Source organism: Bufo gargarizans, chromosome 3 (genome assembly GCF_014858855.1).
Source record: "Bufo gargarizans isolate SCDJY-AF-19 chromosome 3, ASM1485885v1, whole genome shotgun sequence".
NCBI lineage: Eukaryota > Metazoa > Chordata > Amphibia > Anura > Bufonidae > Bufo > Bufo gargarizans.
The window spans coordinates 450,347,215-450,419,303 of record NC_058082.1 but is presented as its reverse complement, the minus strand read 5'-3'; the positions used below and the strand labels follow the sequence as shown (position 1 = coordinate 450,419,303).

General features: G+C 44.4%; 1 protein-coding gene across 1 annotated transcript; it reads right to left on the bottom strand.

Annotated features, from left to right (window-relative positions):
* Window positions 1-35,259: 35,259 nt before the first annotated feature.
* On the bottom strand, window positions 35,260-49,452 carry MYOG (myogenin). Its single transcript, XM_044286678.1, has 3 exons — window positions 48,904-49,452; window positions 41,856-41,934; window positions 35,260-37,005 (listed from the first exon to the last, which is right to left on the bottom strand). The coding sequence occupies exons 1-3, from the start codon at window positions 49,408-49,410 to the stop codon at window positions 36,884-36,886; spliced, it is 708 nt and encodes a 235-aa protein (XP_044142613.1). The 5' UTR covers window positions 49,411-49,452; the 3' UTR covers window positions 35,260-36,883.
* Window positions 49,453-72,089: the final 22,637 nt, after the last annotated feature.

The following is a 72,089-nucleotide window of genomic DNA, read 5'->3' as shown; positions in this document are numbered from 1 at the left end:
TGTGCCACTGACGTCTTCTGCGCGGGGATTCAAATCACCTGTATCGGAATGTTGGTGAATTCGTACGTGATCAATGTTCAGGGTGTTGAAAGATACACGCCAAATTGATAATATGAAGAGCTCCTACTCCGATGATCCCTCACTGTTATTACCAAACGCGTTTTGGGGGGGAGCCCCTTCTTCAGTAGTTTAAACAGTGGAGGTGAAATGTCCTCTTATATGTAGTGTTCATAATTAAGACATGTGGGTTGGGACATGGGTTGAACCAGTGAGGGATGTCTTGAAAACCAGGAAAACACAGTCTCAAGGATTGGAGCTTATCTTTTTATGTTATAGGCTTCAGCTCCAAAATCCTTGTGTTGATAGATCTGTTGTATTAAGATACAATTTATTCCAAAATAAAGTTTCATAGCGGTATAATGTAAATTAAAACCGGTCAAATAGTATATAAATAGTATACAGACCCCAAAATACATAAAACAAGAAAAAACGCAAGTGCGGTTTCTATGCGTTTTCGATGCGTTCTTTCAGAATTTTTCTAAAAATGGGTCAAAATAATAAAACTGGATACATTTTTAAATTGAATTCATTGTACACACTCAATACAGCGATATATATATATTTTCACTCTTATCTTCATTATATCCAAAAGAAGTATCAGAAATTTGTATATTCGGCTTTTCCATTGAATGTAAATAAACATATAGGTGGAATGGGGGCGCTGAGCTGACGGGAGAGAGAGATCTGGGTGCTGAAAAACAGCCTGACACAGATGTCCCTGTCCCACCAGGTCAACGCCCCATTTATAAGAAGCCGAACAAGTCCATGTCGGCATTTAGGCCTCTCGGTAGTAGGGTATCGAATTCAAATATTCTCTTAGATTCCATTCTGGACATCTGGAGGATATGATTGCCCCTTCTCCATGTATATTTGACTTTTTCCAACGCCATAAATTTAAGGCTTGATGGGTCACTATCATGATAATCTTTATAGTGTTTGGATAGTGTATGCAGTTCATATCCTTTCTTTATGTTTGAGATATGTTCCGATACTCTCTTCTTTAAGGTTCGCTTAGTTCTACCGATATATTGTTAATGACACGGGCATTCAATTAAATATATGACATTGACTGAGTCACATGTCAACCCCTCTCTTATATCCATTAAAAACGAATTCTGAGTTGATTGTGCCTTTAAAGTTTTTTCAGGGAATTTGGTAATTTTATAATTAGAACAGCGTTCACATCTGTGAAAACCACTAAAGGATAACCAGTTTTGTTTCCCTTGTGTGGTATAGTCCTTCTTTTTCACAGAGGGGGCGACTTTGAGGCCTAGATTGGGGACCCTAGTATATGTAATTTGGGGTGTAGTAGTTAGTAACGGTCCCACTATTTTGTCCCCAAGCAGATGATGCCAGTATTTTTTGATTATTCTTTCCATGCCTCTATATTGAGCATGGAATGGTAGGATCATCCTCAAAGTGTCTTCCGTTGTCTCTCTCTGCTTGGGGGCATCTCAAATTGTAATTCCTGAGTGCAGTTACGCTTTAGCCTCCTAAATTGGCTTTTTGGCACATTAATCAGCCATCTAGGTAAATGGCAACTTGTGTACAGTATGTAGCTATTTTTGCTTACTGGTTTTTGATACGTACTGCACACAGGTTTATTGCCCTCTACTACAATATTGAGGTCCAAAAACTGTATACTCGTGTCACTAATGGTGGAGGTGAACTTGAGGTTCCAATAATTTCTATTTATTTATTCCAAGAAGGATGAGAGTGCTGTCATTGTATCTTGCCATATAAATATCACATCATCTATGTATTTTCAAACTCCAAATAAACATTGTAGTGAGAGCCTACAGCTGAGCAGACTGTATGAAACATTGGAGGTGAGGGCCTGAAGGTAAGGAAACCCCATAAAACATTGTAGTGAGGGCCTACAGCTGAGCAGACCATATGAAACATTGGAAATGGGGGCCTTATGGTGAGCGAACCCCAGAAAACATTGTAGTGAGGGCCTACAGCTAAGCAGACCAAATGAAACATTGTAGTAAGGGCCTATAGCTGAGCAGACCGTATGAAACATTGAAGGTGAGGGCCTACATGTAAGCGAACCCCATAAAACATTGTAGTGAGGGCCTTATGGTGAGCAAACCCAATAAAACATTGTAGTGAGGGCCTACAGCTGAGAAGACCATATGAAACATTGGAGGTGAGAGCCTACAGGTGAGCAAACCCCATAAAACATTGGAAGTGAGGGCTTACAGGTGAGCGAACCCCATAAAACATTGTATTGAGGGCCTTATGGTAAGCAAACTCCATAAAACATTGTAGTGAGAGCCTACAGCTGAGCAGACTGTATGAAACATTGGAGGTGAGGGCCTGAAGGTGAGCAAACCCCATAAAACATTGTAATGAGGGCCTACAGCTGAGCAGACCGTATGAAACATTGGAGATGAGGGCCTACAGGTGAGTGAACCCCATAAAACATTTGTTGATAGGGCCTACAGGTGAGCAGACCGTATGAAACATTAAAGGTGAGGGCCTACAGCTGAGCAGACCGTATGAAACATTATAGTGAGGGACTACAGCTAAGCAGACCGTATGAAACATTGGAGGTGAAGGCCTAGAGGTGAGCGAACCCCATAAAACATTGTATTGAGGGCCTTATGGTAAGCAAACTCCATAAAACATTGTACTGAGAGCCTACAGCTGAGCAGACTGTATGAAACATTGGAGGTGAGGGCCTGAAGGTGAGCAAACCCCATAAAACATTGTAGTGAGTGCCTACAGCTGAGCAGACCGTATGAAACATCGGAGATGAGGGCCTTATGGAGAGCAAACCCCAGAAAACATTGTAGTGAGGGCCTACAGCTGAGCAGACCAAATGAAACATTGTAGTGAGGGCCTACAGCTGAGCAGACCATATGAAACATTGAAGGTGAGGGCCGACAGGTGAGCGAACCCCATAAAACATTGCAGTGAGGGCCTTATGGTGAGGAAACCCCATAAAACATTGTAGTGAGGGCCTACAGCTGAACAGACCGTATGAAACATTGGAGATGAGGGCCTACAGGTGAGCGAACCCCATAAAACATTTGAAGATAGGGCCTACAGGTGAGCAGACCGTATGAAACATTAAAGGTGAGGGCCTACAGCTGAGCAGACCGTATGAAACATTATAGTGAGGGACTACAGCTGAGCAGACCGTATGAAACATTGGAGGTGAGGGCCTAGAGGTGAGCGAACCCCATAAAACATTGTATTGAGGGCCTTAAGGTAAGCAAACTCCATAAAACATTGTAGTGAGAGCCTACAGCTGAGCAGACTGTATGAAACATTGAAGGTGAGGGCCTACAGGTGAGCGAACCCCATAAAACATTGTAGTGAGGGCCTTATGGTGAGCAAACCCCATAAAACATTGTAGTGAGGGCCTAGAGCTGAGAAGACCATATAAAACATTGGAGGCGAGAGCCTACAGGTGAGCAAACCCCATAAAACATTGGAAGTGAGGGCTTACAGGTGAGCGAACCCCATAAAACATTGTATTGAGAGCCTTATGGTTAGCAAACTCCATAAAACATTGTAGTTAGAGCCTACAGCTGAGCAGACTGTATGAAACATTGGCGGTGAGGGCCTGAAGGTGAGCAAACCCCATAAAACATTGTAGTGAGGGCCTACAGCTGAGCAGACCGTATGAAACATTGGAGATGAGGGCCTACAGGTGAGTGAACCCCATAAAACATTTGTTGATAGGGCCTACAGGTGAGCAGACCGTATGAAACATTAAAGGTGAGGGCCTACAGCTGAGCAGACCGTATGAAACATTATAGTGAGGGACTACAGCTAAGCAGACCGTATGAAACATTGGAGGTGAGGGCCTAGAGGTGAGCGAACCCCATAAAACATTGTATTGAGGGCCTTATGGTAAGCAAACTCCATAAAACATTGTAGTGAGAGCCTACAGCTGAGCAGACTGTATGAAACATTGGAGGTGAGGGCCTGAAGGTGAGCAAACCCCATAAAACATTGTAGTGAGTGCCTACAGCTGAGCAGACCGTATGAAACATTGAAGGTGAGGGCCTAGAGGTGAGCGAACCCCATAAAACATTGTATTGAGGGCCTTAAGGTAAGCAAACTCCATAAAACATTGCAGTAAGAGCCTACAGCTGAGCAGACCGTATGAAACATTGAAGGTGAGGGCCTACAGGTGAGCGAACCCCATAAAACATTGTAGTGAGGGCCTTATGGTGAGCAAACCCCATAAAACATTTTAGTGAGGGCCTAGAGCTGAGAAGACCATATGAAACATTGGAGGCGAGAGCCTACAGGTGAGCAAACCCCATAAAACATTGGAAGTGAGGGCTTACAGGTGAGCGAACCCCATAAAACATTGTATTGAGGGCCTTATGGTAAGCAAACTCCATAAAACATTGAAGTGAGAGCCTACAGCTGAGCAGACTGTATGAAACATTGGAGGTGAGGGCCTGAAGGTGAGCAAACCCCATAAAACATTGTAGTGAGGGCCTACAGCTGAGCAGACCGTATGAAACATTGGAGATGAGGGCCTACAGGTGAGTGAACCCCATAAAACATTTGTTGATAGGGCCTACAGGTGAGCAGACCGTATGAAACATTAAAGGTGAGGGCCTACAGCTGAGCAGACCGTATGAAACATTATAGTGAGGGACTACAGCTAAGCAGACCGTATGAAACATTGGAGGTGAGGGCCTAGAGGTGAGCGAACCCCATAAAACATTGTATTGAGGGCCTTATGGTAAGCAAACTCCATAAAACATTGTAGTGAGAGCCTACAGCTGAGCAGACTGTATGAAACATTGGAGGTGAGGGCCTGAAGGTGAGCAAACCCCATAAAACATTGTAGTGAGTGCCTACAGCTGAGCAGACCGTATGAAACATTGGAGGTGAGGGCCTAGAGGTGAGCGAACCCCATAAAACATTGTATTGAGGGCCTTAAGGTAAGCAAACTCCATAAAACATTGCAGTAAGAGCCTACAGCTGAGCAGACCGTATGAAACATTGAAGGTGAGGGCCTACAGGTGAGCGAACCCCATAAAACATTGTAGTGAGGGCCTTATGGTGAGCAAACCCCATAAAACATTTTAGTGAGGGCCTAGAGCTGAGAAGACCATATGAAACATTGGAGGCGAGAGCCTACAGGTGAGCAAACCCCATAAAACATTGGAAGTGAAGGCTTACAGGTGAGCGAACCCCATAAAACATTGTATTGAGGGCCTTATGGTAAGCAAACTCCATAAAACATTGAAGTGAGAGCCTACAGCTGAGCAGACTGTATGAAACATTGGAGGTGAGGGCCTGAAGGTGAGCAAACCCCATAAAACATTGTAGTGAGGGCCTACAGCTGAGCAGACCGTATGAAACATCGGAGATGAGGGCCTTATGGTGAGCAAACCCCAGAAAACATTGTAGTGAGGGCCTACAGCTGAGCAGACCAAATGAAACATTGTAGTGAGGGCCTACAGCTGAGCAGACCATATGAAACATTGAAGGTGAGGGCCTACAGGTGAGCGAACCCCATAAAACATTGGAGTGAGGGCCTTATGGTGAGGAAACCCCATAAAACATTGTAGTGAGGGCCTACAGCTGAACAGACCGTATGAAACATTGGAGATGAGGGCCTACAGGTGAGCGAACCCCATAAAACATTTGAAGATAGGGCCTACAGGTGAGCAGACCGTATGAAACATTAAAGGTGAGGGCCTACAGCTGAGCAGACCGTATGAAACATTATAGTGAGAGCCTACAGCTGAGCAGACTGTATGAAACATTGGAGGTGAGGGCCTGAAGGTGAGCAAACCCCATAAAACATTGCAGTGAGGGCCTTATGGTGAGCAAACCCCATAAAACATTGTAGTGAGGGCCTACAGCTGAGCAGACCGTATGAAACATTGGAGATGAGGGCCTACAGGTGAGTGAACCCCATAAAACATTTGTTGATAGGGCCTACAGGTGAGCAGACCGTATGAAACATTAAAGGTGAGGGCCTACAGCTGAGCAGACCGTATGAAACATTATAGTGAGGGACTACAGCTAAGCAGACCAAATGAAACATTGTAGTGAGGGCCTACAGCTGAGCAGACCATATGAAACATTGAAGGTGAGGGCATACAGGTGAGCGAACCCCATAAAACATTGCAGTGAGGGCCTTATGGTGAGGAAACCCCATAAAACATTGTAGTGAGGGTCTACAGCTGAGCAGACCGTATGAAACATTGGAGGTGAGGGCCTGAAGGTGAGCAAACCCCATAAAACATTGCAGTGAGGGCCTACAGCTGAGCAGACTGTATGAAACATTGGAGGTGAGGGCCTGAAGATGAGCGAACCCCATAAAACATTTGTAGTGAGGGCCTACAGGTGAGCAGACCGTATGAAACATTGAAGGTGAGGGCCTACAGCTGAGCAGACCGTATGAAACATTGGATGTGAGGGCCTACAGTTGAGCGAACCTCATAAAACATTTGTAGTGAGGGCCTACAGGTGAGCAGACCGTATGAAAAATTGGAGGTGAGGGCCTACAGCTGAGCAGACCGTATGAAACATTGTAGGTGACGGCCTACTGGTGAGCGAACCCAATAGAACATTGTAGTGAGGGCCTTATGGTGAGCAAAACCCATGAAACATTGTAGTGAGGGCCTACAACTGAGTAGACCATATGAAACATTGGAGGTGAGGGCCTACAGGTGAGCGAACACCATTAAACATTTGTAGTGAGGGCCTACAGGTGAGCAGACCTTATGAAACATTGGATATGAGGGCCTACAGGTGAGCGAACCCCATGAAACATTTGTAGTGAGGGCCTACAGCTGAGCAGACCGTATGAAACATTGGAGGTGAGGGCCTACAGGTGAGCGAACCCCATAAAACATTGTAGTAAAAGCCTTATGGTGAGCAATAAAACATTGTAGTGAGGGCCTACAGCTGAGCAGACCGTATAAAACATTGTAGTGAGGGCCTTATGGTGAGCAAACCACAGAAAACATTGTAGTGAGGGCCTACAGCTGAGCAGACCTTATGAAACATTGGAGGTGAGGGCCTACAGGTGATCGAACCCCATAAAACATTGTAGTGAGTGCCATATGGTGAGCAAACTACATAAAACATTGTAGTGAGAGCCTACAGCTGAGCAGACTGTATGAAACATTGGAGGTGAGGGCCTGAAGGTGAGCGAACCCCATAAAACATTTGTAGTGAGGGCCTACAGCTGAGCAGACCGTATGAAACATTGGAGGTGAGGGCCTACAGTTGAGCGAACCTCATAAAACATTGTAGTGAGCGCCTTATGGTGAGCAAAACCCATAAAACATTGTAGTGAGGGCCTACAACTGAGTAGACCATATGAAACATTGGAGGTGAGGGCCTACAGGTGAGCGAACACCATTAAACATTTGTAGTGAGGGCCTACAGGTGAGCAGACCGTATGAAACATTGAAGGTGAGGGCCTACAGCTGAGCAGACCGTATGAAACATTGGAGGTGAGGGCCTACAGTTGAGCGAACCTCATAAAACATTTGTAGTGAGGGCCTACAGGTGAGCAGACCGTATGAAAAATTGGAGGTGAGGGCCTATAGTTGAGCAGACCGTATGAAACATTGGAGGTGAGGGCCTACAGGTGAGCGAACCCCATAAAACATTGTAGTGAGGGCCTTATGGTGAGCAAACCCCATAAAACATTGTAGTGAGGGCCTACAGCTGAGCAGACCGTATGAAACATTGGAGGTGAGGGCCTGAAGGTGAGCGAACCCCATAAAACATTTGTAGTGAGGGCCTACAGCTGAGCAGACCGTATGAAACATTGGAGGTGAGGGCCTACAGTTGAGCGAACCTCATAAAACATTGTAGTGAGCGCCTTATGGTGAGCAAAACCCATAAAACACTGTAGTAAAAGCCTTATGGTGAGCAAACCCCATAATACATTGTAGTGAGGGCCTACAGCTGAGCAGACCGTATGAAACATTGGAGGTGAGGGCCTACAGGTGAGCGAACCCCATAAAACATTGTAGTGAGGGTCTTATGGTGAGCAAACCCCATAAAACATTGTAGTGAGGGCCTACAGCTGAGCAGACCGTATAAAACATTGTAGTGAGGGCCTTATGATGAGCAAACCACAGAAAACATTGTAGTGAGGGCCTACAGCTGAGCAGACCTTATGAAACATTGGAGGTGAGGGCCTACAGGTGATCGAACCCCATAAAACATTGTAGTGAGTGCCATATGGTGAGCAAACTACATAAAACATTGTAGTGAGAGCCTACAGCTGAGCAGACTGTATGAAACATTGGAGGTGAGGGCCTGAAGGTGAGCGAACCCCATAAAACATTTGTAGTGAGGGCCTACAGCTGAGCAGACCGTATGAAACATTGGAGGTGAGGGCCTACAGTTGAGCGAACCTCATAAAACATTGTAGTGAGCGCCTTATGGTGAGCAAAACCCATAAAACATTGTAGTGAGGGCCTACAACTGAGTAGACCATATGAAACATTGGAGGTGAGGGCCTACAGGTGAGCGAACACCATTAAACATTTGTAGTGAGGGCCTACAGGTGAGCAGACCGTATGAAACATTGAAGGTGAGGGCCTACAGCTGAGCAGACCGTATGAAACATTGGAGGTGAGGGCCTACAGTTGAGCGAACCTCATAAAACATTTGTAGTGAGGGCCTACAGGTGAGCAGACCGTATGAAAAATTGGAGGTGAGGGCCTACAGTTGAGCAGACCGTATGAAACATTGGAGGTGAGGGCCTACAGGTGAGCGAACCCCATAAAACATTGTAGTGAGGGCCTTATGGTGGGCAAACCCCATAAAACATTGTAGTGAGGGCCTACAGCTGAGCAGACCGTATGAAACATTGGAGGTGAGGGCCTGAAGGTGAGCGAACCCCATAAAACATTTGTAGTGAGGGCCTACAGCTGAGCAGACCGTATGAAACATTGGAGGTGAGGGCCTACAGTTGAGCGAACCTCATAAAACATTGTAGTGAGCGCCTTATGGTGAGCAAAACCCATAAAACATTGTAGTGAGGGCCTACAACTGAGTAGACCATATGAAACATTGGAGGTGAGGGCCTACAGGTGAGCGAACACCATTAAACATTTGTAGTGAGGGCCTACAGGTGAGCAGACCTTATGAAACATTGGATATGAGGGCCTACAGGTGAGCGAACCCCATGAAACATTTGTAGTGAGGGCCTACAGCTGAGCAGACCGTATGAAACATTGGAGGTGAGGGCCTACAGGTGAGCGAACCCCATATAACATTGTAGTAAGGGCCTTATGGTGGGCAAAACCAATAAAACATTGTAGTGAGGGCCTACAGCTGAGCAGACCGTATGAAACTTTGAAGGTGAGGGCCTACAGGTGAGCGAACCCATAAAACATTGTAGTGAGGGCCTTATGGTGAGCAAACCGCAGAAAACATTTTAGTGAGGGACAACAGCTGAGCAGACCATATTAAACATTGAAGTAAGGGCCGACAGCTGAGCAGACAGTATGAAACATTGAAGGTGAGGGCCTACAGGTGAGCGAACCCCATAAAACATTGTAGCGAGGGCCTTATGCTGAGCAAACCCCATAAAACATTGTAGTGAGGGCCTTCAGCTGAGCAGACCGTATGAAACATTGTAGGTGAGGGCCTGAAGGTGAGCAAACCCCATAAACATTGTAGTGAGGGCCTACAGCTGAGCAGACTGTATGAAACATTGTAGGTGAGGGCCTGAAGGTGAGCAAACCCCATAAAACATTGTAGTGAGGGCCTACAGCTGAGCAGACTGTATAAAACATTGAAGGTGAGGGCCTACAGCTGAGCAGACCATATAAAACATTGGAGGTGAGGGCCTACAGTTGAGCGAACCCCCAAAAACATTGTAGTGAGGGCCTTATGGTGAGGAAAACCCCATAAAACATTGTAGTGAGGGCCTACAGCTGAGCAGACCCTATGAAACATTGGAGGAGACGACCTACAGGTGAGCGAACCACAGTAAACATTGTAGTGAGGGCCTTATGGTAAGCAATCCCCATAAAACATTGTAGTGAGAGCCTACAGCTGAGCAGCCCTTATAAAACATTGGATGTGAAGGCCTGAAGGTGAGCAAACCCCTTAAAACATTGCAGTGCGGGCATACAGCTGAGCAGTCCGTATGAAACATTGGAGATGAGGGCCTACAGGTGAGCGAACCCCATGAAACAATGTATTGAGGGCCTACAGCTGAGCAGACCGTATGAAACATTGGAGATGAGGGCGCCATCTGGGTTTGGCCTGCTCCAACATCTGCCGGAATGGATTGCAGTCCACAATATTGAAGGGCAGCAGATGTTGGGCGATAACCCTTGCCAAGAGCCCATTGAATGAATGCACCCGTCGGTCCCCGGGGGCGTAGGGCAAGGTGCGTTCAAAAGCGTTGGCAACTGACGGCTTTCGCCAGATGGCAGTGGAGAAGATAAAGGAGGGTGCAGAAGAGGCAGAGGTCTGGCTGCCGGTACCAGTACCTCTAGGAGAGGGAGTGGGAATGCATTGTTGGAAGGGGTTGGGGTGGCTGCAGGACAGTGGCAGTAGCTGCTGTCCCCTGCGCACTGCTGCTGTCGCTGCTGTGACCACCCTGCATCTGTTCCCACTCCCGCCAGTGGTTGACTCTCAGGTGCTGGGTGAGGGCAGTGGTACCCAGCTGAGCAACAGACCTCCCTCTCCTCACCCTGGCATGGCATAGCTGACAGATGGCAATTGTCACATTGTCTGCTGCCAGGGTGAAGTAAGCCCAAACAGGTGACTTATGCACCGACCTCCTGTCAGATGGGATGGTGCTGGCTTGTGCCTGTTCGGGCTTGGTGCGCACAGTTGGAGCCGGAACCTGCTGCTGCCACCTCCTGCTGCCATTACTAGTGGAGCCCTTGCCACTGGGTTCCCTTGTGACCTGGTGCACCGTTTGCCTCGGATGTCTACCTTCCTCATCAGTGCTGCTGTCACCTGACAAGGGAGGTGGCACCCATTCTAATTCACCCTCCTTTTCATCCCCTGCAATGTCAGACCCAAGGTTGACCAGTGGTTGACTGAGAGGAACAGCAAACGTGGATCCCCTGACCTGGCTCCGCTGTCCACTCGCTGACGCCTGGGTATGACTAGGTGTGGGGGTTCTGTGGATGAAACCACCTGCACCAGTTGGAAGGCAGTACCCCCTCCTCCTCCATCCCATCTAAAAGGTCCTAAGCATCCAGACCAAGCTCTAGCTCACGCTCCTGCATTACCACCCCCAAGATGTCCCTCCCACTGTCGCTGTCAAACAGCATCAAGGTCGATTCTTGGGGGCTGGTGGCTGGTCAGCAGGAGGAGGATAGCTGAGGAAGAGGACTCTGTGCCACTGGCTTGTGTCACAATTGACATAACTGCCTCGGTGTCCTGAGATGAAATTGGGCGGTTGCCACGCCCAAAATAAATGACGGAAGAGGCGGATGCCCCTGCCACCTACGCCTGCCACTCCGTGGGTAGAGGAGCGGGCCCGTGCTGGCAGCGGTCCAGCACTGGAACCAACTCCCCTACCACAACCACGGCTGCCGACACGACCACGTCCACTCATTGTTTCACTAAATGAGTGAATAACCACAATGTTTTTAAACAACAGAAAAAAATATATAGAAAGAAAATAGTGAAGGAGTTTGGGCAAACCTTATTGGGTTGAGGACAATGGGGCAAAAGTGAATTAAAAAAATAGACACAAAACCTTAAAACAATAACACTAATACACAGCGACTTTTTTTTTTTGTTTTGATTTTTTCACAGACAAAAGACGCAGACAATAATCCCTCTCTTGCAAACGAAACCCCAAAACAGTAACACTAAAAAACAGGCAAAGACTTTTTTTTTGTTTTGATTTTTTCACAGACAAAAGACGCAGACAATAATCCCTCCCTAACAAATGAAACCCTAAAACTGTTACTCTAAAACACAGGCAAAAACTTTTATTTTGTTTTTTTCACAGACAAAAGATGCAGACAATTCTAGCACACAAAACCCTAAAACACAGCAAAAGACTTTTGCTTTCACAGACTAAACAGACAGCAAAAGGCTACACTATACTATATCTCTATCTAGCCTACACTACACCCTGCACTGAATCCTATCAGCTACATTATTAACTAACTAACTAACTAACCTACACTATCTGGATTATATATATGACTGAGCTAACTAACTAATGTACCTAACACCCTACACTGGAACCTATCAGCTAACCTATTCACTAACTAACCTACACTACCTACCACTAAATATCTGGATTATATATATGAGGTATCAGATGCAGTGGCGACTCTAGGAACAATATATAGGGGGGGGCACAAAGATACCACAGTCAAAAATGGGGGGGCACAAACAAAATAAGTATATATCAATAAGATTACAAAATACGAGAGAATTGCGATATGCAGGGATACAGTTATAATAAAGCAATTTACTTACAAAAGAAGCTATTCAGTCGTCTGCAGTGCCGTCCTCTGCTTGCTTCCACTGATTCTTTCCCCTTCTTTCTGTCTCTCGTCAGTGCACAGGCGCACTGTTATGGTGGATCTGTGGAAGACACACTGTTATGGGGGCATCTGTGGATGACACATTATGCCTCTCATTAGCCCTCATTATGCCTCTCATATCAGCCCCCATATCAGCCCTTATGCCTCATTAGCCCCCATATCAGCCCTTATGCCTCATTAGCCCCCATATCAGCCCTTATGCCTCATTAGCCTCCATATCAGCCCTTATGCCTCATTAGCCCCCATTATGCCTCTTATTAGCCCCATTATGCCTCTTATTAGCCCCATATGCCTCCTATTAGCCCCCATATGCCTCCTATTAGCCCCATATGCCTCCAATTAGCCCCCATATGCCTCCAATTAGCCCCCATATGCCTCCAATTAGCCCCATATGCCTCCAATTAACCCCCATATGCCTCCTATTAGCCCCCATATGCCTCATATTAGCCCCATATGCCTCATATTAGCCCCCATATGCCTCCTATTAGCCCCCATATGCCTCCTATTAGCCCCCATATGCCTCATATTAGCCCCATATGCCTCATATTAGCCCCATATGCCTCCTATTAGCCCCCATATGCCTCCAATTAGCCCCATATGCCTCCAATTAGCCCCCATATGCCTCCAATTAGCCCCCATCTGCCTCCATTTATCCCCCATATGCCTCCAATTAGCCCCCATATGCCTCCTATTAGCCCCATTATGCCTCATATTAGCCCCCATATGCCTCATATTAGCCCCATGTGCCTCCTATTAGCCCCAAATATGCCTCCAATTAGCCCCCAATTATGCCTCCAATTAGCCCCCAAATATGCCTCCAATTAGCCCCCATATGCCTCCAAATGCCCCCATATGCCTCCAATTAGCCCCCAAATATGCCTCCAATTAGCCCCCATATGCCTCCAAATGCCCCCATATGCCTCCTATTAGCCCCCATATGCCTCCAATTAGCCCCCAAATATGCCTCCAAATGCCCCATATGCCTCCAATTAGCCCCCATAATGCCCCCAGCAGCCACATTTTCTATAAAATAAAAAATAAAAACACTTACCTCTCCTGCTCCTGGACGGACGCCGCCTGCCATTTTCTCCTCAGTCGACTGTGCTCTAAACTGGCGCGCACAGCGTGAGGTCACAGAGCGACCTTACGCTGTGCGCAGCCCTGCACAGCCGACAGCCGAGGACCAGGAAGTGGTGAGTACAGAGCGTTCACCACTTCCTGGTCCTTCGGTACTAATGAGCGCTTCCATAATGGAAGCGCTCATTAGTATTCACTCTGGGGAATCAGCGGGGGGGCACCCGGGGGGGCAAGGGACAACATAGGGGGGGCAATTGCCCCCCCTCGCCCCCCTCTAGCGACGCCACTAATCAGATGTTATATGACAAAGGAATTCAGCACAGTGCAGAAATCACACTCCTCTCTCTCTCTCTCACAACTGTATGAAACAGCACAAATTGGCTGCTGGGGAGTTTCTTATATAGTAAAGGGGTAGGCAACTTTCCTATTGGTTGCTAGGGATGTTGCTAAGCTCTGACAGAGATATTGCAGCCTTCTCATTGGCCCACAAGCTAGAAGCAGGAAGGGATCATGTGTACTGTTTAAAAAAAAAAAGAATATTCAAAATTACTAATATATTGCACTATATTCAAAATTTTAGAGAATTTTCGAAGTGCCGATATTCGCAATAAATATTAGCAATACGAATATTCGCGCTCAACACTAATTGTTATTACACACGTCCAGGAACAACATAAGGGTCATCCCAGAACCTTAGTGTTTGCTGGTATACAGATGATTTCCATGCAGTAAATGGAATGGATAGACACAATCGTTTTTATGACGCTGCATGTGCTGTATAGTCTGTCTCGTACCTGTTTTGCACTGCTTTGGATCCACTTAGAACAGATTTGGAATGTTTTACTGAAAGAAGTACCGTGGATTTGTATCTTTTAGCTTTGGATACTATCCTATAAGTCAATGTCCTACCTTTTGAACAGGTCTTGATACATGACTTGGATAATAATCACCCAGTTAAGCCAGTACTCTCTGCCCTGGACTGATGAGGAGCAATCACCCTGAAGCAGCTGTCTGCAGATGAGATTCTGGCTTATTTGTTATCCAAGTCATGTCTCAAGTAGAGTTGAGCGAACACCTGGATGTTCGGGTTCGAGAAGTTCGGCCGAACATCCCGGAAATGTTCGGGTTCGGGATCCGAACCCGATCCGAACTTCGTCCCGAACCCGAACCCCATTGAAGTCAATGGGGACCCGAACTTTTCGGCACTAAAACGGCTGTAAAACAGCCCAGGAAAGGGCTAGAGGGCTGCAAAAGGCAGCAACATGTAGGTAAATCCCCTGCAAACAAATGTGGATAGGGAAATTAATTAAAATAAAAATTAAATAAATAAAAATTAACCAAAATCAATTGGAGAGAGGTTCCATAGCAGAGAATCTGGCTTCCCGTCACCCACCACTGGAACAGTCCATTCTCAGATATTTAGGCCCCGGCACCCAGGCAGAGGAGAGAGGTCCCGTAACAGACAATCTGGCTTCATGTCAGCAGAGAATCAGTCTTCATGTCATAGCAGAGAATCAGGCTTCACGTCACCCACCACTGTAAGAGTCCATTTTCATAAATTTAGGCCCAGCACCCAGGCAGAGGAGAGAGGTCCCGTAACAGACAATCTGGCTTCATGTCAGCAGAGAATCAGTCTTCATATCATAGCAGAGAATCAGGCTTCACGTCACCCACCACTGTAACAGTCCATTTTCATAAATTTAGGCCCAGCACCCAGGCAGAGGAGAGAGGTCCCGTAACAGACAATCTGGCTTCATGTCAGGAGAGAATCAGTCTTCATGTCATAGCAGAGAATCAGGCTTCACGTCACCCACCACTGCAACAGTCCATTTTCATAAATTTAGGCCCAGCACCCAGGCAGAGGAGAGAGGTCCCGTAACAGACAATCTGGCTTCATGTCAGCAGAGAATTAGTCTGCATGTCATAGCAGAGAATCAGGCTTCACGTCAGCCACCACTGCAACAGTCCATTGTCATAAATTTAGGCCCAGCACCCAGGCAGAGGAGAGAGGTCCCGTAACAGACAATCTGGCTTCATGTCAGCAGAGAATTAGTCTGCATGTCATAGCAGAGAATCAGGCTTCACGTCAGCCACCACTGCAACAATCCATTGGCATATATTTAGGCCTAGCACACAGGCAGAGGAGAGAGGTCCCGTAACAGACAATCTGGCTTCATGTCAGCAGAGAATCAGTCTTCATATCATAGCAGAGAATCAGGCTTCACGTCAGCCACCAATGCAACAGTCCATTGTCAGATATTTAGGCCCAGCACCCAGGCAGAGGAGAGAGGTCCCGTAACAGACAATCTGGCTTCATGTCAGCAGAGAATCAGTCTGCATGTCATAGCAGAGAATGAGGCTTCACGTCACCCACCACTGCAACAGTCCATTTTCATAAATTTAGGCCCAGCACCCAGGCAGAGGAGAGAGGTCCCGCAACAGAGGATCTGGCTTCATGTCAGCAGAGAATCAGTCTGCATGTCATAGCAGAGAATCAGGCTTCACGTCAGCCACCACTGCAACAGTCCATTGTCATAAATTCAGGCCCAGCACCCAGGCAGAGGAGAGAGGTCCCGTAACAGACAATCTGGCTTCATGTCACCAGAGAATCAGTCTGCATGTCATAGCAGAGAATGAGGCTTCACGTCAGCCACCACTGCAACAATCCATTGGCATATATTTAGGCCTAGCACACAGGCAGAGGAGAGGTTCATTCAACTTTGGGTAGCCTCGCAATATAATGGTAAAATGAAAATAAAAATAGGATTGAATGAGGAAGTGCCCTGGAGTCCAATAATATATGGTTATGGGGAGGTAGTTAATGTCTAATCTGGACAAGGGACGGACAGGTCCTGTGGGATCCATGCCTGGTTCATTTTTATGAACGTCAGCTTGTCCACATTGGCTGTAGACAGGCGGCTGCGTTTGTCTGTAATGACGCCCCCTGCCGTGCTGAATACACGTTCAGACAAAACGCTGGCTGCCGGGCAGGCCAGCACCTCCAAGGCATAAAAGGCTAGCTCTGGCCACGTGGACAATTTAGAGACCCAGAAGTTGAATGGGGCCGAACCATCAGTCAGTACGTGGAGGGGTGTGCACACGTACTGTTCCACCATGTTAGTGAAATGTTGCCTCCTGCTAACACGTTGCGTATCAGGTGGTGGTGCAGTTAGCTGTGGCGTGTTGACAAAAGTTTTCCACATCTCTGCCATGCTAACCCTGCCCTCAGAGGAGCTGGCCGTGACACAGCTGCCTTGGCGACCTCTTGCTCCTCCTCTGCCTTGGCCTTGGGCTTCCACTTGTTCCCCTGTGACATTTGGGAATGCTCTCAGTAGCGCGTCTACCAACGTGCGCTTGTACTCGCGCATCTTCCTATCACGCTCCAGTGCAGGAAGTAAGGTGGGCACATTGTCTTTGTAGCGTGGATCCAGCAGGGTGGCAACCCAGTAGTCCGCACAGGTTAAAATGTGGGCAACTCTGCTGTCGTTGCGCAGGCACTGCAGCATGTAGTCGCTCATGTGTGCCAGGCTGCCCAGGGGTAAGGACAAGCTGTCCTCTGTGGGAGGCGTATCGTCATCGTCCTGCCTTTCCCCCCAGCCACGCACCAGTGATGGACCCGAGCTGCGTTGGGTGCCACCCCGCTGTGACCATGCTTCATCCTCATCCTCCTCCACCTCCTCCTCATCCTCGTCCTCCTCGTCCTCCAGTAGTGGGCCCTGGCTGGCCACATTTGTACCTGGCCTCTGCTGTTGCCAAAAACCTCCCTCTGAGTCACTTCGAAGAGACTGGCCTGAAAGTGCTAAAAATGACCCCTCTTCCTCCTCCTCCTCCTCCTGGGCCACCTCCTCTTCCATCATCGCCCTAAGTGTTTTCTCAAGGAGACATAGAAGTGGTATTGTAACGCTGATAACGGTGTCATCGCCACTGGCCATGTTGGTGGAGTACTCGAAACAGCGCAACAGGGCACACAGGTCTCGCATGGAGGCCCAGTCATTGGTGGTGAAGTGGTGCTGTTCTGTAGTGCGACTGACCCGTGCGTGCTGCAGCTGAAACTCCACTATGGCCTGCTGCTGCTCGCACAGTCTGTCCAGCATGTGCAAGGTGGAGTTCCACCTGGTGGGCACGTCGCATATGAGGCGGTGAGCGGGAAGGCCGAAGTTACGCTGTAGCGCAGACAGGCGAGCAGCGGCAGGATGTGAACGCCGGAAGCGCGAACAGACGGCCCGCACTTTATGCAGCAGCTCTGACATGTCGGGGTAGTTGTGAATGAACTTCTGCACCACCAAATTCAGCACATGCGCCAAGCAAGGGATGTGCGTCAAATTGGCTAGTCCCAGAGCTGCAACGAGATTTCGCCCATTATCACACACCACCAGGCCGGGCTTGAGGCTCACCGGCAGCAACCACTCGTCGGTCTGTTGTTCAATACCCCGCCACAACTCCTGTGCGGTGTGGGGCCTGTCCCCCAAACATATGAGTTTCAGAATGGCCTGCTGACGTTTACCCCGGGCTGTGCTGAAGTTGGTGGTGAAGGTGTGTGGCTGACTGGATGAGCAGGTGGAAGAAGAGGAGGAGGAAGCCGAGAAGGAGGAGGTGGCAACAGGAGGCAAAGAATGTTGCCCTGCGATCCTTGGCGGCGGAAGGACGTGCGCCAAACAGCTCTCCGCCTGGGGCCCAGCTGCCACTACATTTACCCAGTGTGCAGTTAGGGAGATATAGCGTCCCTGGCCGTGCTTACTGGTCCACGTATCTGTGGTTAGGTGGACCTTGCTACAGATGGCGTTGCGCAGTGCACACTTGATTTTATCGGATACTTGGTTGTGCAGGGAAGGCACGGCTCTCTTGGAGAAGTAGTGCCGGCTGGGAACAACATACTGTGGGACAGCAAGCGACATGAGCTGTTTGAAGCTGTCTGTGTCCACCAGCCTAAATGACAGCATTTCATAGGCCAGTAGTTTAGAAATGCTGGCATTCAGGGCCAGGGATCGAGGGTGGCTAGGTGGGAATTTACGCTTTCTATCAAATGTTTGTGAGATGGAGAGCTGAACGCTGGCGTGTGACATGGTTGAGACGCTTGGTGACGGAGGTGGTGGTGGTGGTGTTGGTGGTACATCCCCTGTTTGCTGGGCGGCAGGTGCCAACGTTCCTCCAGAGGCGGAGGAAGAGGCCGCGGCGGCAGCAGCAGAATAGGCCGAGGCGGCAGCAGCAGAAGAGGTAGCAGGGGGAGCCTGAGTGACTTCCTTGGTTTTAAGGTGTTTACTCCACTGCAGTTCATGCTTTGCATGCAGGTGCCTGGTCATGCAGGTTGTGCTCAGGTTCAGAACGTTAATGCCTCGCTTCAGGCTCTGATGGCACAGCGTGCAAACCACTCGGGTCTTGTCGTCAGCACATTGTTTGAAGAAGTGCCATGCCAGGGAACTCCTTGAAGCTGCCTTTGGGGTGCTCGGTCCCAGATGGCGGCGGTCAGTAGCAGGCGGAGTCTCTTGGCGGCGGGTGTTCTGCTTTTGCCCACTGCTCCCTCTTTTGCTACGCTGTTGGCTCGGTCTCACCACTGCCTCTTCCTCCGAACTGTGAAAGTCAGTGGCACGACCTTCATTCCATGTGGGGTCTAGGACCTCATCGTCCCCTGCATCGTCTTCCACCCAGTCTTGATCCCTGACCTCCTGTTCAGTCTGCACACTGCAGAAAGACGCAGCAGTTGGCACCTGTGTTTCGTCATCATCAGAGACATGCTGAGGTGGTATTCCCATGTCCTCATCATCAGGAAACATAAGTGGTTGTGCGTCAGTGCATTCTATGTCTTTCACCGCTGGGGAAGGGCTAGGTGGATGCCCTTGGGAAACCCTGCCAGCGGAGTCTTCAAACAGCATAAGAGACTGCTGCATAACTTGAGGCTGAGACAGTTTCCCTGGTATGCATGGGGGTGATGTGACAGACTGATGGGGTTGGTTTTCAGGCGCCATCTGTGCGCTTTCTGCAGAAGACTGGGTGGGAGATAATGTGAACGTGCTGGATCCACTGTCGGCCACCCAATTGACTAATGCCTGTACCTGCTCAGGCCTTACCATCCTTAGAACGGCATTGGGCCCCACCATATATCGCTGTAAATTCTGGCGGCTACTGGGACCTGAGGTAGTTGGTACACTAGGACGTGTGGATGTGGCAGAACGGCCACGTCCTCTCCCAGCACCAGAGGGTCCACTAACACCACCACGACCATGTCCACGTCCGCGTCCCTTACTAGATGTTTTTCTCATTGTTATGGTTCACCACAACAACAAATATATTATTTGGCCCAATGTATTGTATTCAAATTCAGCGGGATATAAATTTGAGGCCTAGTATTTAGGCGCTGGGTGACCGGTATGGATTTAGTGACAGAATTAGACTTGGAAATGCACAGAAGCGTGTGTGTGAAGTTATTCTGAATGACCCTATGTGCACCTTGAATATTATATACCCTTTTTGGGATAGATTTCAAATAGCTCTGATATAGCAGGAACCACTAAATTATGAAATTGCTAAATTGGGAATTGTATTTCAACCCAGAACAAAAAATGTGCTTTGACGGACACTAAATATCTTGCCCAGCAACAACAGTACAGCGGTAACGAGAGATTTAGCAGGATATAAATTTGAGGCCTAGTATTTAGGCGCTGGGTGACAGGTATGGGTTTAGTGACAGAATTAGACTTGGAAATACACAGTAGCGGGTGTGTGTGAAGTTATTCTGAATGACCCAATGTGCACCTTGAATATTATATACCCTTTTAGGGATAGATTTCAAATAGCTCTGATATAGCAGAAACCACTAAATTATGAAATTGCTAAATTGGGAATTGTATTTCAACCCAGAACAAAAAATGTGCTTTGACGGACACTAAATATCTTGCCCAGCAACAACAGTACAGCGGTAACGAGAGATTTAGCAGGATATAAATTTGAGGCCTAGTATTTAGGCGCTGGGTGACAGGTATGGGTTTAGTGACAGAATTAGACTTGGAAATACACAGTAGCGGGTGTGTGTGAAGTTATTCTGAATGACCCAATGTGCACCTTGAATATTATATACCCTTTTAGGGATAGATTTCAAATAGCTCTGATATAGCAGAAACCACTAAATTATGAAATTGCTAAATTGGGAATTGTATTTCAACCCAGAACAAAAAATGTGCTTTGACGGACACTAAATATCTTGCCCAGCAACAACAGTACAGCGGTAACGAGAGATTTAGCAGGATATAAATTTGAGGCCTAGTATTTAGGCGCTGGGTGACAGGTATGGGTTTAGTGACAGAATTAGACTTGAAAATACACAGTAGCGGGTGTGTGTGAAGTTATTCTGAATGACCCAATGTGCACCTTGAATATTATATACCCTTTTAGGGATAGATTTCAAATAGCTCTGATATAGCAGAAACCACTAAATTATGAAATTGCTAAATTGGGAATTGTACTTCAACCCAGAACAAAAAATGTGCTTTGACGGACACTAAATATCTTTCCAAGCAACAACAGTACAGCGGTAACGAGAGATTTAGCAGGATATAAATTTGAGGCCTAGTATTTAGGCGCTGGGTGACAGGTATGGGTTTAGTGACAGAATTAGACTTGGAAATACACAGTAGCGGGTGTGTGTGAAGTTATTCTGAATGACCCAATGTGCACCTTGAATATTATATACCCTTTTAGGGATAGATTTCAAATAGCTCTGATATAGCAGAAACCACTAAATTATGAAATTGCTAAATTGGGAATTGTACTTCAACCCAGAACAAAAAATGTGCTTTGACGGACACTAAATAACTTTCCCAGCTACAACAGGACAGCGGTAACGAGAGATTTAGCGGGATATAAATTTGAGGCCTAGTATTTAGGCGCTGGGTGACAGGTATGGGTTTAGTGACAGAATTAGACTTGGAAATACACAGTAGCGGGTGTGTGTGAAGTTATTCTGAATGACCCTATGTGCACCTTCAATATGATCTACCCTTTTAGGGATAGATTTCAAATAGCTCTGATATAGCAGAAACCACTAAATTATGAAATTGCTAAATTGGGAATTGTATTTCAACCCAGAAGAAAAAATGTGCTTTGACGGACACTAAATAACTTTCCCAGCTACAACAGGACAGCGGTAACGAGAGATTTAGCAGGATATAAATTTGAGGCCTAGTATTTAGGCGCTGGGTGACAGGTATGGGTTTAGTGACAGAATTAGACTTGAAAATACACAGTAGCGGGTGTGTGTGAAGTTATTCTGAATGACCCAATGTGCACCTTGAATATTATATACCCTTTTAGGGATAGATTTCAAATAGCTCTGATATAGCAGAAACCACTAAATTATGAAATTGCTAAATTGGGAATTGTACTTCAACCCAGAACAAAAAATGTGCTTTGACGGACACTAAATATCTTTCCAAGCAACAACAGTACAGCGGTAACGAGAGATTTAGCAGGATATAAATTTGAGGCCTAGTATTTAGGCGCTGGGTGACAGGTATGGGTTTAGTGACAGAATTAGACTTGGAAATACACAGTAGCGGGTGTGTGTGAAGTTATTCTGAATGACCCAATGTGCACCTTGAATATTATATACCCTTTTAGGGATAGATTTCAAATAGCTCTGATATAGCAGAAACCACTAAATTATGAAATTGCTAAATTGGGAATTGTACTTCAACCCAGAACAAAAAATGTGCTTTGACGGACACTAAATAACTTTCCCAGCTACAACAGGACAGCGGTAACGAGAGATTTAGCGGGATATAAATTTGAGGCCTAGTATTTAGGCGCTGGGTGACAGGTATGGGTTTAGTGACAGAATTAGACTTGGAAATACACAGTAGCGGGTGTGTGTGAAGTTATTCTGAATGACCCTATGTGCACCTTCAATATGATCTACCCTTTTAGGGATAGATTTCAAATAGCTCTGATATAGCAGAAACCACTAAATTATGAAATTGCTAAATTGGGAATTGTACTTCAACCCAGAACAAAAAATGTGCTTTGACGGACACTAAATAACTTTCCCAGCTACAACAGGACAGCGGTAACGAGAGATTTAGCGGGATATAAATTTGAGGCCTAGTATTTAGGCGCTGGGTGACCGGTATGGATTTAGTGACAGAATTAGACTGGGATATGGCCAAAAAATAACCACACTATTGCTGGTTAAATGCACTTGGTGACGGGCGCAGCTTGCCCCTGATGTAGTATATGGCCAAAAAATGAACAGACTATTGCTGGTTAAATGCACTTGGTGTCACAGCTTGACCAACCACACTACTGAGGGTTAAATGCACTTGGTGACGGGCGCAGCTTGCCCCTGATGTAGTATATGGCCAAAAAATAAACAGACTATTGCTGGTTAAATGCACTTGGTGTGACAGCTTCACCCTGATGTAGGCTTTAGCCAGAAAACAACCACACCATTGAGGGTTAAATGCACTTGGTGACAGGCGCAGCTTGCCCCTGATTTTGTATATGGCCAAAAAATGAACAGACTATTGCTGGTTAAATGCACTTGGTGTGACAGCTTCACCCTGATGTAGGCTTTAGCCAAAAAACAACCACACCATTGAGGGTTAAATGCACTTGGTGACAGGCGCAGCTTGCCCCTGATTTTGTATATGGCCAAAAAATGAACAGACTATTGCTGGTTAAATGCACTTGGTGTGACAGCTTCACCCTGATGTAGGCTTTAGCCAAAAAACAACCACACCATTGAGGGTTAAATGCACTTGGTGACAGGCGCAGCTTGCCCCTGATTTTGTATATGGCCAAAAAATAAACAGACTATTGCTGGTTAAATGCACTTGGTGTGACAGCTTCACCCTGATGTAGGCTTTAGCCAAAAAACAACCACACCATTGAGGGTTAAATGCACTTGGTGACAGGCGCAGCTTGCCCCTGATTTTGTATATGGCCAAAAAATGAACAGACTATTGCTGGTTAAATGCACTTGGTGTGACAGCTTCACCCTGATGTAGGCTTTAGCCAAAAAACAACCACACCATTGAGGGTTAAATGCACTTGGTCGCAGCTTGTGCTGGCGCACCACAAGACACAAAATGGCCGCCGATCACCCCAGAAAAATGTGACTGACAAACGGTCTGGGCAGCCTAAAAACAGTGAGCAATTGAGGATCAGCAGCTCAATGATCCACAGCTGCAGATCGATCAGTTAATCAAGTCCTTTGGAGGAGTTAATCTGCCTAATCTCGCCCTACTGTCGCAGCCGCAACCTCTCCCTACGCTAATCAGAGCAGAGTGACGGGCGGCGCTATGTGACTCCAGCTTAAATAGAGGCTGGGTCACATGGTGCTCTGGCCAATCACAGCCATGCCAATAGTAGGCATGGCTGTGATGGCCTCTTGGGGCAAGTAGTATGACGCTTGTTGATTGGCTGCTTTGCAGCCTTTCAAAAAGCGCCAAGAAAGCGTCACAAAAGCGCCAAGAAAGCGACGAACACCGAACCCGAACCCGGACTTTTACGAAAATGTCCGGGTTCGGGTCCGTGTCACGGACACCCCAAAATTCGGTACGAACCCGAACTATACAGTTCGAGTTCGCTCATCCCTAGTCTCAAGGTCTGTTTAAAAGGTTAAACCTTGACTTACAGGATAGCTGCCTTACACCTGGTGGCATTAGAGTCAGGGCTTGTTAATAGCTCATTTAGATGCCCTCTTCCCAGAATTCCAGAGAAGAGTTGCCTGGCCTACACGACACCTCAGACCATCAAGAGAATTATAGTATCCCCTGAATCCTAAAAAAGTATTCTAGATGCTGGCTTTAAAGAAGGGATTGTCTTCATGAGGTTATCCTATTAAGTAAATGCATTTTTTTTTATAGCAACAAGCACATGTTGGCAACAAGCACATGAACATGCACGTGTTGAGCGAATGGAAGTTAAATTAATTGACTTAGTAAAAAGTAAAAATTTGATTCGCCACAAATCCCAATTTTCGGCATTTCCTAGTAACTAATCAATATTTGCTTAATTGGAGGTAAAAAAACAAAACATACTCACCTCATCCATTTTTTCTTGCGGAGAGGCTGTTGCAGCCATCTCAATAGAAGAAAATGCACCAATTCTTGCGCACGCTGATGTGTGACATCAGCACGTCATCACACTGGCCAGGCGCGGTAACGTCATCAATGTAAATGGATGAGGTGAGTATGTATTTTTTTAACCACTCATTAACCCTGAAAGACCTCAATGTGACTGTCAGATCCTGCGATCAGCGTAGAATGCGGCATCTAAGGGGTTCAATGACGGGGGAGCGGCAGGATCGCTGTTCCCATCATCGTGCCTGCTACATGCAATTGAATGCCATTCGTGACAAAGTAATTTTGCAATTAATCAAATTTCTTTGTGAACTGTATTGAATAACTTTGCTCATCTAGTCATAGTAATGGGGTTCCCAATTCCCTTCTGTTGATGCTGTAGAGTATGGTATAAATGAAATCTTTTCACATGAGGTATGCCAGGGGGTAGTAACCTCCGGCACTCCAGCTGTTGTGAAACTACAATTCCCAGCATGCTCCATTTAATTCAATGAAAGTTCTGAGAAGCAAGTGTGCATGCTGGGAGTTGTAATTTCCTCACAGCTGGAGTGCCAAAGGTTACTGATCCCTTCGCATCATAAAGGTGGAACATCCATTTAAAATGTAAAATACTTTTTTCTTTATAAGAACATTTACAGAGATAGGTATAGCATCTAGAATTAGACATCTATCTTACCATATCTAACTATATACTGTGGAGGGAATTTATTAAATAAATCTTCTCTGGCAGTCCCTGCACCAGAAAAGCAGATTTCATCAACAGTTAACTCTGGCTTCTGTTGTAAATTGTAGTAAATATTTCATATACCTTCTCCCGCTATATCCTATCCACTTTTTACAAAAGTGTCAAGCACAGCATGAGTGCTAAAAGTCGGTCACAATTTTTTTGCGCAAAATGCTTCTTCCACAAAATTACTTTAATCCCTTAAAGGGGTTGACCACTTTTGGTTATTGTTGACCAATGTGTTTGTAAGATGTCTATATGGCACTTACTAATTCTGCACCATTTTCTATATTTCATAAGGTATGTCTCCTTGTTCACAAAGTCTTTTCTGCTTTCTACACAGAGGTCCTGCCCATAAGATGGCCGCTTATGGAGGGTCATGTGACCAGGCAAATCACCTCCATGAGAAGTCTCCTCCATTCAAACACCCTGCACCTGCACTAAACTCCGTCCCAGCACTACAGTAAGTGCAGATGGCAGGCTTTAATGATGAGGCCTGAAAAGGCGGTAACATATAGCCTTTTGTGTGATTTAGTGTATAGGGCACTTAAAGATTCTTTATAAATATGTTATTTACAGCATTTTTTTTAGCTTTATTTAGGAAAAGGTGTGCAAAACAAACCTTGTTTTCATTTAAAATAAGCAAATCAAGGCCTTATCCACACGACAGTTGTTTTTTGCGTCCGCACATTCTGCATCCGTCAAAAAAAAGGTTGTAGCATCCGTTTTTTTTGGAGGATCCGTTTTTTTTCCACAGATCCCTTGTAATAAATGCCTATCCTTGTCTGCAAATGTGAAAAAAGTAGGACATGCACTATTTTTTGCTGAAGGGAAACACGGACAACAGACCGGGAACACAAACGGATGAACTATCAGCATTTTTTTGCTGACCCATTGAAATGAATGTCGTGTGCATGAGGCCTAACGCGGTAGTGAATTATTGAAAACGGTTCCCTATTTTGTGTCTGTCATTGCTAGTCTTACGTGAAAGGGTTGGCTGTGGGGATGGTTTGGGTTGGTGTTTTTTTTTTCTTATTTCTGTTTTATTTTTGTATTCTTTTAATATCTTTTAACACATAAGATATCCCCCAAACGAATTTGCTAAGACCCAGCATCTCTGTTATACCCGGAGACCATCGTTGATCACCAGGCCCAATAGCCATTTTCTCTATTCACTGCATAGCGCTCACTGAAAAACTATAAGCATCCAGGAAAGGAGAATGAAGGACCAGTAAAAAAAACTCTCCTGCCTGTCACCAACAGCTGGGGACTCCACTTGCTCCTGCTACATTGCATGAGCTTTAAACCCATCCAGCATAAATACAGTGCTCCGGAATAAAGTCTAGCACCAGTGGTGTACATATACGGCACATGGCCATAAGCAGGTTAATACCGTAAATTCCCCATCAATGTGCCAAAATATAGTTAATATACCTATCTTTTGAGATGTAATTAAAAAGATGTTTTAAACCGATGCTCCACCTTTGTCATGTGTGCAAGCCTCCTATGATAAAAGAAGGGCTTTGCCTAGTGATTAGGGATGAGCGAACTCGAACTGTATAGTTCGGGTTCGTACCGAATTTTGGGGTGTCCGTGACACGGACCCGAACCCGGACATTTTCGTAAAAGTCCGGGTTCGGGTTCGGTGTTCGTCGCTTTCTTGGCGCTTTTGTGACGCTTTCTTGGCGCTTTTTGAAAGGCTGCAAAGCAGCCAATCAACAAGCGTCATACTACTTGCCCCAAGAGGCCGTCACAGCCATGCCTACTATTGGCATGGCTGTGATTGGCCAGAGCACCATGTGACCCAGCCTCTATTTAAGCTGGAGTCACATAGCGCCGCCCATCACTCTGCTCTGATTAGCGTAGGGAGAGGTTGCGGATGCGACAGTAGGGTGAGATTAGGCAGATTAACTCCTCCAAAGGACTTCACTTGATTAATCGATCGATCTGCAGCTGTGCATCATTGAGCTGCTGAAATTCAAATGCTCACTCACTGTTTTTAGGCTGCCCAGACCGTTTGTCAGTCACTTTTTTCTGGGGTGATCGGCGGCCATTTTGTGTCTTGTGCGGTGCTGCGACCAAGTGCATCCAAGCTGCAACCAAGTGCATTTAACCCTCAATGGTGTGGTTGTTTTTTGGCTAAAGCCTACATCAGGGTGAAGCTGTCACACCAAGTGCATTTAACCAGCAATAGTCTGTTCATTTTTTGGCCATATACTAAATCAGGGGCAAGCTGCGCCTGTCACCAAGTGCATTTAACCCTCAATGGTGTGGTTGTTTTTTGGCTAAAGCCTACATCAGGGTGAAGCTGTCACACCAAGTGCATTTAACCAGCAATAGTCTGTTTATTTTTTGGCCATATACTACATCAGGGGCAAGCTGCGCCCGTCACCAAGTGCATTTAACCCTCAGTAGTGTGGTTCGTCAAGCTGTGACACCAAGTGCATTTAACCAGCAATAGTCTGTTCATTTTTTGGCCATATACTACATCAGGGGCAAGCTGCACCCGTCACCAAGTGCATTTAACCCTCAGTAGTGTGGTTGGTCAAGCTATCACACCAAGTGCATTTAACCAGCAATAGTCTGTTCATTTTTTGGCCATATACTAAATCAGGGGCAAGCTGCGCCCGTCACCAAGTGCATTTAACCAGCAATAGTCTGTTCATTTTTTGGCCATATACTACATCAGGGGCAAGCTGCGCCCGTCACCAAGTGCATTTAACCCTCAGTAGTGTGGTTGGTCAAGCTATCACACCAAGTGCATTTAACCAGCAATAGTCTGTTCATTTTTTGGCCATATACTAAATCAGGGGCAAGCTGCGCCCGTCACCAAGTGCATTTAACCAGCAATAGTCTGTTCATTTTTTGGCCATATACTACATCAGGGGCAAGCTGCGCCCGTCACCAAGTGCATTTAACCCTCAGTAGTGTGGTTGGTCAAGCTATCACACCAAGTGCATTTAACCAGCAATAGTCTGTTCATTTTTTGGCCATATACTAAATCAGGGGCAAGCTGCGCCCGTCACCAAGTGCATTTAACCAGCAATAGTCTGTTCATTTTTTGGCCATATACTACATCAGGGGCAAGCTGCGCCCGTCACCAAGTGCATTTAACCCTCAGTAGTGTGGTTCGTCAAGCTGTGACACCAAGTGCATTTAACCAGCAATAGTCTGTTCATTTTTTGGCCATATACTACATCAGGGGCAAGCTGCGCCCGTCACCAAGTGCATTTAACCAGCAATAGTGTGGTTATTTTTTGGCCATATCCCAGTCTAATTCTGTCACTAAATCCATACCGGTCACCCAGCGCCTAAATACTAGGCCTCAAATTTATATCCCGCTAAATCTCTCGTTACCGCTGTCCTGTTGTGGCTGGGAAAGTTATTTAGTGTCCGTCAAAGCACATTTTTTGTTCTGGGTTGAAGTACAATTCCCAATTTAGCAATTTCATAATTTAGTGGTTCCTGCTATATCAGAGCTATTTGAAATCTATCCCTAAAAGGGTATATAATATTCAAGGTGCACATAGGGTCATTCAGAATAACTTCACACACACGCTACTGTGCATTTCCAAGTCTAATTCTGTCACTAAATCCATACCGGTCACCCAGCGCCTAAATACTAGGCCTCAAATTTATATCCCGCTAAATCTCTCGTTACCGCTGTCCTGTCGTGGCTGGGAAAGTTATTTAGTGTCCGTCAAAGCACATTTTTTGTTCTGGGTTGAAATACAATTCCCAATTTAGCAATTTCATAATTTAGTGGTTTCTGCTGTATCAGAGCTATTTGAAATCTATCCCTAAAAGGGTATATAATATTCAAGGTGCACATAGGGTCATTCAGAATAACTTCACACACACGCTACTGTGCATTTCCAAGTCTAATTCTGTCACTAAATCCATACCGGTCACCCAGCGCCTAAATACTAGGCCTCAAATTTATATCCCGCTGAATTTGAATACAATACATTGGGCCAAATAATATTTTTGTTGTTGTGGTGAACCATAACAATGAGAAAAACATCTAGTAAGGGACGCGGACGTGGACATGGTCGTGGTGGTGTTAGTGGACCCTCTGGTGCTGGGAGAGGACGTGGCCGTTCTGCCACATCCACACGTCCTAGTGTACCAACTACCTCAGGTCCCAGTAGCCGCCAGAATTTACAGCGATATATGGTGGGGCCCAATGCCGTTCTAAGGATGGTAAGGCCTGAGCAGGTACAGGCATTAGTCAATTGGGTGGCCGACAGTGGATCCAGCACGTTCACATTATCTCCCACCCAGTCTTCTGCAGAAAGCGCACAGATGGCGCCTGAAAACCAACCCCATCAGTCTGTCACATCACCCCCATGCATACCAGGGAAACTGTCTCAGCCTCAAGTTATGCAGCAGTCTCTTATGCTGTTTGAAGACTCCGCTGGCAGGGTTTCCCAAGGGCATCCACCTAGCCCTTCCCCAGCGGTGAAAGATATAGAATGCACTGACGCACAACCACTTATGTTTCCTGATGATGAGGACATGGGAATACCACCTCAGCATGTCTCTGATGATGACGAAACACAGGTGCCAACTGCTGCGTCTTTCTGCAGTGTGCAGACTGAACAGGAGGTCAGGGATCAAGACTGGGTGGAAGACGATGCATAGGATGATGAGGTCCTAGACCCCACATGGAATGAAGGTCGTGCCACTGACTTTCACAGTTCGGAGGAAGAGGCAGTGGTGAGACCGAGCCAACAGCGTAGCAAAAGAGGGAGCAGTGGGCAAAAGCAGAACACCCGCCGCCAAGAGACTCCGCCTGCTACTGCCCGCCGCCATCTGGGACCGAGCACCCCAAAGGCAGCTTCAAGGAGTTCCCTGGCATGGCACTTCTTCAAACAATGTGCTGACGACAAGACCCGAGTGGTTTGCACGCTGTGCCATCAGAGCCTTAAGCGAGGCATTAACGTTCTGAACCTGAGCACAACCTGCATGACCAGGCACCTGCATGCAAAGCATGAACTGCAGTGGAGTAAACACCTTAAAACCAAGGAAGTCACTCAGGCTCCCCCTGCTACCTCTTCTGCTGCTGCCGCCTCGGCCTCTTCTGCTGCTGCCGCCTCGGCCTCTTCCTCCGCCTCTGGAGGAACGTTGGCACCTGCCGCCCAGCAAACAGGGGATGTACCACCAACACCACCACCACCACCTCCGTCACCAAGCGTCTCAACCATGTCACACGGCAGCGTTCAGCTCTCCATCTCACAAACATTTGAGAGAAAGCGTAAATTCCCACCTAGCCACCCTCGATCCCTGGCCCTGAATGCCAGCATTTCTAAACTACTGGCCTATGAAATGCTGTCATTTAGGCTGGTGGACACAGACAGCTTCAAACAGCTCATGTCGCTTGCTGTCCCACAGTATGTTGTTCCCAGCCGCCACTACTTCTCCAAGAGAGCCGTGCCTTCCCTGCACAACCAAGTATCCGATAAAATCAAGTGTGCACTGCGCAACGCCATCTGTGGCAAGGTCCACCTAACCACAGATACGTGGACCAGTAAGCACGGCCAGGGACGCTATATCTCCCTAACTGCACACTGGGTAAATGTAGTGGCAGCTGGGCCCCAGGCGGAGAGCTGTTTGGCGCACGTCCTTCCGCCGCCAAGGATCGCAGGGCAACATTCTTTGCCTCCTGTTGCCACCTCCTCCTTCTCGGCTTCCTCCTCCTCTTCTTCCACCTGCTCATCCAGTCAGCCACACACCTTCACCACCAACTTCAGCACAGCCCGGGGTAAACGTCAGCAGGCCATTCTGAAACTCATATGTTTGGGGGACAGGCCCCACACCGCACAGGAGTTGTGGCGGGGTATAGAACAACAGACCGACGAGTGGTTGCTGCCGGTGAGCCTCAAGCCCGGCCTGGTGGTGTGCGATAATGGGCGAAATCTCGTTGCAGCTCTGGGACTAGCCAATTTGACGCACATCCCTTGCTTGGCGCATGTGCTGAATTTGGTGGTGCAGAAGTTCATTCACAACTACCCCGACATGTCAGAGCTGCTGCATAAAGTGCGGGCCGTCTGTTCGCGCTTCCGGCGTTCACATCCTGCTGCTGCTCGCCTGTCTGCGCTACAGCGTAACTTCGGCCTTCCCGCTCACCATCCTCATATGCGACGTGCCCACCAGGTGGAACTCCACCTTGCACATGCTGGACAGACTGTGCGAGCAGCAGCAGGCCATAGTGGAGTTTCAGCTGCAGCACGCACGGGTCAGTCGCACTACAGAACAGCACCACTTCACCACCAATGACTGGGCCTCCATGCGAGACCTGTGTGCCCTGTTGCGCTGTTTCGAGTACTCCACCAACATGGCCAGTGGCGATGACGCCGTTATCAGCGTTACAATACCACTTCTATGTCTCCTTGAGAAAACACTTAGGGCGATGATGCAAGAGGAGGTGGCCCAGGAGGAGGAGGAGGAGGAGGAAGAGGGGTCATTTTTAGCACTTTCAGGCCAGTCTCTTCGAAGTGACTCAGAGGGAGGTTTTTGGCAACAGCAGAGGCCAGGTACAAATGTGGCCAGACAGGGCCCACTACTGGAGGACGAGGAGGACGAGGATGAGGAGGAGGTGGAGGAGGATGAGGATGAAGCATGGTCACAGCGGGGTGGCACCCAACGCAGCTCGGGTCCATCACTGGTGCGTGGCTGGGGGGAAAGGCAGGACGATGACGATACGCCTCCCACAGAGGACAGCTTGTCCTTACCCCTGGGCAGCCTGGCACACATGAGCGACTACATGCTGCAGTGCCTGCGCAACGACAGCAGAGTTGCCCACATTTTAACCTGTGCGGACTACTGGGTTGCCACCCTGCTGGATCCACGCTACAAAGACAATGTGCCCACCTTACTTCCTGCACTGGAGCGTGATAGGAAGATGCGCGAGTACAAGCGCACGTTGGTAGACGCGCTACTGAGAGCATTCCCAAATGTCACAGGGGAACAAGTGGAAGCCCAAGGCCAAGGCAGAGGAGGAGCAAGAGGTCGCCAAGGCAGCTGTGTCAATGCCAGCTCCTTTGAGGGCAGGGTTAGCATGGCAGAGATGTGGAAAACTTTTGTCAACACGCCACAGCTAACTGCACCACCACCTGATACGCAACGTGTTAGCAGGAGGCAACATTTCACTAACATGGTGGAACAGTACGTGTGCACACCCCTCCACGTACTGACTGATGGTTCGGCCCCATTCAACTTCTGGGTCTCTAAATTGTCCACGTGGCCAGAGCTAGCCTTTTATGCCTTGGAGGTGCTGGCCTGCCCGGCGGCCAGCGTTTTGTCTGAACGTGTATTCAGCACGGCAGGGGGCGTCATTACAGACAAACGCAGCCGCCTGTCTACAGCCAATGTGGACAAGCTGACGTTCATAAAAATGAACCAGGCATGGATCCCACAGGATCTGTCCGTCCCTTGTCCAGATTAGACATTAACTACCTCCCCTTAACCATATATTATTGGACTCCAGGGCACTTCCTCATTCAATCCTATTTTTATTTTCATTTTACCATTATATTGCGAGGCTACCCAAAGTTGAATGAACCTCTCCTGTGTCTGGGTGCCGGGGCCTAAATATATGCCAATGGACTGTTCCAATGTTGGGTGACGTGAAGCCTGATTCTCTGCTATGACATGCAGAATGATTCTCTGCTGACATGAAGCCAGATTGTCTGTTACGGGACCTCTCTCCTCTGCCTGTGTGCTGGGCCTAAATATATGCCAATGGACTGTTGCAGTGGTGGCTGACGTGAAGCCTCATTCTCTGCTATGACATGCAGACTGATTCTCTGCTGACATGAAGCCAGATTCTCTGTTACGGGACCTCTCTCCTCTGCCTGTGTGTGCTGGGCCTAAATATATGCCAATGGACTGTTGCAGTGGTGGCTGACGTGAAGCCTCATTCTCTGCTATGACATGCAGACTAATTCTCTGCTGACATGAAGACAGATTCTCTGTTACGGGACCTCTCTCCTCTGCCTGTGTGTGTGCTGGGCCTAAATATATGCCAATGGACTGTTGCAGTGGTGGCTGACGTGAAGCCTCATTCTCTGCTATGACATGCAGACTGATTCTCTGCTGACATGAAGCCAGATTCTCTGTTACGGGACCTCCCTCCTCTGCCTGGGTGCTGGGCCTAAATATATGCCAATGGACTGTTGCAGTGGTGGCTGACGTGAAGCCTCATTCTCTGCTATGACATGCAGACTAATTCTCTGCTGACATGAAGACAGATTCTCTGTTACGGGACCTCTCTCCTCTGCCTGGTGTGCTGGGCCTAAATATATGCCAATGGACTGTTGCAGTGGTGGCTGACGTGAAGCCTCATTCTCTGCTATGACATGCAGACTGATTCTCTGCTGACATGAAGCCAGATTCTCTGTTACGGGACCTCCCTCCTCTGCCTGGGTGCTGGGCCTAAATATATGCCAATGGACTGTTGCAGTGGTGGCTGACGTGAAGCCTCATTCTCTGCTATGACATGCAGACTGATTCTCTGCTGACATGAAGACAGATTCTCTGTTACGGGACCTCCCTCCTCTGCCTGGGTGCTGGGCCTAAATATATGCCAATGGACTGTTGCAGTGGTGGCTGACGTGAAGCCTCATTCTCTGCTATGACATGCAGACTGATTCTCTGCTGACATGAAGACAGATTCTCTGTTACGGGACCTCCCTCCTCTGCCTGGGTGCTGGGCCTAAATATATGCCAATGGACTGTTGCAGTGGTGGCTGACGTGAAGCCTCATTCTCTGCTATGACATGCAGACTAATTCTCTGCTGACATGAAGCCAGATTCTCTGTTACGGGACCTCTCTCCTCTGCCTGGGTGCTGGGCCTAAATTTATGAAAATGGACTCTTACAGTGGTGGGTGACGTGAAGCCAGATTCTCTGCTATGGGACCTCTCTCCAATTGATTTTGGTTAATTTTTATTTATTTAATTTTTATTTTAATTCATTTCCCTATCCACATTTGTTTGCAGGGGATTTACCTACATGTTGCTGCCTTTTGCAGCCCTCTAGCTCTTTCCTGGGCTGTTTTACAGCCTTTTTAGTGCCGAAAAGTTCGGGTCCCCATTGACTTCAATGGGGTTCGGGTTCGGGACGAAGTTCGGATCGGGTTCGGCCGAACTTCTCGAACCTGAACATCCAGGTGTTCGCTCAACTCTACTAGTGATCAATAATGAGATCACATATACAGTACAATGTGAAGAAAGTGAATTGTGGTCCATGACATATAAGTGTACTACACAATATGGAACTAAAAAAAAGTATAACTTTATTGTAATGAAATTCAGCTAATCATATTTACTGTTGACCGTATTGAACTCCACGAAGTGGAAATATGATCTAAATTTCTGGGAAAATGCGATTCGTCACAAAGCCAAATTTCCTCCTGATTTGTGGTAACGAATCTATTTTCACTGAATGGCAGTAAGAAATCTAATTATCTTAATTGAAGAAACCTGCTGCAAAATCCTGTACGCAGTGAGGCAAGAAGTCACCACACCGGCTGATGTCATGATGTCGTCATGGGCCACGTGAGATTTCTCAAGATTGCGGCGGCCAGTTCTTCACAGTCAAATAGATGAGGGTAACTATGATTTCATGACGGGGTGGCACAATTGCTGTTCCCTGTCAATGCACCAACTACAAATAAAGAAATGTGCTTTGTGATGAGGTAATTTGTCACAAAGCAAATTTTGGGGGAAATTTTGGCAAAGCAGCCAAATCGAATTTCCCAATACAAATGTTATTGCTTGCAAATTAGCTTAAATAAATAGCTAAAGCACGTTGTATATTCAAACAAAATCTTTATTAAAAAAAACATACAAATAAGTTAGCAAAAATAAAAAGATGGCAAATCCACACATTTAATAAAAAAAAACTTGTCAAATCATGTTACATTTAAATTGGTCAAACCACATTAAAATCTATAAAAAAAATTGGCCCCACCGAACATAAAAAATCATATTTCTGCAGAACAGCACACCCTTTAATAAAAACGACTACGAAAATATATATTACAAAACATTCTCATACTAAAAGTTGGAATTCATCAGAAGTAATGTCCTCGATTATCCAGATCACAAAATTCATGGCGTTTTATTTATATAATTAATAAATATAACCTGGATTGATTTTTAAATTAAATTAAATGATCTCTTTTTTATGTTAAATTAATTAGGTGTAGCTATATTTTAATTTAATAATTTAATTAAATAATTTGCCTTGTTATGGCAATGTTACAGGACAGTTCTTTAAATATGACCCAAAAAGGGATAGTCAGTCATAAAATAATAATTGATTTCAGTTCATAGAAAACAAAGTTGCCCAACCCTCATTCTTTGAGGGTGGGGGAGAGTTTAGAAAGTATACAATAGCAGTTACCCATTAACCCATCTATTATAAAGGGGTTTGGAAAACTGTGAGACAGGTCTCATGATGGACTGTGTGTGGTATTGCAACCCACTTCGAAAGGGGTTGTCCACCAGTTTTTTTAAGACTCATAACAATGTAAAATAATACGTCATTCACCTCACCAATCTCCTGCTGCTCCCGTTCTTGTGCTTCTCGGTCCCCTGCCTGTCTCTACTTCCTAGTCCCACACACAGGAAATCAGTGCTCAAAACTGCTCAGACAATCACTGTCTGTTGAGAGGGACCAGGAAGTAGAGACCATTTGGAAAGAAAGCTGTGGAGCATTGGTAATGTGAGAATTACTTTTTTTTTCTAATTTTACACTGTTTTGAGCCGTTTTACAAAATTGTAGTCAACCAGATAACCTTTATAATAAGGATAACTTGTAATATCAGACACAACCTTTTTCTGGAAATAGCAGACCCCTTTTTAATTCCCATCTATGCCCTGGAAGTCCTCATAATTTTTGAGTTGTCTATCTTCATACAGACTACATATATTTTTTTATTTCTTTTGGAGCATAAATAATATACCTGCATAAAGTAAGGACACTCTTTTGGCTCCTCAGGTATATGTTGAACATAGACATGGAGATTTATTAGTCTACATCTGAGAAGTTTTTTGAGCAGCCTCCCAGTATCAGGTTATGTTCCAGTGTTACCTCTCTACAGAACATATCATGTTTCAAAACTCCAATATACTTTTATAGAGCAAGTGCAAACTACATCACAATCTATGGGTAGTGGTAATAAGACAAAATGGGAGTTTCCTGCCCAAAGAACCTATAGTCTATAATAATTACTATAAAGGACTAGGTTGGACAAGTTATGTAGATCTAAAATAATTTGATGTATTCATTTTTTCTAAAAGTCCCCCATCAGACACTATACCCAACAATCTAAATTAATTTAATCTGTGTTTTTTTGTATATAAAAGTAGAATAAAAAATGAAATCCACAGAATCCTAATCTTGTAAAAACTTTCAGGAAAGTCAACAACAATATATATTTTGAAAGATTAGTTTCCAATATGCTGGTCCGGGTAGTTTATAGACACTTCTCCAGATGTGATGCTGTCAACAATGGAAGACAATGAGGTCATGTCCCGTTGCTCAGAAGAGTCATCACTTAAAAGATGATCTGCAAAACAAGACACATGAAATGATTCATTAATGCAGAATATTTATTGATAGGTGTGAATGCATGACTGTTGGTGAGAATCAGTTTCCTAGCACGTAATTCAAATTGCATAGTAAGACTATAAGAAATTGTGTATGAAGACTGAAGCATTGAATTTACTTATGCTTTTTGAAGTTGTGCTTTTAAAAGAAGTCATTGCCCTATAGGTGATATAAACAGTTAACAATCCGTACCTTTCTTTCTGTTTTCTACTTATCTGATTTTCAAAAAATAAAGTTTAATGACAAATGCTAATTAGTTTGAAAGTATACAGGAGTGTTTCTCATTGCTGCAAGTGCCATGCCCTCTGGAGAATATCATTGATAGTTCCTCCCATGTCTCCCTGTAAGACAGTCCAGTGTCCCTAAGTCTCTGCTCCCTCAAATCCTATGACCCACACAACTTCAATTGGTGGAGGGATGGCAATATTGTCTTCTTCTCATAGAAGGTATCTATATTGCAAGCCTGAACAGGGGCACATGACCACCAATAGCCAATCACATATTATGTGTGTCCCACCACTCCACAGAACCCATTACTTTCCTTGTCTATGGCTTTTTCTTCAAAGTGTCCCAGGATCTGTTTTCATTAAATGTGGTGGCTTTTTGCTATAATGTAGGTTTTCTCATATATGGTGTTTATGCGTACCTTTAATTATTGCTACTTATGCTGCTGTTTTAATTTTCTTAAACTAAGTGGAGGCCCCATCTTATTTTGCTATGGGACCCTATGAATTATACGTCCCTGGCTAAACACAAGTAAGGCTACTTTCACATCTGCGCTTTCCGTTATAGGATCTCAATAGCGGGGGAAAACGCATCTGTTTTGTTCCCATTCATTGTCAATGGGGACAAAAGTGAACTGAACTAAAAGTAATGCACCAAAATGCATTCCGTTCCGTTTGGTTGCGTCCTCATCATGGACAGAATAACACAGCGTTTTTCTGTCTGCAATATGGTACGGAGCAAGACAGATCCGTCCTGACTCACAATGTAAGTCAATGGAGACGGATCCATTTTGGCTTTTTTAGAGATAATACAACCTGATCCGTTCAGAATGGATGCAGACGGTTGTATTATCATGACAGAAGCTTTTTTGCTGATCCATGACGGATCCAGCAAAAACGCTGTTGTGAAAGTAGCCTAAGCGAAGAAATATTTTCTTACAGGCCCTCTTTCTATCAGTATGGCTTTGAAAAATCGTATCATTACATTTCCTCAGCGTTAAGTCAGAGTTCTCAGACAGAGCAGATTCTTTATTACTCCTTTGTGCTCTAGCTGGCACTTTGCATTATTGCACATAGCTGGGAGTATGACCTTCACCAACCATTTATTGGGGGCATGTGATTTTCTAAGCAGTGCATATCATTTGTAATGCAAAAGCCTGGAGGAATTTCTGTTCTTATTTCACCCATTAACATAAAGTACACATTTTTGACCTTTGCTAGAAAAACAATTCATTTACACTTTGTTCTCATGCAAATCCATTCAGATGTGCTCTGCATACATTTATATGACATGGATTTTGTTTGAAATTGATTATTTTACCTGCAGGAAATGTAATTGACTGTTTTTATTCATATTAATTATTTCTTATGAATGCCCTGTACGTTCAATATTAGTGAGAAATAATCTTTACTATAAACTAGCTATCAATTAATTTCCCAGAATTTGTTTCTGGTCTGATTTGGCCAGATTTAATTTGGTATGAAAAAGTTATGATTAACACCCTGGGGTCTCCTAGGACAGTATCCAAACCCTTTCAAGCTTAAACACCAAGACGTCATTAGTAATGTCACTGAAAGGATCACATACGGCTATGGGTAAATGGATGGTAACCTGTCGATTGTTAAACTATGTAAGACTGTGCCAAATTCTAAATTGTAAAGCTTATTTTTATTAATTTGTCCAAAATTTTCTCTAGCGCTTTCACTCGAGGTGCACTGTTAAGACTTAAAAAATATTGCAGAGAAGTATAAATGGAGCGTGTATGGAGCCACACCGAGTCCTTGTGCCCCCCACTATAGGAAGTCTATAGGGCCTGTATGATGTCTTTTTATAACTTCTTTGGGCAAATGTGCAAGTGCTTACACTGTAAATGTAAAACTTTTTGTAATTTTTTTTCTCAGCAATCTTATTTAACTGAAGGCTTAAAAGGAATTGTTTGCACTGTAACTGCCATGGTGCTCGTGGGTTTTCATGTGGGCATTTCAATTAGGTACGGAAGGCAAAAAAGTTGTGACTAAGAGAGTGGTGCTTTAAAGTTTGTTGACTCTTCATAATTTTCTATATTTTTGCATAAATTTTACCTAAAACTAGATAAGATCTTCATACAAGTCCTAAAAGTAGATAAAGATAACCAAATCAAATTAGTCAAAAATATTAGCCTTGGTCATTTATTTACTGGCCATCACCTAGACAAGTCAGAAGGCTATTGGAATTTTTTTTTGTGGATGAGACCAAAATAGAACGTTCTGGTTTAAATGAGAAGCCTTATGTTTGGAGAAAGGAAAACTCTTCATTCCAGCATTAAAAAAATTCATCTTATCTGTGAAACACGGTGGTGGTGGCATCATGAGCCAGTTTTGCTGCATCCGGGTCAGGATCGCTTGACATCATTGATGGAACAACAAATTCTGAATTATACCATCAAATTCTAAAGGGAAATGTCAGGACATCTGTCCTTGAGCTGAAGAGATTGTGGGTCATGAAGCAAGAATACTACCCTAAGCAAACTAATTGTTCTACTAAAGAATGGTTAAATGCACAGGAATAGGTCATGAATATCAAATTGGGGGATCTGACTCCTGGCAACGCCACTGATCAGCTGTTTTGAAGAGGTAGCAGTGCTCAAGCAGTTGTAATAATACCTTGCTGCCGCTACAAATGAGACGACGCACAGGTAATTTTGAAGAGGAAGCAACGCTTGCACGAGTGCCATTATCTTAGACCCCCAAAGATCTGATATTGATGACTAATCCAGAAGATAGGTCATCAGTAACTTTGTACTGCACAACCCCTTTAAAGAAGAATAAAGTTAAAGTTTTGGAATGGCCAAGTCAAAATTCTGACCTTAATCCAATAGAAATGGAAGGAAGCACCAGAAGCGTGCAGTTCATGGGAGGAAACCCATCAACATAACAGAGCTGAAGCTGTTTTGTACAGAGGAATGGGATAAAATTCCTCCAAGCCGATGTGCAGGACTAATCAACAATTACTGGAAGTGCTGCAGTTATTGCTGCACAAGGGGCTCACACCTGATACTGAATGCAAAGGTTCACATACTTTTGCCAATCACAAACATTATGATATTGGTTCATTTTCCTCAATAAATAAATAACCAAGTGTAATATTTCTGAGTCAGTTGTTTGATTTGGTTATATTTAGGTCATATTTATGCAGAAATATTGAAAATGATGAAGGTTCACAAACTTTCAAGCACTAGTATACATAAGACTGACAGGCAAGGAGAGATAGGGAGGCTTGGTATACCATATATTATAGCATTGAAGGGCTGTCTCAAAAAACTCTCCATGGTCTCTAAGGCTGGGTTCACACCTGAGCGTTTTACAGCGCGTTCAAACTCGCTGTAAAACGCTCAACACATGAAAACTAATGCTTCCCTATGGCCCTGGTTCACACTTGAGCGTTTTACAGCGCTGAAAAACGCCCGACGCTCAAAAAAGTTCTTGAGCTTCTTTGGGGCGTTTTGTCGCGCGTTCCCGTACATAGACTTTCGGGAACGCGCGACAATGGGAGGTCGCTTGTCTCTGTATGTGCCATTTTAAACGCCGGTACAATCGCGCATACAGAGCGCTCCTTTCAGAACGCTCAGGGGTGAACCCAGCCTTAAAGGGCTGACTGCCTGCATATTCATATCCAAGAACAGCTTTAAAGCACAAACTGGTATTCTAATAACAGAATGTTGTAATATGCTGTCTTAAATGTGTATATTGCTTTTAAAACATGTTTTTTGTTTTCAATTTTTTTTCAGTATTTTATCATTTTGTGAGGTCTAAATCATCATTTTACATATGTATGGTATGATCCAACTATATGTTTGTAGGCTAAATTTTGGTAACCTGGTCACGTGGAGGGCAGTGACCTTTACATTTATATGACAGGTATAAACAAGAGCCATGTAACACTGCCATAACGTGAGGACAAGAACGATAGGGAGATCCAGTTGAACGGTTTCATTGACTTTTTCTTCTCGTTTACTACTAATTGTTTATTGACATGAACTGCATAGAATAGGATTTACATGGCATGTTACAATATAACATAATGTGGGCTATCTCCATGAGAAGGATTACCTAATAAACATAATAGATACAGGTCCATACAGTATATCCAAGATATTTTTCAAATATTTTATTTTGTATAATTTTTTTTATTTTAGAGTACTTTTTTCAAGACTGGTCACTTCATAGTTTATCTACATTAATATTTTTGGATTTTAAGCAAAAAAATTTAAATAAGAAAAATGGAATTTGTTATTTTTAGGAGACCCCATTGCTAAATCAGATTAGATAAATCATCACAACATATTGATCTGTTCTTCTGATTCTACTGTAGGTGGCAAACATATGTTATGTATGGTATGATGGATGCATGTGTCCGAGCTATTTAGTCTTCTTGTATGTTATATTGTGATACTGTCAAGTCATTGAAATCCAGAAAAATATGAGCAATATGGTACACAGTTTGCAGCAGGTTGAGGGGGAAGAAAAAAAAAATATGTCCCCAAACTGCTTAGTTGATAAAAATATCACGTCAAGTCACGAATCTGTAGAATATAACTTCACTCACCGCTTTGACTACTGTTAAAATCAGACTCGTTCCATTCTGGGCTGCAAGAAGAGGAACTTGATCCACATTCACTTGATATCTAAGAGTATAAAATAAAACATTACAATGAGTAGGCAAATGAAATATACACATTATGATATTGAGTATTGATCCAAGGGTGTAGCTAGAGGGGATGCAGAGGTAGTGGTCACTCCCAGGCCCTGGAGCATCAGGAAGCATGGACTTTCTGCCACATAAAAATACACTAGAAATAAGCATATTTCTTAAAATTTAGTTTGGATCCAATTCGGTTGAATCAGATGGACAATTTAATTTGGCGAGTTGAGGGAATTACCAATTTGGAAAATTCCACTTGAAATTGCCCGAATTTTCTGGAATGTTCTCTCTCCCTCCCGCCCGCCCACTCTTTTTTACTCTCATTCTCCTAAATCAAATGACACAAAATTCGGCTTATTTAGTTTCAAAGTTTTTTGGAAAATTCGTGTTGAATTTCTAAACTTTAAAATCAATTCGCTCATCTCTAAAAGACTTCAGTATTATAAATGGCCCATACAGTAGAAAGCCTAGACATTCTGAAGGAGCTTCAAATTTTGCCTCTGAATTGACTTTCACACAATATATTTCAGTTTGCCGCATTGTATGTGCAGATTTTACACTGGTAATGTGTTGTAAAAGCTGCAAAAATTAACTAACAAAAAATATCTTTATCTTTAAATACAGATATCAGATTTGAGGAATGTATTGGATGAGCGAATGAAATAAAAAAATGTTGATTTTGGTAGAATAAACATGCATGCAAAAGATAATTTTCCTAGTTATGGTGGGTTCACACATGGCAGATTTGCTCTTGTGGATTTTTCTGCGGGAAATCTGCCGCATTGTACAGTACTGCTATATGCACTATGTTAAAAATCTGCATGGTAAATTGAAAAATCCACATGTAAATTGGCGTGCATTTGAAATAAATCTGCAGCATGATAATTTATGTTGCAGATCGCCACGGTGGATTTGACTCTTTCTGGTTTTTGACACGGTTCTGGCAGTGGACTTTATATTTCATGAACATACCATTAAAGTACAGGGCAAGAATGATGGAAGGACTTACCTGCCTCTGAACCAAGCTTTTATGAGGCAGGAATAGCGTTAGGGTCAGGACATTAGGATAAACTGGATAGTCTCTTAGAAAATGATATTTCCGAATTACAAGTAATAAGAAAGGTTATCATTTTAGATATTGATATAATAGGACTTTTATGATTTTGTAATAGGGATCCCAAATATTGTCACTGCCTGTAACCTTTCTGTTTACAAGGACGACCAGCAGCTCTGTACGAGAATAGATAAACTATAGCAAAAGTAACGCACAATCATTACAAAAACAATAAAGAAAAGCTGAGGTTTATGTTATCTTCTCCTTCAGTATTAAAAAGAAATGTTAGGTCTCATGCACACGACTGTGGTGTGTTTTGCGGTCTGAAAATCGTGGATCCGCAAAACACGAGTGGCGTCCGTGCGCGTTCCGCAATTTGCGGAACGGCATGGACAGCCTTCAATATAAATGCCTATTCTTGTCCGCAAAGCGCAGACAAGAATAGGACATGTTATATTTTTTTTGCGGGGCCACGGAATGGAGCAACGGACGCGGACAGCACACTGAGTGCTGTCCGCATCTTTTGCGGCCCTATTGAAGTGAATGGGTCTGCATCCGAGCCGCCAAAACGGCGGCTTGGATGTGGACCACAACAACGGCAGTGTGCATGAGGCCTTAGTCATCCACAGAATTCCTATTAAAGGATCTGATCGGTCGGGTTCCAACTCTCGACATCACTGGAGATTTACAGTTTGAAATTTCTGCGACAAATCTGTGCCTGTGGAGATGCTCTTAGGTTAGAGCTCAATGGGATATGTTGTGCAACTAGAATATTGCAATGTCACATTGCAACACTGCGCTTAATGATTATCAATAGGGTTCGAGTTGCAATTCTTGACCTAGCACGCCCGGGATGCTCCAGACACAACTAAGGCTACTTTCACATCTGCGGCACTGCGATCTGGCTGACAGTTCCGGCATAGAACGGATCTCCGCCGGACCCTCTATACTTAATGAGCCCAGCGGGCATTCTGGTTGCATCTGGCAGTGCAGGATCTGGGGAATTCCGTCAGGCTGTTCTCTGCAGGACAGTGGCGTAACTAGAAATGACTGGGCCCTAGAGCAAATTTTTGAATGGGGGCCACCCCTAGCAACTTCTTCACACCTTCTTCAATATCACTCTCTCAGACCAGGCCCAGCAGCCATTTTGTCAGTTTCCTACACATATATATGACATGTCACTGTATATACTGTCACCATAAATAATGTCATTATATAATACTGTTGAGGGGGCCCTGGCAATAAAATCTTTTAGTCCTCCTACTGGGTGGGCCCCTTCTGAGTTTGGGCCCCAAAGCAGCTGCTTCCCCCAATAGCTATGCCCCTGCTGCCAGAACAACCCGCTGGAATACATGCTACAGGTGTGAAAGTAGCCTAATCAAACCCTGTTGGATTTTTTGGTCCCAGGTTGCAACTCGCACCCGACTTTGCTATTATAGACCGCTATGTAAGTCGCAGTTGTGCAAATAATTTTGGTCAAGTAACTTGTCTGAGACTTGCGACCCATGGTGCCCTATAAATCTTGCCTAATGCAATGCTTTAAAGAAAAAAATCTACACCATAGATTTGTGGGTTTCCGATCTTATTTCTCCTAGTAAAGAATTGGTAGGCGACACAAAATAATATAATACAAGCCAGATGAGATAAATTCATAATTCAATATAATGTACTGTGTCATAAATAATACAAGCTGCAAAATATATTAGCCTGGCGTGTCAACTGTTTGTCTTTTATATCAATGTAAATGATATTGCGGTCGCTTTCACTTGATGAATATGAATAGATGGATTCACGATTACAAAGTCCCATGTTAGTAAAGCACAAGCTGTGTACGTAAAGCAGCTGAGTGAATGGACACACATTAATAGGTAAACCGATACTAGAAAAGATGGAGGCCGCAGCTCGCACAAGGTGGATGAATCGCTGTGCCACACACACGCAGCCTGTTACTGTCACTCACTGGAAAGTAAGCTATATAGGAAGAGATTGATTGACCTGCTTGTCTGTGGTAACAACATAAGGCAGCCTTACTCCTCCCGGCTTGATTTTCTGTATGATTTGTAGCAAGAATTAACATGGCGAGTTGAAGGAATTACCATTAAGTCAGATATGGATATTTTATGAAAGAAGAGTTATAGGTCTGTGTGGGTGTTACAATGGAACAGACTGTTATGGCATAAATGTTTAAACTGGAAATACCACTTTATAAATATATGTTCCTCTTTAAAGTGTACCTCTCATTTCAGTTTATTTTTAATATAGTGTAGGGACAGGGATGTCAAACATTTATGTAATATACTGTATTGGGAAAGATGGTTCTTTATACTAGAAACTAGGATGTAAAGAGTCTTCTTAGCAAAGCTCTAACAACGTTGGTAAGGAGACTCCATCTTCAGTTCTACTGAGCGCTGAAGATGGCGGTGTGTAACATACAGAGGCTTCCTGGCTAATTCTTGTCACTACCCCAGTCCCTCACTATGTAAATGTTCCGTAAATCTCACTACTCATCACCTTTGGTATATGACTCGTTATACACAGGCGTCTTCAGCCTTCTGAGAAGGCACTGGCGGTCCTCATCAAGTATAGCGCCGTACATTGTATAGCGGCTTAGGGCTCTTTCACACTTGCGTTCTTTTCTTCCGGCATAGAGTTCCGTCGTCGGGGCTCTATGCTGGAAGAATCCTGATCAGTTTTATCCTAATGCATTCTGAATGGAGAGAAATCCATTCAGGATGCATCAGGATGTCTTCAGTTCAGGACCGGAACGTTTTTTGGCCAGAGAAAATACCGCAGCATGCTGCACTTTTTGCTCCGGCCAAAAATCCTGAACACTTGCCGCAAGGCCGGATCCGGAATTAGTGCCCATTGAATGGCATTAATCCGGATCTGGCCTTAAGCTAAACGTCGTTTCGGTGCATTGCCGGATCCGACGTTTAGCTTTTTCTGAATGGTTACCATGGCTGCCGGGACGCTAAAGTCCTGGCAGCCATGGTAAAGTGTAGTGGGGAGTGGGGGAGCAGTATACTTACATCACATGGCACGTCATCCATGCTCATGGGGCGCTCTGACGTCATTCTGGAGCGCCCCGGGAGCCGCACGGACTGTAAGTATACTGCTTCCCCGCTCCCCACTACTACTATGGCAACCAGGACTTTAATAGCGTCCTGGCTGCCATAGTAACACTGAACGCATTTTGAAGACGGATCCGTCTTCAAATGCTTTCAGTTCACTTGCGTTTTTCCGGATCCGGCGTGTAATTCCGGTAAATGGAGTACACGCCGGATCCGGACAACGCAAGTGTGAAAGAGCCCTAAGGTTGGTATCGCAGCTCATCCCCATTCCCTTCAATGGAGCTGAGCTGCACCTAGGCAAGATGACCCATGAAGGTGTTGTCACACGGCCTAGGAATGGACAAGAGAACACCACGGTGCTACTGCGAGTGCTGCTGCCTTCTCAAACAGGTGATCATCGAAAATCCCAGTTATCGGACCCCCACCAATTGGATACTGAAGACCTATCCAGAGGATAGATCATCAATATAAAAGACTCAGAAAACCCCCTTAGGGCAAGATGACAGACATTTCAGGGTGCTGCCACACTATTACTTTTCATTGGCTTGCTAATAATGCTATAAAATTCATGTGCTTTTGGGGGTGTTCTTTTTTTAGACTATTTTTTTTTTCCTATAGAGAAGTCTAGGGAACAAATTTCTGAAAAATGCCACACCCAGAGCATGCTGCGATTTCCAAAAGATGTCAAGAGAGAAACAAAAAAAAAAACAGGCATACCGTTTTATAATGCCATTACAAAAAATCTGATTAGAAAGTAACATCAGGACCAGGGGTGCAACACCAATGAGGCCAGGTGAGGCGATCGCCTCAGGCAGCACCAGGTAGGGGCAAGAGGGGGGCTAAGCGGCCATGGGCCGTGGGCAATGAGTGCTTTCTTTGTGGCAAAGGGGTTAGGTTAAGAAATTGTCATTGGGGGGCGCTGTTTCAGTTTTCACCTCAGGTAGAAGAAAGGCTCGGTGTACCCCTGATCACGACAGTGCAGTTATTGTGAAAATGACTTAATGTAAAACTACCGCCCTGAACCCTTTGAGCGAAGAAAAGGAACATGTCCTTTTTGTATACTTGTTTAGAAGGAATAGACCTTCTGTCGTGCATTGACATCGGGTGGGGGATTCATACTTAGAAGATATAAAGGACAATGCTAGTGAGGTCCAGGTCTTAATCTGAGCATGCCTTATGTGTGAGTCTTCTCACCATCATAACGAAGAAGTAACTGAAGTTTTACAAACCCTTTGCCTTCTGTAGAGGAGGAAAGGTTTTCCAGCATAATAAGCATTTGTTTAGCAGTTTGTTTTTCACTACATTACATAGGGGGGCAGGTGCTAGAGGATGAGATGACTGACATGGCCGTGTGGGAAGCCTTAATGAGGCATGACAGTGGGTTATGGTCTGACCCTGCCCCACACTCCATAATCACTGGCTCCTCTACCAAGTGACCACATGACCTTTATCAGATCAGGGGGTTAAGAGGTCAGCCTTAAAACCCTATTGGCATTGACATATTTGAGGAGTTCAAGTGTTGCCCAAATGCGGAAAGGAAGAAAACAAACTTGTGACAGCTGTGTGTGCACCACACTTGTCATCTGCGACACGTGACAGCAATACTGCCATGGAATTCAAGTTTCTAAGTAGCTGAAAGTAATGAAATCTGTTACTTGTCTATCTATCTATCTATCTATCTATCTATCTATCTATCTATCATCATTTATCTATCTATCTTTTATCTGTCTATCATTTATCTGTTCTATCTATCTATATATCTATCATCTCTCTATCTGTCTGTCTAACTATTATAAACTATTTATCTATCTACCTATTATCTATCTATCATCTATCTATCTATCTATCATCATTTATCTATCTATCATGTATCTATCTATTATTTATCTATCATGTATCTATCATCTATCTATATATCTATCTATCATCTATCTATCTACCTGTCTGTCTAACTATTATAAACTATTTATCTATCTACCTGTCTGTCTAACTATTATAAACTATTTATCTATCTACCTATTATCTATCTATCTATTATCTGTTCTATCTATCTATCTATCTATCTATCTATCTACCTATTATCTATCTATCTATCTATCTATCTATCTACCTGTCTGTCTAACTATTATAAACTATTTATCTATCTATCCATCTATCATCTATCTATCTATCTATCAATTATCTGTTCTATCTATCTACCTACCTATTATCTATCTATCTATCTATCTATCTATCTATCTATCTACCTACCTGTCTGTCTAACTATTATAAACTATTTATCTATCTATCCATCTATTATCAATTATCTGTTCTATCTATCTATCTATCTATCTATCTATCTATCTACCTACCTATTATCTATCTATCTACCTACCTGTCTGTCTAACTATTATAAACTTTTTATCTATCTATCCACCTATTATCTATCTATCAATTATCTGTTCTATCTATCTAGCTTTCTATCTATCTACCTATTATCTATCTATCTACACAGACATACTTCATATAATATGTAAAGGGCCACCTCATTTCCATCCTTCAGTGCCTCTTGTAATTTATCTTCATACTAATGTATAATGCTGAAAGCATATGTAAGTGATTGTCCGATCAGAGTGAGTTTTTTAGACTGAATTGATAAGCACATCAAACCAAGTAACCTTGTTCTACTTTTCTAACACAGATATATAATAAATAGATAGATAGATAGATAGATCATAGATAGATATGAGATAAATAGATAGATAATTAATAGATAGATAGATACAGATAGATAGATAGATAGATAATTGATGGCCAGATAGCATTATATATATATGAAGTTACTTACCACTCTCTGAGATCCATTATTGATGTAGAGCAAATCTCTTTGGTCCCTCTCTTGCTGGTTAAGAGAAGACAGCAGAGCTTGCAGTCGTTCTATATACTGGATGGCACTCCTCAAGATCTCAACTTTGGGGAGTCTCTGATTAGGGTTTAACAAAGTGCTTCTTTTTAATGCTTCAAAGGCTTCATTTACTTTCTTCAGTCTGCGTTTCTCCCTCAGGGTAGCTGCCCGTCTTCTATCCAATGACACTGTCTTCCGCTTGCACATCTTGCAGGCCCATGGCAGGCACTGGCCTGGGCAATGGTCTTGCTGGCTTACTGTGGAATGGGGTGAGACTTTTTCTTCAATGCCTGACTCTTGCAGTAACACACCTTCATTACAAAGTCCTATTGATCCACGATCTTGAAATCCAGTTTGATCATATGCCGGAAGCCTTGAAGAAAAGTAATTTTCATTGTCATAAAATCTTTGGTCTTGAAAAAAATAAGGACTGGTTTCAAAGAGTTCCATACTTCAGAACTGTTAAGATGTGTGTCTCCTCAACTACTACACAGCAACTGCACTTCTCCCCTTCACACCAACTGTTTGATGCCATTTAAACCCTCTGCCCAGCATTAAATCACAGAGATAAATATAGAAAACGCTCACGAAATTCGATCCACTTTTTAGCTGTTGCCTGACATCAAAACTTTTTACATCTGGATAGACAGGATTCTCCCTAGTGGATTCTGGTAGAAAAAAAAAAAACCAAGGAAACAAATACCTTTCTAAATAGGTTTTAGGATAGATTGTTTTGATGTATAGGAAAGATATAAAATTATCTATCTAATATCTATCTATTATTTATCTTGTCTCTATCATTTATTTTATCTTTTTTATCCACTGTTTATAACATTGGACCTTTTTACTTTTCACCAGTGTAGTCTTGTTATATATATATAAAAAAAAAAAAAATTTGGTGGCATTATACTAAGGAAAATGCACCATAATTAAAAGAAATGGAGTATCTGGTGTGCACCAAATTTATTAAATTTCGAGCATTTATGCATTTTACTACAGTTTTGATAAATCTTCACTTCATTTTTCAATCTAGATTAATAAAATGTAGGATAAATAATTATTCAGTGAAATTCCTTTAATCCATCATTCGATAATTCAGAAATTCTCATTATCACACACTTTTTTTCAGCACAGAAATCCAAGAGTATTCTAAAGAACTAGAAGAATGGGAAAGCTGTCCACTAAAGAGATTTCTCTGATTAAAGAATGCATTGAGGAGATTGTCTCATAAAGATGACCCCTGTCTATATGTCCTATTAGGGCCTGAATGTCACAGAGGAAGATCTCCTGCTCTGGACACCTCTTTGAGTTATGGGTAACCGTTATTCTGAATGGCCACCATGTTATACTACACTTCTACAAGACTTCCACTTGCTAAGTCAGTGGTTTTTGGACAGAAAGTATCGCCGTGGCATCTACCATCTGAAAGGGCCTGTCTGTGATGTCACCACCCCTTTAATAGCGCCATCATTTGTTTTACCATTTTATTTGTGCATGTTTTTCTTAAGGTTCTCGACTTTTACAAGACAATTTTATATGTTAGGATAGACCATCAATATCAGATCCATGGTATGTTCCCCTTCATTGTCTATCTGGCACAGTACCTTACATTTTGTAGTGGCTGTGTCTGGTACTGCAACTATCTTGAATAGGACTGAGCTGCAATATCAGATGAGGCTGCTAACAATTGTCGGGTACTGTGCCTGAGTAGGATCCTAAGGGTAGGCCATTAATATTGAATTTCTCTAAAACTCCTGCATTTTTTAAGTATAATGTTATTATCAAAGTGAGACTTCTTGCCAGTTGCAGTTCCACTATCTGAGGCAGGGAAAGGTGCTGGATCACTTAGACAGCCTTTGCCCCGGCGGCCTGTCCCGCTAGGTCACCTCTGCCTTCCAACAGTGGGGATGGCCACTAAAGTCATTTGTCTTTTGGTGAAGGCTGCAGTCAGCACCAGGCTGCAAGGCTTCTTTCTGCTTCCCGTAGGGCGAGCGCGCACTTCTCGACTCCCAAATGGCCAGTGCACAATTGCTTCAATTTCTGCCAGCCAATGGATGGACACCGGTGGGTACTTAAGTCGCCTTTCCTAAAGGAGAGGTGCCTGAGCTTTAGATTCCTAGCTTGCTAGTTTACCAGTGAAGGTGTACTTTCTGTCTGCCTGTCTGTGTACCAGACTCCTGCCTGTTTATCCACTCTGACCATCCGCTGCCTGTCCTGACCATAGCCTGTTTACTGTATTGATCCATTGCTGCCTGCCCTGACCTTGGATTTGCACAAATTCTTCCTGCCCTGACGTAGGTCTGTTTCCTGACCATGAGTATTGCCAGATCCATCAGTTGCTTGCACCGGTGTCTGTGAACCCCATGGGTCAGCCGCCAACTACACTTGGACTATTCAATGAGGTGGCAACCTGGTGGATCTCCTGCAGTGAAAGCCAGTTCCCTGAATAGAAGTTAAAAGGTAAAAGCTAGGGGACCGCTAGGATAACACCTTTAGGATAACACCTAGCCAAAGCCAAACCTAGCCCAAAGCCAAACCAGTAAGTTGGTACAGTGGATCCACATCTACTTTCCCTTGCAATTATGAAAATATTCTGATATCCAATAACTTTATAATTTTACTGTTTAGCCTGTTTTCCTAACAGAAGGTATCCCAATAAAGTGTCAGCATAAAAGATAAGTGGTCAATCTATTTACAATGCCACAATTAATGAGAACAGTGTACACATGAATGTGATAACCATGTGCACAAGGCATATTTAATGTACCTTACTTCCTATTGTTTTATCTAGATGTACAACATCACATATTATTACGGTGAAGGATACACACTCTAATAGGTTACTGTAATGATAGCACATACTGAATACTTACCTCAATGTACTTTAGGAGGCATCTACCAAAACAACATGAAGAGATTACATCAATATCTACCAGTAGCTAGAATCATGAGTCCACATGTTGATAACATATATATATATATATATATATATATATATATTTGAGACAGTGACAGGTCTCACGCAGTTTGGAGGCAAGGAAGGGGTGGATAGTGCGTCCACACCCCTGTTCCACCACAGGTGAGACAAGCTGGAGGTAATCAGCCTGGCATAAAGCACCTCCCAGAGTGTCAGAAAGGGGGGAGTGTGTTACCTGTAGACAGAGGCCTGGAGGCTCTGTCTGTGTGGCCTCAGCTGGGCTAGGCTGAGGGACCACGAGGCTAAGTGACAGCCTGGAATTTGGGGGTCGCAGTGACGCCTGCGGTACAAGGGCCACAAGGTCAGAGTCGGGAGGACTGCTGGACCACAATCCCCCAAAGTACTTGCGTTTGCTACAGCCTGGAGGCTGCTGGGCTAGCTGAGAAAGCCGCATGTTATGACTGTGTCTGAACAGCACTCTATAGGTGAGTCAGGGATTCTGCACTATGTTTAGTTAGAGCCCAGCCGGGCAGGTATTTGCTTTGTATTATGTTTGTTTTGCACAATAAATGCAATGTTTGGACCTGAAAACTGGTGTCCTGAAACCTGGTGTCCTGTATCTGTGGAATGACCCCCGGAGAAGAACTAACCCCCCACAATATATATAGCGGAAACATATTCCTCAATGGTTACACAGAGATTGTCATCCTTCACATTAGTCCCTATCACCAGTGGGGCTCCAAATCTAAATTTCCCACACACATACATTAGAGTGATTTTTTTTAAAGGAGCCAAATGACCTACTAGGGAGGTGTTCTAGCAGCCTCCACGTAAGTGAAATGTGGCTGTGGAGCAGCCAAAAGGCAGAGGTTTACATGGTCTTCAAGTGAATATACGGGAACATCTCAATAAATTAGAATATCATTGAAAGTTTATTTATTTCAGTAATTCAATTCAAAAAGTGAAGCTCATATATTATATACCATACACCTATATTAACCAACCTACGGTATAAGGGCCACATAAGTCAAATACAACTTCTATACAAAAATAATGTACAGTATATACCCAAAAATCACTTACAGTCCATAATTACCATAAGACTTGTATATTCTCTATTTAAACATCACATTAAAAGACAAAATAAAGAGTCCTATCACATTGATATCACATTGATATCACATTTTTATGCCAAATCAATATGGTTCATCTAGGTATAATTTCTATATTGCAACAAAAAGTTCTTGTTCCTTCCATAAGAATTCCAATGTGATTTTGTTCAATGTCGCTTGTGCAGCGCAATCATTTCATCTTCTGACTGGTAACCAGGATCAAAGAAATGCACTTAATCAGGCATGCACAGCAGCTCTCGAGCTGGACACCGCTCTGCATCTCCATTGGTTTTAATAGGAGAGCTCCTCGGCATGTGCAGTAGCCCTTGGCCTTTGCTATAGATTTCTTGTCTAATAAACACTTCAATTAGCAGCACTGTGAGCACATTGTGCAGGCAAGTGGCATGATGACATCATCATACTGCTGCTTGCCTGTGCTGTCAGTCACAATTTAGGGTCCTGTCCACAGCACATTCAGAGCGCCAGTGCTGCAGAGCAGGTAAGAAGGGGAGATAATCTCTGTTGTAACTTTAATTCATAATCTTTATCAAACTCTTTGTAATAAGGTGGATTCTCAGATTGTTTTTTTTATGTATTTATACATTTCTGGCACTAAAATATTCGAGAAGACTGTACAGAAAAAATATGTCATCACTCATATTAGTCCCTGCCCCCAGTAGGGCTCAGAATATCTCACACACTGTATAATGTATTAGTATATTTTTAGAGAAATATGGGGCAACCAATGCAAAGATGAGAATGTATTGTTAGATCCTGGATGTCGGCAGTTGTGACTGTCAGCAAATGGCAGTGCCAGCTTCCATTTTCCATAGCAACCAGGCCGGAGCTCAGCGTTCTGGAGTGCCAGCCAATCGGATGCAGATGCTGGTCACGTGGCTCATGGTGCATCATGTGACCTGCAGGGCAGGGTATTCAAACAGATAACTGCTGGCCACAGTTGCCTGTGATTTCATCTGTTAAGCCTCAATAGCCTGTTTGTCTCGTTCTCTATTTCTGGACTTGCCTCTGACTGCCAATCTTGCCATTGTGAATCCTGTTGACTGACTTCTGCCTGGATCTTGACCCTGCCTTCTTTTGTGTTTGGACCTTGACATGACCCTCTGTGTTTGATCCAACTTGGTATTGTTACTCTTTTTGCCTATTGATTTGACTCTGTTTTTATCTCCTGGTTTTGACCTGGTCCGTCTGTTTATTCCTTCTGGCTTGCTATTTTCACCTGTTATTTTAGGTGTCTATCTGTCATCAATAGGAAGGAACTACTGTCCAGTTGTGGGCCGCCGTTTTTGGGATGAATCGTGCAAGTAGGTAGCAACAGTGGTGTGGGAAGAGCTTTAGGACTGCACTGTACCCTACTGTGACACATATGAACTCCATGTAGACATTATCCTTAGTCAGATGTGAACCCAGATCCTTAGTAATGCAAGGCAACTTCCCTAGCGTGACCTGTGGAGGCTAGCATACTTACCCGCTCCTTCACACTCGATTCCAGCCCCATCTACACTTTGCTTCAGTCCAAGCACGTAAACATCTGGCATGGATAGTGTTATATACTTCACTGCAGTCGATGACTGGCTGCAGCAGTAATGTGTCTCCTACATGTGTGACCAAATAACAGAGAGGATAGTGTTGGAAAAACCGAGCATTGGGGAGCAGGTAAGTATGCCTCCCTTGACAGGTCCCGCTGGCTGAGAGTATTTAAAGATCCATATGAAGTTGAAAAACCCTTTAAAGAAAAAATAGCAATGAACAATAAAAAAATAGAAATAAAAAAGATCTGTTGGGTTTCTTAGCACATGTCTCTTGCCATAGCAAAGCATAATTTTTTACCACAATCACTCCCTGTCAGCTGAGAGGATTGTCCTAGGTACTGACATATATGCTTATACACTCTAGACAGGGACATTCTTTGTGTGGGTGTTATCTATATTTTACTCCTGGAAGAAGTTATTAACAAACTTCGGTGATAAGCCATGAGTTAGATCCGGGATACTTTTGATGACCTACCCTACTATGTGGGTGGTGTCTGTTGCCGACCAAGAGTATGAATCAACAGGCATTCAGGGTATGAGGAAATAATTAAAACTGAAATACCGTATGTATTTATAGGATGCTGAGTCTTTCAACTTAAGATGTATAATTCAATTTTCACATTGTCCATTATAACCGCACATAGAAAGTCTCTATCATTCTGTTTATCTCTATATTTTAATATCAAAATTTCCTTCCCACTAGCAACATTTATCGCATACAGTATCTACATATTACTGGGGACCTCACCACTGGTACACCCACAATAACAAAAAAGGACACCTTGATTCTTTCACTTATCTCCCATCAGGGGCTGACTGGCAACTTTTGGCCCAGGGGGCAAGTAACACCCAGAGGCCCACTGAGCCCCCTCCTGCTTTCCCATTTCCCCTGCCTCCTCCTGACCCCCCCTTGCCACTTTCGTCAGCCATGTAAATTACAACACAGTAAAACAAAATAAACTAGGCATGCTCCGATATATCGGCTCTCCTCCCCGCTGGGCGCTGCTCTGTGTCCCCCCCATGACACTTGATGACTTTTGCAGGAGAAACTGTATATTGTGTGGCACAGTGTAGGCTATATGTGTATAACATAAACATATTTTATTTGAAAACTTACAGTTACTTGACCCTTGGGGATCTCGGACGCCACTTCCACACTTTGGTCGGGGGCTCGGCGGAGCTGATGTTGTGTTTTATCCTAATGAGAAAGATTTCATAATAAGGATTTGGAGAAGGGGCAGAGGGATAGCAGAGCAGGGAGAGGCTGGTGCTGCTACTAGGGGGTCATACCATGGGGGAGTAATAAAGCCCACCATAATGCCCCCCAGTAGAAATAATTCTCCTTATAATAGACAGTGCACAAAATACCCCCTTGTAATATCCCCAGTTGAGCTAATGTCCCCATAGTGCCCCCTATAATGTGCTAGTAGCCAGATAGGGCCCCTTATAATGTGCCAGTAGCCATATAGGGCCCCCCTATAATGTGCCAGTAGCCAGATAGGGCCCCCCTATAATGTGCCAGTAGCCAGATAGAGCCGACCTATAATGTGCCAGTAGCCATAGGCCCCCTCCACTATAATGTGCCAGTACCCAGAGAGGGCCCCCCTATAATGTGCCAGTAGCTATAGGCCCCCCTATAATGTGCCAGTAGCCATAGCCCCTCCACTAATGTGCCAGTAGCCATAGCCCCCCACTAATATGCCAGTAGCCATAGCCCCCCCACTAATGTGCCGGTAGCCATAGCCCCCCCACTAATGTGCCAGTAGCCATAGCCCCCCCACTAATGTGCCAGTAGCCACATAGGGCCCCCCTATAATGTGCCAGTAGCCACATAGGGCCCCCCTATAATGTGCCAGTAGCCACATAGGGCCCCCCTATAATGTGCCAGTAGCCACATAGGGCCCCCCTATAATGTGCCAGTAGCCACATAGGGCCCCCCTATAATGTGCCAGTAGCCATAGGCCCCCCATAATGTGCCAGTAGCCATAGGCCCCCCATAATGTGCCAGTAGCCATAGGCCCCCCATAATGTGCCAGTAGCCATAGGCCCCCATAATGTGCCAGTAGCCATAGGGCCCCCATAATCTGCCATCAGCCCATAGTCCCCCTATAAGCTGCCATCAGCCCATAGTCCCCCTATAATCTGCCAGTAGCCATAGGCCCCCCTATAATGTGCCAGTAGCCATAGGCCCCCTATAATCTGCCAGTAGCCATAGGTCCCCCTATAATCTGCCAGTAGCCATAGGCCCCCCTATAATCTGCCAGTAGCCATAGGCCTCCCGTAATGTGCCAGTAGCCATAGGTCCCCCATAATGTGCCAGTAGCCATAGCCCCCCCATATAATGTGCAAGTAGCCATAGCCCCCCCTATAATGTGCCAGTAGCCATAGGCCCCCCTATAATCTGCCAGTAGCCATAGCCCCCCTATAATCTGCCAGTAGCCATAGGCCCCCCATAATGTGCCAGTAGCCATAGGTCCCCCATAATGTGCCAGTAGCCATAGGTCCCCCATAATGTGCCAGTACCCATAGCCCCCCCATAATGTGCCAGTAGCCATAGGCCCCCATAATGTGCCAGTAGCCATAGGTCCCCCATAATGTGCCAGTACCCATAGCCCCCCCATAATGTGCCGGTAGCCATAGGCCCCCCACTAATGTGCCAGTAGCCAGATAGGGCCCCCCACTAATGTGCCAGGAGTAGCCAGATAGGGGCCCCCCTATAATGTGCCAGGAGTAGCCACTAGCCAGATTGTGCCCCCCACCCCCCTCATAAAGTGCCAGGGCCAGTAGCCAGATAGGGACAGAAATAAAGAAGAAAAAAAAAAAAAATGTCAGTCAGACTTATACTTACCTCCCTGCTTCTCTGGAATACTCCGGTCCCGCCTCCAGCCAGCACAGATCTAATCACTTTACGGCAGCGCAGCGGCTCAGTCAGGCCGCAGGACCGGCGCAGGTGGCGCAATGACGTCATCGCGCCGATGACGTCATCGCGCCGCCTGCGCCGGTCCGGCGGCCTGTCTGATAGGCTGCCGGCAACACGCCTCCCCTGCTCCCCGTCTCCCTGGCTTAAAGTGGCAGTTCATTCCGGCCCAAGACCGTTGGAGCACCAGAGGTTCTCCAATTTGCACCTAGAGCCATTTTCCCTTATATTTGATTGACAATGGCCAGTTGACCTCATCATGTAATGAAGGACGGACTGGGAACTTAAAGTGGCCCTGAAAAACTAAAAAACTAAAAGTAGCCACAAGTTGTAGGCAGGTCCAAATTGACAGAAGCGGTCAACACAAGCCATAAGTAGGCAGTGACATCATAAGTAGACGGGGCGAGCAATACTATGAGGCAGCACAAAATACCGCAGTGCAGCATAAAATACTGCCCTATCACCATACGGAGGACAGTGATACAATTGAAGTCAGGAGTGCCCCTGCGGATGCTGGTCAGGTCATAAGTACATGATACTCTCAACATTAAAGTTGTATTGGTTATAGCAGGTTATCCCATATCAACAGGATAGGGGATAACTATCAGATTGGTGGAGGTCCTACTGCTGGGACCCCTACTGATCACAAGCCCATACCCTGTGGTGACGTGTAGGTAGGTCAATCAGGGTAGAGAGGTTAAGCCTATCCTGAATACTGCTCCAAAGCTGAAAAATAATAACTAAAGGAGGGGCAGTTACTAAATAAAACTTCACTTTTAATATATTATGGTAAAAAAGGCCCCTACACACAAACAAACATGTAAGTGATGGTAGTATAGGAGCTCAACTGGTCATGGATCTGAGACCGTATAGAGCTTCATATGTGACCATCGAGATGACTAAATAGTTGAGCTCCTATACTACCATCACTTACATGTTTGTTTGTGTGTAGGGACCTTTTTTTACCATAATATATTAAAAGTGAAGTTTTATTTAGTAACTGCCCCTCCTTTAGTTATTATTACCCATACCCTGTGGTGCCCTCCTTAAATTGACTAAGCGGTTGGTCAGAAATGTGCACCGCTGCTCTTTCATTTCCATTTCATTCATTTCTATGGGAGCGCCGTAGATAGCCATTGTACTCAGATATGTTCAGCACTACCATAGAAATGAATGGAGCAGCGGTGTGGTTTTCCAACCAGTCGCTCCATTTATTTCAGGGGGACTCCACAGGGTATGTGGCCCCCATTCTCATGATTGTGGGGATCCTAGCTGTGGAGAGGGGCATAACTATCTATAACTGGAATATCCCTATAAGGGCCCATTCACACGACCGTATGGCCATGTGTGTTCCGCAATTTGCAGACCGCACATGGCCACAACCATAATAGAAAATGCCTATTCTTGGATATGTTCTATCTTTTCTGCGGAGCCGCAGTACAGAACAACGGATGCGGACGGCACACAGTGTGCTGTCCGCATATTTTGAGGGCCCATAGAAATGAATAGATCTGCAGACCTTCCGCAAAATTGCGGAATGTCTACGGCAGTGTTTCCCAACCAGTGTGCCTCCAGCTGTTGCAAAACTACAACTCCCAGCATGCCCGGACAGCCAAAGGATGTCCGGGCATGCTGGGAGTTGTAGTTTTGCAACAGCTGGAGGCACACTGGTTGGGAAACACTGGTCTACGGATCCTTACATACGGTCTTGTGAATGGGCCCTAATGCTGAGAGCATCAGATTTTTTTTATGCACCTGTTCAGTAATAATGCGAGATGCCTGATAACCTAAATTTACATATTAGGGCCCTTTCACACTTGCGTTGTCCGGATCCGGCGTGTACTCCACTTGCCGGAGGTACACGCCGGATCCGGAAAAACGCAAGTGAACTGAAAGCATTTGAAGACGTATCCGTCTTCAAAATGCTTTCAGTGTTACTATGGCAGCCAGGACGCTATTAAAGTCCTGGTTGCCATAGTAGTAGTGGGGAGCGGGGGAGCAGTATACTTACCGTCCGTGCGGCTCCCGGGGCGCTCCAGAGTGACGTCAGAGCGCCCCAGGCGCATGGATGATGTGTACATGCGATCACGTCATCCATGCGCCTGGGGCGCCCTGACGTCACTCTGGAGCGCCCCAGGAGCCGCACGGACGGTAAGTATGCTGCTCCCCCGCTCCCCGCTACACTTTACCATGGCTGCTAGGACTTTAGCGTCCCGGCAGCCATGGTAACCATTGAGAAAAAGCTAAACGTCGTATCCGGCAATGCGGCGAAACGACGTTTAGCTTAAGGCCGGATCCGGATCAATGCCTTTCAATGGGCATTCATTCCGGATCCGGCTTTGCGGCAAGTGTTCAGGATTTTTGGCCGGAGCAAAAAGTACTGCATGCTGTGGTATTTTCTCCGGCCAAAAAACGTTCCGTTCCGGAACGGAAGATATCCTGATGCATCCTGAACGGATTTCTCTCCATTCAGAATGCATTAGGATAATCCTGATCAGGATTGTTCCGGCATAGAGCCCCGACGACGGAACTCTATGCCGGATCCGGCCAACGCAAGTGTGAAAGGGCCCTTAATAAGAAGTTATTTTTGCCAGGAACAGCACAATAAAGGGACTCAGCAGTGTCAACCCTACAAGACAATGGGGGAGATTTATCAAACTGATGTAAAATAGAACTGGCTTAGTTGCCCATAGCAAACAATCAGATTTCACCTTCACTCCATGAACAACCATTTTGGTAGAAGTCATCTGTTTTGATCAACTTTAGATATACAGGTATATATGTGTTCCTTTAGACATTAAAGACAATTTGTAAGCACCGAAATACCCCCCTAGAGGTGTATAGTGTTAGTGACGCTGAGTCTGATTATGTAATTTTTATCTTCATGCTCACTTGTGTTCTGACCGTGTGCTCCAACAAATCGGCAATAAAATGCATTGAGAGGTCTCCTCTCTAAGTCCTCTCCATTATGTGCGTGAGCTCAGAGTCCTTTCAAAGCACTTTACTGCTGGTGGGAGCACAGCGCCAGAATGGAAGTGAGGATGAAGATAAAAGTTTCGGACAGATTCCCTTTAAAAGCCATGGGCCCTCTTACCAACCACATACTAAGCTATGATACATTTGTACATTTCAGTTAGGCGCCCTGCATTAAGAGTGAGGTAACTAAGTAACTGTGGACCCCATCTGGCCATTCACCCTACCCCAAGGCAAGAATGGACAATTTCAGTCCACCAGTTGTTGGAAGTTTTTGTAATGTAAAATTTTATGTTGAATTGGAAAAGCAATTAATTCCAAAGGTGCCGTATAATTAGGATTTGGAGGATGAGTCATTGCGTTTTTCTATAGTGGTATTTACTATATATATATTAGATGAGTAAAACTACAATATGTTAATATTCAGATTAAAATCCATGAGGCAAAATGATATTTCATACACGGCTAAGGCCAACTTTACAGGTCAGTATTTTGCATCTGTATTTGTAAGCCAAACCCAGGGGAATGTTTGCACCTCTTTGAGTTTTGGACCCAATCCTGGTTTTGACCTACAAATACTGATGCAAAATACTGACTGTGTGAAACTGGCCTAAGCGATAGTTTTTTCCTGAAACGCGTCTACCTGCATTTTAATCTTGAGCCGATAAATAATTGTTTTATTCATCTAATTGAGTGCCGGACATCCTCCTTTGGACCATTACTGAGATTCAGCTTGTCTACACAGCCATCCTTGCCCCTTTAATTCAAAATGACAATGTAACCAGATAGGAAACTCTGGGACACGCTCACTGGGCGAGTTTAAAATACCCATCAGTAAGACAGGTTTGGTTCATCCATATAGACAGATTGTTTGCAATTTACGTACGTTATGTCCTGTGGGGGTAAGATACTTTCATGCTGTCTGAAAAATGTGGTTGTCACCGAGATCAGCAATCACTGTGTAGACGCCTGCCTGTTGACAAGACAGCAGGTATACATCAGACAAATACAAACAATATTCATTTATTGCAGACAGGAAAGAGCAACTTTCACTGGGATCAATCAGCAGCATTTTTCAAGTGACTAAGAAGCAGTTAATCTGCAGTAGTCAGTGTGTGAGTAAACTCCAACCAGCTGGATGTGGTCTCTTAAGTGCTCATGTTAGAGATGAAGAAGGCACAGCATGTGTGATAGGAAGAAAACATGCATGTGTTTCATACAGGGGAATCTATAAAATGTAGCTCTGTCTAAAAATACATAAAATGCATTTCTGAATGTAAAATTCAAATATTAATTGTGCATCGAAGAATTCCACCAAATACAGTGGTCCCTCAAGTTACAATATTAACCCCTTAGTGACCAAGCACATTTAAAAAAAAAATTGCATTCCAAGAACTAGAACTTTTGTTTTTTCATAAATTTACTTGTATGAGGTCTTATTTTTTGCAGGACAAGTTATAGTTTTTAATGCACCATTTTAAGTACAAGTAATGATTGATTAAAGCCAGCCATTTAGCAAAAAAAAACCTTTGTTTACGTCAGTAAAAACACGTATGGGTGGTCACTAAGGGATTGGTTCTGGGATGACCACTGTATGTTGAAACCATTGTAACCTGTATCCATAACTCTATTGAAGACCAGTAATTGTTTCCAAGTCCCCCAAATGCCACCCCAGAATAAAAGAACATGAAGACTGAAGAAAAATAAGCAGATAACTAAGGGTACTTTCACACTTGCGGCAGAGGATTCCGGCAGAGGGATCCGTCTGACAAATGCATTGAAATACCAGATCCGTCTCTACGGTGTCATCCGGAAAAAATGAATCCGGTATTTATTTATTTTCACAGATTTAAAGGTATGCGCATGTGCAGACCGGAAGAACTGATCCGTCAATGCAGCAATTTTAATGCCGGCACTAATACATTTCAATGGAAATTATGGCATGTATTCAGGATTTTTGGCCCGAGAGAAAAATACAGCATGCTCCCCAAAAAATAAGAGGAACTGATGCATCCTGATGCATACTGAACGGAATGCTCTCCATTCAGAATGCATTAGGATAAAACTGATCAGTTTTTTTCCGGTATTAAGCCCTTAGGACGGATCTCAATTCCGGAAAAGAAAAACGCTAGTGTTAAAGTACCCTAAGATAGATAAATCAAGTCCTTGCATCTAAGGTTGCCTTCACATGCAGCAGATTTTGTGGCAGAAAATTCCATGACTGAAAATCAGTTCCATTCACCTTAATGAGGCTTGCAGAAATCCATGTTCTTGTTGCCCCATGCAAATGAATGGAACTTATTTTCATTTGCAGAATTTTCTGCCACTAAATCTGCCGAGTGTGAAGGCCCCCTGACAGTTAGGAATAGGTGCTGGAAGGTGGAAATTACTTTCTATGATGACGACAGGAGCTTCTTCAGGGTGCTGTATAGCACACAGTAAACCTGAACACTAAAATAGAGCTACCCTCACCTGGTGTCCAAAGAAGCAGTTCATCCTGGTACAAACAGGGGGCAGTACAGGGCATGTAGTACCACACTGTACTGTACTGAGGAGCCAATAAACATCTAATACTGGTGTTACCAGAGAAAAGGCAACTTTTTAAACTGGTGAAAAGTAGAACTGGCTTATTTGACAATAGCAACCAATTAGATTCCACCTTTCATTTTGGACAGCTCCTTTGGAAAATGAAAGGTGGAATCTGATTGGTTGCTATGGGCAAAAAAGCCAGTTCTACTTCTAGTTCTATAATTAAGCGTAAGGCAGCTCTCACTTGCTCCACAACGGACACCGCACCCGGATGCGGGAATGAATTAAATAACTTGAAAAGAAGGAGAAGTCCAGGTCAGTATGGGTGCAAATAAGGGGCTCTTTTATTTCAGCGGTTTTAAAATTTCCATGCAACAAGGTGTAAACAGTGATGTGTTTCAGACCTCTATAACATAAAGGTCCTTCCTCATGAGGAAGGACCCTAATGTTATAGAGGTCTGAAACGCGTCACTGTTTACACCTTGTTGCATGGAAATTTTCTTTTCAAGTTACTTCTAGTTCTAGTTTGATAAATTACCCCCTATATATATATATATAATTAAAGGAAACCAGAACCCAAAACATTCTTCTGACTGTTACCGAGTCCTATGAGAGATCATGGCTTAAGGGAATGGAAGTGATGTCATAGTTTGTTATTTTAGTTGTGTGGAGTGTGATTGTAGAGGTTTGGGCATATCACATGATCAAACATGGGTGTTCAAAATGTAAGGGAGCTCAGCATGTTTATGGCAGTATCATCTTCAGAAAGAACTTGAGGAGATGTCAAGAAATTGGCAAACCAACTGGGAAATTATCCATCTGGAGTATCTTGCCATTGACATATCATCATCAACTGTTTGGATAGTGTGCAACGGACAGGTTTGGCATCTGGGGTATCCCTTGCCTCTTTGGAGGTTTATATGAAATATGTCCCTCTTATAGAGCAAGTAAATGTGACGCCAGTTGCAGTTAAGCAACGAGGACATGGCGTCCACTTTGTAGATGGTAGTATTGGTACCCAGTGTAGGAAGGCCAGAGTGGTGTTAAATAGGCCACAATATCCCTGGAGATGTTGTGTAGCACTTTGTCACGGTGCTCCTACCTGAATACAGGTGGATCCCAGATGTGGTCGTCCGAGGCAGTGCAAAAGGGGATAAAGAACAGACTTGGTAAAATAGGCTTTACTTTGCATAAACGATAATCCATACAGTTTCCAGACTATATCTTGGTTTCCAATAGGTTTCAGCAGGCAAATGGCAGGCAAACACTTTCTCTGCAAACAAACTCCTCTCTGCTAGCAATAGTAGTTTGTTTCTTACTGTAGGCAATGCTAGGAACTTCTTGTCCTGGTTTTAAGTACCTCAAGCTCTAGCTTTAGCTTGGATGAAGGCAATGCAAGCCCAGGAGGGGACATGCAACCATATAGTACTTTTGCAGGCAGTGCCTGCAGACCCAGCAGAGCAGACAGTGCTCTGCTGGCCAGAACGATCTCTCCCTTAAGAGGGTAGACTAGAACTGACTCCTACTAACTAAACTTCTCCTCTCCTACTCCCTCTAGAGGGAGAGAGATAATGGACAATCCAGTCCATTCCCTGCAACTAGCACTGCCAAGTGTTGCTGCCACCTTGTGGTAACCAGGCACATTACATGAAACATAAGAATTACATGGAATAAATATGCACATTATTCTGAAATGACACAAAATATATTTGATGACAGGCATTAGCACATAGGAAACAGTAGCAAGGTGCCAAAAAAGAGTGGTAATGGCACTCTGGGTCATCACAAGTGTATGGTGGATTATAACTCAGAAAGTATATTGCGGCCTGCAGGATCTTTAAAGCAGATTTTGTTAAAGCCATTTTAGCACTAACGATTTGGCCTAATTGATGAGTGTAGTCCATTGACTAGTCCAGGCATCAGCAACCTCCAGCACTCCAGCTATGTTTAAACTACGACTCCCATAATGCACACTTACCTGGCAGTTCTTAAAACTCCCATAGAAGTGAATGACTTATGCTGGGAGTCATAGTTTTACCACAGTTGGAGTGCTGACCCCTGGACTAAACATTCTTTGTCTACAAGCTCCTGAGATGAAAAAAAACTTGAGATCCTTGACTTGGTCACCGTTCCCCTACATATAATTCCATAATCAATAGTGGTTGCTTTATAATACCTCTTATAAAAGGTTCTAGAACCAGAAAAGGAGCTCAATGTCAAGATCATGTCTATATAAAGCATTTATCAGAGCACTTGGAGACAAGAAAGGGTCACATAGGTTTGACTGTGCCACCCTGAAGGAGAAAGAGGCTTATACTGTACCATCCATATCCATAGATTTATTTCATAACATAGCATTCAAAGGAAAAATGTAGAATTTAGAAATGTTGGTGCAGCACAACCCCAGGACGCATGTTCTGTGTATTTAGTCATTGAAAGAATTATTGTGATGGTCAAAAGTGGAATTTCATGATCTAATAATGTGACCTGGTCAGTAAAGAAAAAGCCCAACTATGAGGGTTTGGCCCTTTTAATATAGCTCTTTCCGAATATTTTTAATAGCAGACATTTATAAAACTTTTGAAGGGCATTTAACTAAATACCGGGTGAGGGTTCGGTTAGTGGAAAGAATCTTATCACACAGGCTGGGCAGAGTAATTCTGCTTTCTCTACACAATACATTACAGTCACAAATGTTAAGTCCTTTAAAATGTGTTGAACCTACGCCAAGAGAAGGCTGTGAGTTCTAGCATTACATTTGCTTCCATGGCAGTACAGAAATGTTTTCTCCAAATAAATGCACTCCGGTTAATGAATAATTGATAGTATTATAAAAGGAAAACCAACGTAGTGTAAAATGTGATTCAGTTCTGGTAAACAAGCTCGCTTCATTGCAGCAAATTCATATAATGTGGCATCCAACCTAGGTCATGCTTCTACTGCCTTGCATATATGTATCTAGATTATTTTCTTGTTATTTAGGCTAATACTTATAAATTGCAGTTTTTTGAATTTATGAATTTCCTTTTTTGGAGAAGTACAAAGGACAGGGTCAGTTGCTAAATACTTATTAACAATGATGTTGGCCGGCATCCTATGCTCTGGACTTTGTGTTCTGGGACAAACTATTTTGGATGCAAATTGTAATATTATAATGCATTTGGCCCCAAAAAAATATGCGCTGAGTAAAAAAAATAAAAATATTACAGACTGTATATAAAAATATACAATACAGACATTTTACTATAATCAATCATATTAAAAACACCATTATATTTGTAGAATAGGACAACCAACTAACCAACCAGTAAACCACCTTTAATAGTTAGCTTTAATAGCTTACACTGGTGGCATACATAGAGCTCCCCTTAGAAGACATACAAATTAGGCTGCTATCACCACACTCCTAACCGCTCAGAACAGAAGTTCCGGATGCCCCATTCCCATTATCTGATCATACATTTTCCAACTCTTTGAGACCACACTGTGCAGGTTCTTACCACTTAAAATATGACTCAAACTGGCAACGTCCACCTCTGTCCAGCAACCTCATAGTAGATAAATTGGCTGCCTCTATGGTACGTCGGTATTTTATATATACTGTAGGGGATTAGCTCTTTTCCAGGGGTTGCAAACACACGCTTCTTCACAGACACCAGGAATTAGGGGCCAAACTGTGCTTTATTGTGGCACTCGGCATAAAGAAAAACACACAAAGCCAAAATAAAATACCTTGCCCGTCTGGGCCCTATCTAAAACACATAGGTTTCCCTGACTCACCTAAAGCGTACCACAGTTCACACCCTTGATGACATGCGGCTTTCCCAGCCCAACCATCAGCAGCCTCCAGGCTGCTCTCACACCAGTGTCTCTTGGGGGATAGTGGTCTCTCAGCCCTCCTGGCTCAGACCACACAGAGCCACTCCAGCCTTCTGTGTGAAAGTCCCCCTAAATCCAGGCTATTGCATAGCCTCGTGGCCCCTCAGCCTGGCCTATCTGAGACCACACTGACAGAGCCTCACCAGGCCTCTGTCTGCACACTCTCCAGAGTGAGACACACCCAAGATCCAGTAGCAGGATTAAATAGGATCCCTGGACATGAGCATGCGCTAAGTCCCGGACTGGAACCTGGGGAAAACAACACTTCAATGTTCACATTGCCACAATACGTTTTTTGCTAAAACTACATTTATACATCCTAATTTTCAAACCAATTAAGATTAGGTATAGAGCCACACTTTTCTCTTTTCTTTTGTTGTTTTTTCCACACAAAGACTTGGAAATATTTTTGTTGTATAGTAAGGCTGACAGACAGAGATAAACGAATCACAAAACAATTTGATTCAAGTTCGATTTGGCAGAATCAGTGCGATGATTGGATTTGGGTCAAACCTGATTCTACCTGAATGGAACGTGCTCCAATTGGCCTGAAAATTTGTGTAGGACACTGAGTTCTCCTAGGATTCATATATTTTCTCTGGTTTCTCACTTTTCAATTTTTTTTTATTAATTTATCTCTGACTTTCTTGTCCCAAAATGCACCCGAATGAAATCATCAAAAATTTAGCTTCAGATACACCTTAAATTTTTTCAAAATTTGGGTAGAATCCGTTTAGTTTAGAATCGATTCACTTATCTCTACCGATAGAACACTCACAGTGTGTATAGGTACATGGAAATGTCTATATAAAAGCCTTACGTGATACAATAATCAGACTGTCCTCCCATAATGCTGATGTGATCTTTAAAGGGGTTGTCTACTTTGAATAGACTGCCAGAATCAGGGGTCATCACCAAGGAAAGTGGACACTTGTTATTTGTTCAACATTCAACAGTACCCATTGAAGTCTATAGTTGTCCATGTAATACATGAGGCAATGAGTTATAGAGGGGGCCTTGAAAAAGGAAAATTCTCTCTAACTCAATATGAGCCAACGTGAAATTTGTTCAAAGTGATAAAGAATTCTAAAAATTACACAAAGTTTCCTATAATCTACTTTGCACTCAAACATTTTAAGCAACCAAACTCCCAATGTTATAGAATAACTTACTCTTTACCCTTCCTTTGTAAGTGAAGCTTTTGATTGACTGGATGCTGACAGTGACCTAAATGCCCATACAGCTAATAGTGTCCCCAAGAAATCAATGCAAGTGGGATTGATTGCTACTCCCAATTATGATATTTATTTAGTAAGGCACCCTGAGGAGCCATAAATGATAAATTACTGACTTGGAACATTGAATCAGGTGTGAACATGCTACAAGTGCAACCCATGTAACGGCCATGGGGCACTGCAGGCAAAAGACCCTACAGGCCTGTCTTATCATTTCCAGTGAATTAGTACAGTATTGAAGGATTTTGTGGTAAGCCATGAATGAGGTTAGATATGGCTAGCATCCAGTTATCATCAAATTAGCATATGGATTAGTGATAATCGAGCATGCTCGGCCAAACACCAGTTCGGCTCTAGCATCGCGATGATCGGCACATCGCAGTGTTCTGCCGAATACCGCTTGTGGTCGAGCGCCATGCTCGAGTCTCCTCCCCGCATGTTTGTTGGCTGCTACACAGCTAATAAACATGCAGATAAGTACTGCCACTCACTGTAATGCCGTAGCCATGTTGGTTACTGGCATTACAGTAATTGGCTGTCCGGAACGCGTCATCGGGTGCTATAACGCACCCAATGACACGTGGTTCGGCCAGTCTTAGGCTACTTTCACACTTGCGTTCGGAGCAGATCCGTCTGGTGTCTGCACAGACGGATCCGCTCCTATAATGCAAACGATGGGATCCGTTCTGAACGGATCCGTTTGCATTATATTTCAGAAAAAAATCTAAGTCTAAAAGTTAGTCAGACGGATCCGTCCAGACTTTACATTGAAAGTCAATGGTAGACGGATCCGTTTGAAATTGCACCATATTGTGGCAACTTCAAGCAGATCCGTCCCCATTGACTTACATTGTAAGTCTGGACAGATCCGTTTGGCTCCGCACGGCCAGACGGACACCCGAATGCTGCAAGCTGCGTTTGGGTGTCCGCCTGCTGAGTGGAACGGAGGCCAAGCGGAGCCATACTGATGCATTCTGAGCAGATCCGCATCCACTCAGAATGCATTAGGGCTGGACGGATCCGTTCGGGGCCGCTTGTCAGAGCCTTCAAACGGAACCCACAAGCGGAACCCCGAACGCAAGTGTGAAAGTAGCCTAAAGTCAGGGAGAGCTGTTCTGTAGAAGGGAGACATAGTGTAGGGAATTGAATTTTATTTTTTGCTTAGGCAAGGTTGGTGTTAGAGACCCAAAAGTCCTTTTAAGGACTATTGTTGTGTCTGGCAGCAATATATATTTTTAGCACAACCTGCGCTAAATTGCGTGCGATTAGAGACCCAAAAGTCCTTCTAAGGACTATTGTATTTGGCAGCAATATATATTGTTAGTGTAACCTGCGCTAAATTGCGTGCGATTAGAGACTCAAAAGCCCTTTTAAGGACTATTGTTGTATCTGGCAGCAATATATATTATTAGCGCAACCTGCGCTAAATTGCATGCAATTGTTTGGCCGCTGCAGACAGCGACATTATCTGCGCTACATCTCCTGTGTAACAGGTGCGCAGGGTACTTTTTCTGTAGACGGTGTCCACTGCGGACAGTTACATTACCTGCGCTACATCTCCTGTATAACGTTTGCGCATCCTAAAAATATCTGTGACATCCAGTGTACTTTTTCTGTAGACGGTGTCCGCTGCGGACAGTGACATTACCTGCGCTGCATCTCCTGTATAACGTTTGCGCATCCTAAAAATATCTGTGACATCCAGTGTACTTTTTCCATAGACGCTGCAGACAGTGACATTACCTGCGCTACATCTCCTGTATAACATGTGCGCATCCGAAAAATATCTGTGACATCCAGTGTATTTTTTCCATAGACGCTGCGGACAGCGTCATTATCTGCGATACATCTCCTGTTTAACGTGTGAGCATACTAAAAATATCTGTGACATCCAGTGTACTTTTTCCGTAGATGCTGCGGACAGCAACATTATCTGCACTACATCTCCTGGATAATGTATGCGCATACTAAAAATATCTGTGACATCCAGTGTACTTTTTACGTAGACGGTGTCCGCTGAGGACAATTACCTGCCGCTACATCTCGTGTTTAGCGTTTGCGCATCCCAAATAGCTGTGACATTCAGTCAAATTTTTTATTAGCCAATGGTGAGAGCAGTGACATTACCTGCGCTACATCTCCTGTATTATGTTTGCGCATCATAAATATCAGTGATATTCCCTGTAATTTTTTTATTAGCCGCTGGTGACAGCGACATTACCTGCGCTACATCTTCCTTATAATATTTGCGCATCATAAATATCAGTGACATTCAGTTAAATTTTTTCGCTACCGGTGGCAGCGACATTACCTGCGCTACATCTCCTGTATAACGTTTGCACATCCTAAATATCAGTGACACTCAGTAAAAAAAAAATGCGCATACACTTACAAAACCTGCGCTACTGTACGTGTGACATACTTGCAAGCATATATACAATTTAATATGCAGAAAGTGACCAGTAAGGGACGGGGAAGTGGCAGTGCTGCTGATGGCGCACGCAGAGGCCATGGCCCTGGGCGCAGTGAAACTGTGCCTGCTGCCAGAGCACAAGAAACACACTCATCCATGATACCTAGCTTCATGTCCCAGTTTGCAGGGCGGAGCAGGACACCACTCAGGTGGTCGGTTGAATTGCAGGAGATAATGCTTCCAGTCGGTTAAGCACCACCCTGTCGTCCACAAAGTCAAGTCTCAGTAGCCAAGAGTCTGGTCAACAGAATCCTCACCATGATCCTCCTTCCTCCCACCATGTACAGTTTTGCCAAACAAGTGATCCCACACTCAGATATTCCGAAGAGCTCTTTTCAGTGCCATTCTTTGATTTAGGCCTCTTGACAAGCCTGCTTGAAGAGGGACATGAGGAGATCGTGTGCACTGATGCCCAAACTCTTGAGCATCCACAGTCAAAAGAAGATGATGGTGGGGAACGGCAATTAGTGTTTCACGAGGTGAATGATAATGATGAAACACAGTTGCCAATAAGTCAACAGCAATTAGTGTCTCAAGAGGTTGATGATGAGGATGAGACACAGTTGTCATAAGTGACGTTGTTGTTAGGTCAACAAGTCAGGAAGATGACCAGAGTGAGGAAGTGGAAGAGGAGGTGGTGGACGATGAATTCACTGACCTAACCTGGGAAGGTGGCAAGCCGAGCGAGGACAGCAGTACAGAGTGGGAGGGATCCGCAGCACTGCAACAGGTTGGAAGAGGCAGTGGGGTGGCAAAAGGGAGAAGGCGGGCCACACCAAACAGGCCTGCAAATGTTCACCGAAGCACCCCCTTGCAGCAATCTCCCTTGCTAAGGGGTAGGTGTTCTGCAGTCTGGCGCTTTTTTGAGGAAAGTGCAGACAATAAAAGAATTGTCATTTTCAACCTGTGCCATACCAAAATGAGCAGTGGTGTGAACACTAGCAACCTCACCACCACCAGCTTGATCCGCCACATAGCATGAAAGCACCCTAATAGGTAGGCCAAATGCCTGGTTCCACAATCAGTGTCTGCGGGTCACACCACTGCATCCTCTTCCCCTGTGTTACGTGCTGGCCAAACCCTGTTCAAGACGCAGACCCGGATGCCTCCCACCCTGCACCTGGACCTTCGCAAGCACCATCAGCTAGGACATCCACTTCTGTGTCTCAGCGCAGTGTACAGATGTCCATACACCAGGCCTTTGAACGAAAGAGCAAATACCCAGCCACCCACCCATACGCCATAGCACTAAATGCACACCTTTCCAAATTGCTGGCCCTGGAAATGTTGCCATTTAGGCTTGTGGACACTGAGGCTTTCCGCCACCTGATAGTGGCGGCGGTCCCTCATTACTTAGTCCCCAGCCTCCACTTTTTTTCCCAGTGTGCTGTACACTTACACCAGCATGTGTCCCGTAACATTACCCGTGCCCTGACCAATGCAGTTATTGGGAAGTTCCACTTAACGACTGACACATGGACAAGTGCTTGTGGCCAGGGATGCTACATTTCCCTGACGGCATACTGGGTGAACGTTGTGGAGGC

What these genes read in the sequence shown, in the direction of transcription:
- MYOG (XM_044286678.1), bottom strand. Translation starts at nt 49,410, where the DNA reads ATGGAACTCTTTGAAACCAGTCCTTATTTTTTTCAAGACCAAAGATTT. An exon ending in ATAATGGATCTCAGAGAGTG is followed by an intron (nt 41,935 to 48,903) that starts GTAAGTAACTTC and finishes TTATACTCTTAG; the next exon opens with ATATCAAGTGAATGTGGATC. An exon ending in TTTTAACAGTAGTCAAAGCG is followed by an intron (nt 37,006 to 41,855) that starts GTGAGTGAAGTT and finishes CTTGTTTTGCAG; the next exon opens with ATCATCTTTTAAGTGATGAC.